Source organism: Argentina silus (assembly GCF_951799395.1).
Source record: "Argentina silus genome assembly, chromosome: 4".
Classification (NCBI taxonomy): domain Eukaryota; kingdom Metazoa; phylum Chordata; class Actinopteri; order Argentiniformes; family Argentinidae; genus Argentina; species Argentina silus.
The window spans coordinates 24,422,532-24,492,154 of NC_139658.1; the positions used below are offsets into that span (position 1 = coordinate 24,422,532).

General features: G+C 45.4%; 8 protein-coding genes across 13 annotated transcripts in view; 1 reads left to right on the forward strand and 7 right to left on the reverse strand.

The window, feature by feature from the left end:
- stab1 (stabilin 1) overlaps positions 1 to 13,384 on the forward strand; it is a gene marked incomplete at its 5' end in the record, with an annotated part of 51,956 nt that extends 38,572 nt beyond the window's left edge. The window contains 14 exons of the mRNA XM_083668555.1: positions 293 to 442; positions 1,323 to 1,427; positions 1,807 to 1,914; positions 2,321 to 2,514; positions 2,858 to 3,002; positions 3,936 to 4,069; positions 4,622 to 4,787; positions 8,308 to 8,414; positions 8,637 to 8,756; positions 8,938 to 9,081; positions 9,574 to 9,687; positions 12,094 to 12,237; positions 12,525 to 12,629; positions 12,727 to 13,384. Of these exons, the coding sequence (XP_083524681.1) occupies positions 293 to 442; positions 1,323 to 1,427; positions 1,807 to 1,914; positions 2,321 to 2,514; positions 2,858 to 3,002; positions 3,936 to 4,069; positions 4,622 to 4,787; positions 8,308 to 8,414; positions 8,637 to 8,756; positions 8,938 to 9,081; positions 9,574 to 9,687; positions 12,094 to 12,237; positions 12,525 to 12,629; positions 12,727 to 12,798 (1,808 nt within the window). The 3' untranslated portion in view covers positions 12,799 to 13,384. The remainder of the gene's footprint in view (positions 1 to 292; positions 443 to 1,322; positions 1,428 to 1,806; positions 1,915 to 2,320; positions 2,515 to 2,857; positions 3,003 to 3,935; positions 4,070 to 4,621; positions 4,788 to 8,307; positions 8,415 to 8,636; positions 8,757 to 8,937; positions 9,082 to 9,573; positions 9,688 to 12,093; positions 12,238 to 12,524; positions 12,630 to 12,726) is intronic.
- Positions 13,385 to 16,833: 3,449 nt separating this feature from the next.
- Positions 16,834 to 27,275, reverse strand: ccdc71 (coiled-coil domain containing 71). The gene is made up of 2 exons (XM_083669321.1): positions 27,233 to 27,275; positions 16,834 to 18,307 (listed from the first exon to the last, which is right to left on the reverse strand). The coding sequence occupies exon 2, from the start codon at positions 18,295 to 18,297 to the stop codon at positions 17,272 to 17,274; it is 1,026 nt and encodes a 341-aa protein (XP_083525447.1). The 5' UTR covers positions 18,298 to 18,307; positions 27,233 to 27,275; the 3' UTR covers positions 16,834 to 17,271.
- A 1,644-nt stretch (positions 27,276 to 28,919) lies between these two features.
- Positions 28,920 to 30,206, reverse strand: kctd6a (potassium channel tetramerization domain containing 6a; the record flags this gene model as incomplete). Its single annotated transcript, XM_083668083.1, has 2 exons — positions 28,920 to 29,606; positions 30,180 to 30,206. The coding sequence occupies 2 exons, from the start codon at positions 30,204 to 30,206 to the stop codon at positions 28,920 to 28,922; spliced, it is 714 nt and encodes a 237-aa protein (XP_083524209.1).
- Positions 30,207 to 31,346: 1,140 nt separating this feature from the next.
- On the reverse strand, positions 31,347 to 35,674 carry pdhb (pyruvate dehydrogenase E1 subunit beta). Its single transcript, XM_083669267.1, has 10 exons — positions 35,587 to 35,674; positions 35,438 to 35,497; positions 34,732 to 34,839; positions 34,378 to 34,440; positions 34,246 to 34,281; positions 33,687 to 33,972; positions 33,312 to 33,422; positions 33,016 to 33,107; positions 32,638 to 32,779; positions 31,347 to 31,873 (listed from the first exon to the last, which is right to left on the reverse strand). Exons 1-10 carry the CDS (start codon positions 35,620 to 35,622, stop codon positions 31,725 to 31,727), a joined length of 1,083 nt encoding a protein of 360 aa, XP_083525393.1. The 5' UTR covers positions 35,623 to 35,674; the 3' UTR covers positions 31,347 to 31,724.
- Positions 35,675 to 37,080: 1,406 nt separating this feature from the next.
- Positions 37,081 to 52,228, reverse strand: pxk (PX domain containing serine/threonine kinase). Of its 4 annotated transcripts, none has more exons than XM_083667805.1 (19): positions 51,439 to 51,675; positions 50,055 to 50,105; positions 49,904 to 49,951; positions 49,293 to 49,479; positions 48,950 to 49,027; positions 48,454 to 48,527; positions 47,980 to 48,054; positions 45,275 to 45,379; positions 44,327 to 44,428; positions 44,047 to 44,208; positions 43,478 to 43,595; positions 43,229 to 43,307; positions 42,942 to 42,990; positions 42,656 to 42,733; positions 42,343 to 42,429; positions 41,220 to 41,283; positions 41,013 to 41,072; positions 39,554 to 39,581; positions 38,448 to 38,538 (listed from the first exon to the last, which is right to left on the reverse strand). In XM_083667805.1, the coding sequence occupies exons 1-18, from the start codon at positions 51,538 to 51,540 to the stop codon at positions 39,565 to 39,567; spliced, it is 1,536 nt and encodes a 511-aa protein (XP_083523931.1). In that variant the 5' UTR covers positions 51,541 to 51,675; the 3' UTR covers positions 38,448 to 38,538; positions 39,554 to 39,564. The 4 variants fall into 4 exon arrangements, with proteins under 4 accessions (XP_083523932.1, XP_083523929.1, XP_083523931.1 ...); XM_083667804.1 differs by having other exon boundaries at positions 38,468 to 38,538; positions 39,554 to 39,584; XM_083667806.1 differs by lacking the exons at positions 39,554 to 39,581; positions 51,439 to 51,675 and adding an exon at positions 52,204 to 52,228 and having other exon boundaries at positions 37,081 to 38,538.
- A 779-nt stretch (positions 52,229 to 53,007) lies between these two features.
- LOC310803901 (hydroxyacyl-thioester dehydratase type 2, mitochondrial-like) lies at positions 53,008 to 54,679 on the reverse strand (the record flags this gene model as incomplete). The annotated part of the gene is made up of 2 exons (XM_083668860.1): positions 53,008 to 53,783; positions 53,909 to 54,679. The coding sequence occupies one exon, from the start codon at positions 54,677 to 54,679 to the stop codon at positions 54,170 to 54,172; it is 510 nt and encodes a 169-aa protein (XP_083524986.1). The 3' UTR covers positions 53,008 to 53,783; positions 53,909 to 54,169.
- On the reverse strand, positions 54,670 to 58,153 carry rpp14 (ribonuclease P/MRP 14 subunit). The gene is made up of 6 exons (XM_083668861.1): positions 58,045 to 58,153; positions 57,422 to 57,522; positions 56,559 to 56,643; positions 55,409 to 55,485; positions 55,085 to 55,163; positions 54,670 to 54,806 (listed from the first exon to the last, which is right to left on the reverse strand). The coding sequence occupies exons 2-6, from the start codon at positions 57,511 to 57,513 to the stop codon at positions 54,744 to 54,746; spliced, it is 396 nt and encodes a 131-aa protein (XP_083524987.1). The 5' UTR covers positions 57,514 to 57,522; positions 58,045 to 58,153; the 3' UTR covers positions 54,670 to 54,743.
- A 1,450-nt stretch (positions 58,154 to 59,603) lies between these two features.
- abhd6a (abhydrolase domain containing 6, acylglycerol lipase a) overlaps positions 59,604 to 69,623 on the reverse strand; it is a 12,814-nt gene continuing 2,794 nt past the window's right edge. The window contains exons 2-9 of one of the 3 annotated variants that reach the window (XM_083667881.1): positions 68,501 to 68,634; positions 67,113 to 67,269; positions 66,491 to 66,604; positions 63,411 to 63,543; positions 62,656 to 62,813; positions 61,328 to 61,382; positions 60,861 to 60,961; positions 59,604 to 60,495 (exon numbers count right to left, since the gene is read on the reverse strand). In XM_083667881.1, coding sequence (XP_083524007.1) covers positions 60,304 to 60,495; positions 60,861 to 60,961; positions 61,328 to 61,382; positions 62,656 to 62,813; positions 63,411 to 63,543; positions 66,491 to 66,604; positions 67,113 to 67,269; positions 68,501 to 68,619 — 1,029 coding nt within the window. In that variant the 5' untranslated portion in view covers positions 68,620 to 68,634 and the 3' untranslated portion in view covers positions 59,604 to 60,303. Of the gene's footprint in view, positions 60,496 to 60,860; positions 60,962 to 61,327; positions 61,383 to 62,655; positions 62,814 to 63,410; positions 63,544 to 66,490; positions 66,605 to 67,112; positions 67,270 to 68,500; positions 68,681 to 69,623 lie in introns of all 3 variants that reach the window. The other 2 variants (XM_083667882.1, XM_083667883.1) reach the window with 2 other exon arrangements.

Here is a 69,623-nt window from a genome sequence, read left to right on the forward strand (position 1 = left end):
GAGACACTCCCCCTGCACCTCATACAGCAGAGACTGCCAAGGTGAGACACTCCCCCTGCACCTCATACAGCAGAGACTGCCAAGGTGAGACAGTCACATAGTCTTTTCAAAAAGTCTTATCAGGACTGTGTAGGTGCTTTATTTACAGTTTCGGAAATAATAATTGTGTAGTAGATCGGATATTAATTGGAATATTTGCCCGTCTGTGCCCGCCGGTGCTCAAAACCCATCCATCCCTGAAGATTTTATTTTCCACAAAATGCTAATAGAGAGTATGTCTGCTGTGTTTCAGCGTGTCCTGGTGGTGTGGAGTCACCGTGTGGGAACCGCGCCACCTGTGAGGATGGCAAGATGGGTTCGGGGATGTGTTCGTGTCGGGAAGGGTTCTTAGGCTCCGCCTGTGAGCTCTGTGAGCCTCAACGCTACGGCCCCAACTGCACAGGTAGGCCTACACACACACACACACACACACACATACACACACACACACACACACACACACACACACACACACCACAGGCCTACACACAAAGAACTATAATACCAACCCACCCCCCCCCCACCCCCCACCCCCTCACCCCCGGCCCCCCCAGTGATAATTATCTCTTGCACTCAGCTCTTGGTTTCTACCCAAAGAAAGTCCATTTACGTAAAAGCACCGGTGTCCTGAACTGACCTGAACTGACTGACTGACTGACTGGTGTCCTGAACTGACCTGAACTGACTGACTGACTGACTGGTGTCCTGAACTGACTGGTGTCCTGAACTGACCTGAACTGACTGACTGGTGTCCTGAACTGGCCTGAACTGACTGACTGGTGTCCTGAACTGACTGGTGTCCTGAACTGGCCTGAACTGACTGGTGTCTTGAACTGACTGGTGTCCTGAACTGGCCTGAACTGACTGACTGGTGTCCTGAACTGACTGACTGGTGTCCTGAACTGACCTGAACTGACTGACTGGTGTCCTGAACTGGCCTGACCGGTGTCCTGAACTGACCTGACCGGTGTCCTGACTGACTGGTGTCCTGACTGACTGGTGTCCTGAACTGACCTGACCGGTGTCCTGACTGACTGGTGTCCTGACTGACTGGTGTCCTGAACTGACCTGACTGGTGTCCTGACCTGGCTGACTGGTGTCCTGACTGACTGGTGTCCTGACCTGACTGACTGGTGTCCTGACCTGACTGACTGGTGTCCTGACTGACTGGTGTCCTGACCTGAATGACTGGTGTCCTGAACTGACTGACTGGTGTCCTGACCTGACTGGTGTCCTGACTGACTGGTGTCCTGACCTGACTGACTGCCTGTGTTGTGTGACAGTGTGTAACTGCACTGCCCAGGGGAAGTGTGATGATGGTATGGAGAGAGAAGGCCGCTGCCTCTGCCGGGAGGGCTGGATCGGAGACCGCTGCCAGACCAAAATAGGTAATAATAATGATCCAGGAAATAATGGTTTATTTATCTACTGGATAGAGCAACATTCATATCAAACGAGTTCATCATCGCCTGACAGACAAAATGCTGGGAAACCAGCTCCTAAATTGGATGTGTGTGTGTGTGTGTGTGTGTGTGTGTGTGTGTGTGTGTGTGTGTGATGACACAGTTTTCTCACAATGGTGGAAAAAGGCATCTGAGGTCTTGAGATGTGTGTGTGTGTGTGTGTGTGTGTGTGTTTGTGTGTTTGTGATGTGTGTGTGTGTGTGTGTGTGTGTGTGTGATGAGATGTGTGTGTGTGTGTGCAATGAGGTGTGTGTGATGAGGTGTGTGTGTGTGTGATGACTGTCTCTCTCTTGTCTTTGATCAGAGAAGAAGCCAGTGTGCTCTCCTGAGTGCCATGCCAACGCCCTGTGCCTACCTGACAACCTGTGCCAGTGTGAAACTCAGTATGAAGGGGACGGCAGAAACTGCACTGGTAAATAGACCCACACTAAAACAACCTCCCAGGGGAGGCTGGTGGAGGCAGAAATCGGAGGACGGGCTCACTGTAATGCGTGGCATGGATACCATTCCTCATTCCATTCCATGCATTACAATGATCTCGTCCTCCGATGAGCCCATCCTCCGATTTCTACCTCCACCAGCCTCCACTGTAACCTACACCTTCATGGAGTCATCCCCAAAGTGTCTAGATTTGAATACAGTATCCACAGTAGCATAGCTCCAACGATGCACCACGCACCTTTAATGGTGTGCTTGTGTGGCAGTTGGAACGGAGACGCTTTTTTGACCTGGGTCTCCTCATATGATTTTGGATTCCTTTTTTCCATTCTTTCTTTCCCTCCCTCCCTCCCTCCCTCCCTCCCTCCCTCTTTCCGTAGCTCCTGACCTGTGCAGTGAATATAACGGGGGCTGCCATCTGCATGCAAAGTGCAACCAGACAGGTGTGTCCATCAACTGCACCTGTCTGTCAGGTTACCAGGGCGACGGCTATGCCTGCAGCCCCATCAACAGGTGTGTGCAGGAGGTGAACGGGGGCTGCAGCGACTTCGCCACCTGCACATTCACAGGCCCTGTGAGTGGTGGATTTATTTATTTTGTATCACATTTATTTGTCTTCTTATTATGTCGTGAACCTTAGTCTTAGACAGGGTTGGGGTACATTTGGACAGGGTTGGGGTACATTTGGACAGGGTTGGGGTACATTTGGACAGGGTTGGGGTACATTTGAGTGTCAATTCACTGCTCAATGCAAGGAGTGAAAACAATGGCCAATTTCCATTCACAATTTTACTTCAACTCACCTGACTTTTAATATATTATATTCTATATATATGTATTTGTGTATGTAGTTACCATAGTTACACCCCGAGCAGTCATGATAATGAGATCTAAGATGTCTGTATGTGATTGGTCAGAATGAGAGGCAGTGCGATTGCATGATTGGCTACGTGGGAAAGGGGATCCAGTGTCTGGAGAAGGTGGTCCCTCCCATCAATCGCTGTCTGGAAGACAACGGAGGATGTGACCCCAAGGCCACCTGCAAGGACCTGCACTTCCATGGTAAGAAACACTGAAGCTAGCAGGGGAGGCTGGTGGAGGTAGAAATTGGAGGACGGCCTCATTGTAATGCATGGAACGGAACGAGGAATGGTACACACACGTGTTTGATACCATTCCTCATTCCATTCCATGCAATTACAATACAACATATGCATTACAATGAGCCTGTCCTCCTATTTCTACCTCCACCAGCCTCCCCTGGAGTCTGTACATACTGTAACACTGTTGCCATTCCATTGTTTACTTTACTGACACATTTTTTGTATGCATTCTGGAAGGGTAATTTTATGACCGAATTGTATAATTCTATAACGAAAAAGAGATTGACCAATTGACCAATCCGGGTTGACCACGTGGGTTATTTATTCATTTAGAAGAGCCAAGGGGGGCGCTTGGTGGCGTAGCACACTAATGCGCTTACCACATAATCGCAAGGTTCCCGGTTCGATTCCGACCCTTGACCTATCTTGCATGTCATCCCTCCTCTCTCTCTCCCATCCCTCCTGTCAATCTACTGTCTCTATCACAATGAAGCAGAAATGCCCTAAAAACATATTTAAGAAAAAGAAAAAAAAAGCCAATGATGGCAGTGTTAGCAAAGCTGATTTTTGTTGTTGTTGTTATTGTTGTTGTTGTTGATGATGATGTGTAAGCAGGAGGGTGTCTCAGTGTATGAATATGATGTCATATTGCTACCTGTATTTTATACATTCTACAGAATACATTACAGCTGCTTGTTCTGGTGTCGCTCGGGCAATTTAAAATTTTTGATGAAAAATTAGATTATTTTTCCTGATTGTGTTTTTAGAATGTTGTAATTTTGTATGATGTATGATTGTCAGTTGTGTGTATGAGGCCTCCCTTGTGAAAGAGACCTTGGTCTCAATGGGACTCCCTGCTAAAATAAAGGTTAAATAAAGATGTTTGTGTTAGGTAATACAGCTGGGGTGTTCCACCTGAGGTCCCCGGCAGGGAAGTACAAGATGAACTCCACAACAGCAGAGGCTGGCTGTCAGGACGAGGACGCCACGCTAGCAACCTTCTCTCAGCTGTCTGACGCACAACAGGTCTGGTGGATCAGGAATGGGAGGAACTCTACCGCTGTTTTAAAGCCCAGTCTGATCCCAAAAGCTCGTAGAAATGCTACCGCTGTTTTAAAGCCCAGTCTGATCCCAAAATCTCATCGAAATGTTTTATTGGCCAATCTTGACTCAAATCTCTATTAATGTTAATGTAGAAAGTGCCAGAGACCGTTTGGTCTTGTGGTTCAGACTGTTCATCAGACTGTTCCCTAGAGACGGGGTTGGATCTCAAGGCTGCTCCTTTTAAAGCCGTCTTCACCTCATCTATCTTTCATGTGTAATGAAACAGTACTCAATACTGAAGGAGAATTCTTTATTTCTTTATTTCTTTATCTTTATTTGTATTAATTTCTCTTAAAAACTAAAATATTTCATAGAAATGACACAGTAATATTATTTTCAAAGCCACATTCTAATTAATATCTAACCGATACTCTGTGCATGGCTTGTAACGATAACATGTCTTCGATCTGAACGTCTTGTTAATTCTAATATCTTTATTTTGTTTATATTTATTGTTTTCTCCCATCTCTTCAGCTTGGAATGCATCTGTGTGTAGCAGGGTGGATCGATGGGCAGAAGGTCGGCTATCCAATCACATCCCCCTCGGTGAATTGTGGTGACAACCATGTTGGCATCGTCCTGTACAAGGAACCTCTGGACACCAGCAGCCTGTACGACGCTTACTGCTACAGGGTGAAAGGTACCACGGTGTTTTCTTGTTATATTTCAACTATTATACATTTGGCTACATTTCAACTAGTATACCACACTTATATACATACCGCTTAGAATGCATGGCCAACGCCATTGTCTTGCGACAGATAGCGTGACTACGTCCACAAAGACCGCTGTGGTTCAGGCGAAGCGGGGTCGTTCTACAACACTGGTGTCAAACTCATTCCATGGAGGGCCGAGTGTCTACAGGTTTTTGCTCTTCCCGTCTACTTGATTGATGAATTAAGGTCACTAATTAGTATGGAACTCCCCTCACCTGGTTGACGAGGTCTTAATTGAAAGGAAAAACCAAAAGCCTGCTGACACTCGGCCCTCCGTGGAATGAGTTTGACACCTGTGTCCTAGAATGATGATAGTACGCCTGGAGTAACAACGACTCAACGGTGGAAGTGTCTGGGAGCGAGACCAGACGATACGTGACGTAAGACAGTGTGGCCAGTGCTGCATTCTAGGTGGTGTGAAGGTGTGGATGTTGAAGCCGAAGGAATAGGAGGTCCCATTGCTGCTGTCTTGTCTTGACTTGGGCTCTCTTGAAAAAGAATACCTGGAGGTTAAAAACTAGGTCTCTCTTGGGAAAAAATACCTGACACCTGGAGGTTAAATGAACAATTGAGGTCAAGTTTTACAAGGGAGACCGGGTCCCGTATCCACAAAGCATCCCTTCATAGGAGTGCTGATCTAAGACCTGTGCAAATAATCGTATTCATCATGGTCTAAAAAGGCCAAACTGATCCTAGATCAGAAATCCTGTTCTCTATCCAAGGCCCCAGATCAGCCCTCTATCCAAGGCCCCAGATCAGCCCTCTATCCAAGGCCCCAGATCAGCCCTCTATCCAAGGCCTCAGATCAGCCCTCTATCCAAGGCCCCAGATCAGCCCTCTATCCAAGGCCTCAGATCAGCCCTCTATCCAAGGCCCCAGATCAGCCCTCTATCCAAGGCCCCAGATCAGCCCTCTATCCAAGGCCTCAGATCAGCCCTCTATCCAAGGCCCCAGATCAGCCCTCTATCCAAGGCCCCAGATCAGCCCTCTATCCAAGGCCCCAGATCAGCCCTCTATCCAAGGCCCCAGATCAGCCCTCTCTCTCCTGGAAGGGTTTGCTGTACCCAGGATTCTATAGAAACACAGGCTGACGGCGAGATGATTCGTCTAGCTTCTGACGACGGCACCAGCGACTCGCGGTCAACTAGCTGAGTCTTCGATACTCTGTCTTATCCGTTCACTCTGAGCCCTCTGCTGCAGTGAGTCCATCGGAGCATGGCATTAACAATGCCTAGGTTGTGGGTTCGATTCCCGCTGGGACCATATAAACTGAAAATGTATGCACTCACTGCAATGGAAGTTGCTTTGGATAAAAGTGTCAGCTAAATGGCATACAGTTATTAGCCATGCGATCAATTCAAATAAATTGTTGGAATGTGGTCATTTCTGCACACACACACACACACACACACACACAACCCCCCCCCCCCCCCCCCCCCCAAGCTCTCCGCCCTGGGACTTCAGCACCGCCAGGCTGAGGGAGGACAAGGCGTCCAATTGTCGATTGAATGTTTCGTCATAGCTTTCACAGAGCTTTCACAGAGCTTTCACAGAGCTTTCACAGAGCTTTCACAGAGCTTTCACAGAGCTTACTTGGCATTCAGTCGAGAATCCCCATTTGTTTCTCTCAAACACTACTTCTTATATGTTATTTTCTCTAACCCTAGTTCTCTTTACAGACATCACACGAGAATTAACCAATCAGAATCTTACAACGCCCATGTCCCTTGGAACCATTTTCATTGGTGCATTACATTCCATATTTTGTTTGACATCCTGTTACAAGTCTCAACATGCTTGACTGGCTCTTACGGCTTTCCTCTCGTCCTGTTGACTCAGCAGGGCGCGTCCTGTGACACAAGGGCACAAGACACAAACAGGTTTTCCTATTTCTGAACAACATGAACTCAAAAAACAATCTTTTGCTTTTGGCTTTAGACTAACCCTAACCCTGACCCTAACCCTAACCCTGACCCTGACCCTAACCCTGACCCTGACCCTAACCCTAACCCTGACCCTAACCCTAACCCTGACCCTGACCCTAACCCTGACCCTGACCCTAACCCTAACCCTGACCCTAACCCTAACCCTGACCCTGACCCTAACCCTGACCCTGACCCTAACCCTAACCCACACAATTTAACACTTTTAGCAGTCATTCACTTGCCTTTCTACTTCAATCTGAATCTTCATCGTCTGAAGCAAATAATGTCATTGAGCAAATGGCTCTCGAGGGCCTCAAGGGCCGTAATCAATTCATCACCTGTTAGCTCTTCGTATGACACCCCTGGCCACTACAGAGTGGCGTTCCCCTTCTTCGATTTCGGCCATTAGCTTGTTAAACTGCTGCTGCAGATCTTCTTGCTCCCCAATATGCCACCCCAACCAGTACTCTGACTGGTATCTCTTGCCACCCCAACCAGTACTCTTGACTGGTATCAGCTATAGGTCTCTTAGGTGTGGGTTTTCTGGGATAATCACTCAAGTCTAACTGGGTACAACCGCTGGGTTCTACCACCGCTTCGTGGGTTGTGCATTTTCCTGTCACCGTGACAGATGGCCTAGGTTCTCCTTCATTCTTTCTTTGTCCCCTAAGCTTGTGCCTTAGATCAGAGGTCCCTGGGTTAGGGGCCTTTGGGTCCAGCTTAGGTGCTTCTGGGACTTTTGGACGTTCTGAACACTCCAGTGTAGGTATTCTCCAGCCTCTCTGATTCGAGGTGCCGGCTGGTTGTATCTGGGCGTATTCGGTCACTGAAAGAGGACATAACCTTGGTTTCTGGCCACCGTAACAAGGTGTTTCTTACTAAGCCTTCTCTCATGAGATACAGGGAAAGGCAAAGGCAGATGAAATACGTTCTGAGGAGATCTCATCCTGTTGCTGCCCTCAGGGGATCTCTTCCCTGTTGGACCTCATTCTTTTGACAACAGTCAATCAAGAATTTGTATTAATTCAGTGCAAGAAGTGAATTAAAATTCAATGTATGAATTGTGCCATTGTTTTCTATGAGGATTTTTCAATTCCCTTCTCTTCAAATCAAATCAAATGATATTGGTCACGTACATCGCATACGGCTGTATGTGATGTAGTGAAATGCTTTTGGAATGGACCACGTTCAACAACAACAATACAGTATAATAATAATAAAACAATAACAGTAGTAGTGCAAAAGGGTGCAGTGTAAGTAGCAGCAGTAAATCATTGTAATAATAATCTCTTCCTATACTGAGTGAATTTAAACTAAAATGGACCCCAACCCTTGGTTCATGTGTTGAAGATATCTGAGAAGCTCTGTCTTTACATTTTAAATTTTTGACATTTAGTAGACGCTTTTATCCAAAGCGACTTACAACAAGTACATTTGCCTAAAGTAAGTGAATAGTCTATACATCAGTCATCATAAGGGGCCATTGTGAGTCACAATGCCACGCTGTCCTCCTTCTTAGATGTGTCCTGTCAGTGCAGCTCTGGATACGTTGGAGACGGAGACTTCTGCAACGGGGACATGGCCAGTGTTGTGGCTACCAATTCAAATTACTCTGTATTCTACAATGTAAGTATGCTCCTATTCTATTCAATCATAGCTTGAGGTCGGCACAGGTAATTCAGACTTCCATTCATTCATTCATTCATTCATTCATTCATCCATTCATCCATTCATCCATTCATTCATTCTGTGCAGATCTCAAGTGTGGATTCAACCAATATTATGAGCCAAAATAATTTTTATTTTTTTTATATTCCATTTCATTGATTGATTTCTCTCTCTTCTAAGGCTTTGCTGAAGTATGCTGACTCTTCTCCAGAGGGACAGACTCTACTGAACTTCTTTTTAACCAAGTCATCCTATGCAACTCTATTTGTACCACACAACGCTGGATTTTCTGTAAATGAGGTGATAATTATGTAACTACTTACTTGATTCAAGATTCAAAAAGCTTTATTGTCCATACATATGGCTGAAATATATATGTAAATATGTGTTTTAGACCCAATTATTTGTTAATTTTCAACATCCTGTGAACATACTGTATTTGTTTCAACAAGAGTGCCTAAAACCTCTTTAATTTCTCTAGACTTTATCAGGGAGGGATATGGAGTACCACATATCTAATAACAACAGCCTCCACTTCTATGATGATCTGAAACACAACTCTGTCATCCTCTCTCGCCTGGGTTTCAACCTCTCAGTGGCCATCAATGCAACACAACAGACCCAGGTGAGCGGACCCAGCCTGGAGACACCATCTGAAACACAGGATCAGAATAAGAAGATGCACAGTATATACCGGGGGAGGCTGGTGGAGGTAGAAATCGGAGGACGGGCTCATTGTAATGCAATCAATGGAATGAGGAATGGTATCAAACTTCCATTCCATGCATTACAATGAGCCCGTCCTCCAATTTCTACCTCCTCGTGACCCCAAATTGACATCAATAATTTCCCAACCCCAAGTTTGATAACTGCTGCAGTTTGGATTGTTTGAATGTTTGGTGAACTAGTCTGGCTCCAGGTCTGTGTGTTTGGTGAACTAGCCTGGCTCCAGGTCTGTGTGTTTTAGCCATCGTCCAGCCAAACATGTGTCCTAAAGCACTTACAGATCTGAGGCCAGGCCTGAGTTCAATCGCTCTCATTGTTCATAATGATTGAACCACATTTATGGCTGTTGTGTGTGTGTGTGTGTGTGTGTGTGTGTGTCGTTTCTACACAGGACTCTGAGACGCGCAAACTTGTCAACCAGAGGATGTTGTTAGCATGGGATATCCCAGCAGTAAATGGCATTATCCATATCATTGAAGGTCCATTTAAAGCTCCACCCCTACCAGTGAGTGACCACAGATTGTCTGATAATAATGTTCTTGTAACAATAAACTCTTCTGCTTCTCCTATCTGGTTAGGGTTAGGGTTAGGGTTAGTTGGTTGGGTGGTTAAAGGAGCAATCTGGAATTCAAACAACAACAAAATGGTCTCCCCTCCATTTTTAAACAGCTGAGGGATGGGGCTGGAGAAATTGCATTTAATCTTTATTTAACCAGGGAGACATACTGAAAACCAGGTCTCTTTTGAACCAGGTCTGGCCTGATCATTAATATGAGAAATGCTGTTTTAAAGCCCAATCTGATCGCATTTCATAGAAAGACTCCTTGTTTTATAAACCAGTCTTGACTCAAATCTCTTTTAATGTTGTAGAAAGTGCCAGAGTTTGGTCTAGTGGTTAAAACTGCTGACTTGTTTACAATACAAATATGCTTGCATAACAACACCTTAAAAACACAACACAATAAAATAACAGAAAAAACACATTCAACAAAACAAGTATACTGTATGTCTCTGTGAGCTGGTCCCTAACAACCAAGTTAAAACAAGTGTAAGGCCACAGGCTCTAACCTCAGTCTACCCTGAAGATCATTCCATGTCTGAGGAGCACAGTAGCTAAAAGCAGTTTTTCCCAATTCTGTAGACACCCGTGGCATATAAAATATAACATATAAAATATAATAATATAAAATAGTAGCAAGCTGCGAGAGCATGTCTGATCACCATGAGGTCGCTATAAAAGCAATGATGTGAAGTAAAATGGGGTTTTAAAAGAACTGCTTTACATACAAATAAAAGACAATGATAAGCCCTTCTCAAAGTCAAAGAATCCCAACCCACAAAAGCCAATGATAAGCCCTTCTCAAAGTCAAAGAAACCCAACCCACAAAAGACAATGATAAGCCCTTCTCAAAGTCAAAGAATCCCAACCCACAAAAGACAATGGTAGGTGCGGAAACCACAGAGCAGAGTAATAAACCTAGTCTAGTGGTTTAAGAACTGAGGCTGAAGAACCGAGGCTGAAGAACTGAGGCTGCCACATACATGTGAATTGTGTCACCATAGTGGAGGACAGGGGGGACTGTTGCCTGGAAAATGTTCTTCCTATTATCTAAGGTGAAGCAGGACTTATTTCTGTACACAAAAAAACAACTTTAATTCTCAAACTCTTGATAAAAAAAATTCAACATGTGTTTTAAAAGACAGTTTAACATACATTTAGTTGTGTCCCCGTTCACCACCAGCTCAAAGCTACGTTTTTAGAGAAAACCTCAAGAATAGCCTGCTGAACTGAGGGGGCACAGGACTCGAAAACAGCATAAGTATAAAGATACAATTTACAACTGTTCAAGGACAAACCAACATTATTCATGTAAATGGTAAACAGCAGTGGATCTACAAGCGAACCTTGTGGAACGCCTTTATTAACATTGACAAAACTAGACTTAACCAATTACAAATCGCTGGGATCACCCCCCTTTATGAAGAGTACATTTGGTCGCCTTCCACACTTTGGGAATGGCACAAAAAATGGGATAATTGTCATGTAAAAAATATGAGCCAGAGGTTCAGCTGTTAAAAGGCCAGAGAGCAGCAGGAGATACAGATCACGCACATCAACCCCTGTAGACCTTTTAACATCAATCTTACACAAAACATCAAACACTGCCCTGGTAGAAACACAATGGGTTCAGACTGTAGGGTCTTTGTTCGCCAATGGGGAAACTATTAACTATCAACCTAGCCAGGCTGTACTAGATGTCTGTCCTGGGACATTGATCATTGTTTCTTTCGTATAGATAGCCTGCAGAGATAAAATGTTGGTTAAAGGGTTAGGGTTAGGGTTAGAGGGTTAGGGTTAGGGTTAGGGGGTTAGGGTTAGGGGTTAGGGTTATCCATAATGATGTTTTGTAACCACTCTCCATTTCACATGACAGAGCTATGGACTGAGTATCCAATTAGATCAGAACTATAGTTTTAACCATGTTTCGTAGCTGTACAGTGTTTGTTTACAAAACAAGCTTATATTTTGGGTAAGACAGTTCAACTAAGCTCATGGGGCATTTCTAAGTTATATTCTTCAATAATCGATGGCTGTATATCATTAATTTACTCTCTCTCACTCTCTTTATTTTACTGATGTCATCTCTACTGTGAATGTGACCTTGATTGAACAGTAAAAGTATTATCCTTTTCTTCTAGATATACACAGAAACAGAAGCTAGAGACCAACACATGCTTTAACATGCTTGACATTTTGTTGAAATCTCTCATTGGCATTAACATATGATTTACACAAATGTCAGTTACATTGCTAAATCTGAAGTTCAGACTCATCACTCAGTGACAGAGATTTTGATCAGCGTTTTGCTATGTAGGCATCGGTTACATTGCAGACCATTGTTCTCTGCAGGTGCATCCTGATAATCCATCAGGCCACGCCCACTCTGCAGCCACCTCCATCTTGGTCACCTTACTGATCATTTGTGTCATCACTGGTCTGGCTTACTACGTCTTCAAGCACAAGAACGACGCTTTCCGATTCCAGTACTTCAGGGTACAGTAAAAAAAACATTCTCCAACATTCTAAACAACCATTTAAATCTGAGAAAAAGCTCACTTTTATTTCATTTTATTAAATTGCATTTAAAAAAAAAAAATCTAATTGACATGAAACTGGTGAACTGTGAGACTAATGAATACACAGCATGATAACCTTTTGTTGCACCATAAATGTAGGTTGAGGTATTCTACATCTGTGTAGAGACATTTCAGATACTGTTGGTGTAGATGTCCTGCTTCAATGTCATTAAATGGAAGTGCTTTTTATTTCTCCCATTCCAGAATGAAGATGAAGACGTTCTGTCCAGGACAGGAGGCAAACCTGCACTTGTGTCCATCCCCAACCCCCTGTACAGCGGATACAGAGCCTTCGCCGAGCCCTTTGGTGTAAGTAGGGCTCCATCTTAGGTGCTCAATGGCAAAATGTTGTTATATGAAGCCCATTGACTTTAATCAGTATCTAAATGTTTGATGATCTTTTTAGGACTCGGGACCAGAGGCAGACCCATCAGAACCACCTCAACCCCAAACCCAACTCGTTAATCTCCTTGACTAGCACAAACAACAAACGACAAAGTAGTGTTGGAATCAATTTACAAATACATTTGAAATTCCTCTGTAGTTTACTCCTACAAGTGGCTGTTGTTGTGCAAAGACTTATACATGTTTTTGTGTAAAGACCTATAATGACTGTCAAAGTAATTCGCTTACGAATCTTTCAACCTTTCTTAACCATTTTCTGTTTAGAAATGAGACTATAGACTACTATCTGAAGTGATACTGTCACAATACTGGACGGGTGAAAGGTTCTTATGTATGTTGTTTAGAGTAACGTGGTGTATGAATGGATACCAGCGTAATGTTTACATTAGCTCAATATGCTAACATGGCAAATATGGATCGGCTACACAAACACTAGATTGCTGTGATCAGTCATCCATGAGCTTCTTTCAAGGTAAGAATAAGATTAAGATAAGGTTGAAAAATCTGTGAACAATTGCTTTAAGGACTAGGTTGAAGCTGTGAAAAACATTCTTTATATAAACAACAATTATATAGAAAAAAAAACGTTTGAACCATGCCCAATATGTAATGAATGTCTATACATGTGCAGAATTGTATTAAAATGTTGCTTCTATACATCCATTGAGCAGAATGTCATTATTTGATTGGTTGGTCAGTAACTGGACTGACATCATTGTAAAAGTACCTACACCTCCAGTGTAGTATTCATCTTTCATTGCATACCTAACAAGCCTGCCTGGCCCCTTCGAAATGGTAGATTTTTTTTTTTACTCAGAGTTTTATTGAAACGAATACTTAAAGGTTTGCTTGCTTTACTGCCTCCAACATTCTAGGAGAACAAACCCCCACCCTCAACCATCCCCATTTCTCCCACAGAGCATAGCCTTCCCATCCCCCACAGGCGAGAGGGGGGAGGGGGGAGCTGCTGTTGGCGTGAGCAGACGATGGAAACAGCTCTTGAAAAGGAGTGGAATTGGAGTGCTGGAAGGAGCAGAATGGCGATGGCTTTTCATAGGAATAATCTTCATTGGCTTGGATGAAATGACAAAAGCCTGGTTTGTCTATAAAAATGGAATCCATACTAGTATTTCTGTAACCCAGACGAGGATAATCTTTCATTGGAGGTTAAAAAAAAAAAAAGAAAAAAAAAGAAAGAAAAGTTTGTCGTATTTTCGGAAAACACCATTGAATTAATCCAAAAGAATGTGGGAAACATTGAGATTATCTAGACTTTCAGAACAACACCCAGAATGAGGCGTCCACATCCAGCCAAGTCATCCTCCGGTCTTGGATACACCAAGAAGCCACAGGACATTACCTTTCATAACATCATCCATATCGTCTTTTATGAATATGTATATTTAAGAACAATTGTGGAGGAATAAATGAAAATTCAATGCCTCACAGTTGGGCTAACACCTTGAAAAGAATCAACACTTCCACTGCTACTTCCGCCTGCAGTGGACTACTGGGAGACATTGATTTCAATGAAATCTATTTCTTGGCCATCAACTGTGAGAAAAGCAAGACCTGTCAGGGTTCTGTCGAGGATTTTTGAACAAGGTGGCGCTGGATTGCATTAACAAAACAGACTTGCGTTTATTCATGTCAAAATGCACAAAAAATACAGCTAAAACGCTGAACTGAGGAACACTTCCACTTCCACTTTTAACAACGATGTCACTGGCGATCAAAGATGGTTGCAACATGGACAGGGTGGCGTAGGGCCCCTCTTACACTCTTTGGGGAATTTTGTTTAATTTGGTGTATGAATGGACTTCTCTGCTGATACTTGATAGTTATAACACCATCATTAACATTCTTGAAAATTCAAGAACTCAAGCCCACCGCAATCACATTGTTGTGTTGGGTGTTTTTCAGGTGCACCTGCAGCAGAGGCCTTGGTCTCAGTGTGTTTCCCCTGCATAAATAAAGGTTAAATAAATGAAACTTCAGTTCTCTCAAGTCCTATAGGATAAAGGCCAAGGTAAAAAAAAGCATAAAAGCCAAATTGCAGGAGAGTAAAAAGACTCTTTATTGTCTACTCTTCAGCCCCTTGATGGTAATTCACCGCAAACATCAACATGGAAAAGCTGAGCCACTTTGATGCAAGAACCAGTAGGCTACTGTAGGCACACAGTATACGGACAAGAAATGAGCTCTGCAAAACCATGGCAACACAAAGGCCATTCCCTTTAAAGGGATAGATCACTTTTTAAATGCATTTATTTATTTTTTACACCTTATAGTCAGATGGTTCCTTGTCCTGCAGGTACTCCATGGGCCAGGAGAAACTGAAATCCATGGTTGTTTAAATAGCCAATACTAACTTTAGCCACCGCTAGCAAAAATAAAATCAATGGGTATGAATGTGATCAAGAGACAAAGTTCAACATTGCATGGCCAGATCAACTCAAATTAACTGTCTGATTTGGTTGGTAGTTACTGTGAGGTGATTCGGCCACAAATGTTGAACTTTGTATCCACTGATTTTTCGTTAGCGGTGGTTAAAGTTAGCAATTTTGTAGTGACTATTTGAACAACTCAACCATGGATGACAGTTTCTCCTGGCCCGTGGACTACTTTCAGGGTAAGGACTATCAGACTATGAGGTGTAAACAAGTGAACTATCCCATTAAGTCTGTGAACTACAGGATCTCACACAGCTCTTTTAAGATAAGTTGCCATGGTCTTGAGTTAGAGGGTGTAGCTAGCTGGTGTAAGGTGTGAAAGCCATAATCATAAAGCAGGGCTGAGTGAGGAAAAGGAAGGAAATGGTCCATGAACACTTCATTTCACAGTGTCCCTTCCAGTATCAGCTGCCATTTTTCACAACTTGACCCAAAGGCTTCAACCATTTGCCCCACACCATCAGTCATGATCCAGGTTAGGGCAAGTTTGAAAGTCTCCAAATGGCATCAGGAAATCAAAGTGTAAAGGCTACTTGGCCTTTTATATAAACTACTGTGAAGGTGCAGATGTGCTTTTAAAGATTATCCATCTGGAGTGGATTGGAAATTCAAAATCTAATTCAAAACGTGCAACAATCAAATGCACTTTCTTTTTTTCAGACCAATTTCTGAAACTTTAATGAAATATATACACAGTACAGCTGTTCAACTTTCAACAACAAAGGAACCTCTAAAATTGACATGGCAGCTGGAGGTGTCTTTTCAATCAAAACAACCAATTAGGCCTAATAAAAGGTAATCTAGATAAGGGATATTGGGTGGCAATTGTCTTACATTACAGAAATACCAATCGACTACAAATTGGCAATGATTGACTTTTGCAATTACAACGGCTGTGTTTGGAATGCTTTTAGTGAAGTCCCTGAACACAACCACGGAGTAACACTTAGGCCTAGTCTGTATTTCTGACATATTGCAACACAACAAGACAGCAGGAAAGCACCAATATCCTAACGTTTGGCACAAAAGTATTCTTCAAAGATGTTTAATTTGAAGGACCGGATAACATACAGTTGGTGTAGTCTCATCTATGAAATGCCCTGGACTGAACAGGTCAAAAAAATAAAAAAAATAGCCTAGCTAATGGGCCTAAAATCACTGATCCACAGTTAGACAGATAGCAAAACACTGAGGCAACTTTTTCACATTATGTTTGTAGGGCCCAATGTCCAAGTTAGCACCAAATGAAAAGTAAAAAAAAATTCATTACATTTTGTATTTTCCAAAAATCTAGCACTACGAGGTTGCTCCATATTGCATAACTACAATTTTTAAGACATTAATTCAACATTAGCTTGGTCCCTTTCTGAAGGAAAGACGTCATTAGGATGCTTTAGCAGAACAGGAATAAACAATCACCCACAGCTTCTGGAGAAAACAACTTAAAAGAATAAGGCCATTAATCGTCTTAAAATTTAACTCTTACAATTCAAGTGCTTACATTCAGCAAACACAGAATAATGAGGCTGTCAAAGTGCAAACTTAATTTGAATAGGCTATACAAAGTTGGCTAAAATGGCAGGTAGAAAGAAGAGGGACAAAATCTTGTACAATAATGCCCCTCGAACTGAGAGCTGCACACAAATGTGGATGGGTAAATTTACCTCAGGGTAAATGTTCTAGTGAGATTTTTTTTTTTTTTTTTTTTTTTCCCTGAACAGTTTACCCAATCCACCAGTCAATTTCGATCCTCAATGTCAACACAGATAAATAGTCCAAAAGAAAGCTAACAAAATAGAGGCTGGTCAAAAGACCACCATTCTGTATTATGGTTCCTCTGTGGTGTCTACAAAACACCACTGTCCAATTCTCAAGATTCCCAATCCCTTTTAGTCATTGCTGTGTTGGTCAGTCATGCCACCTATGCGTTACAAGGAACTTACATTATTGTACAAGATAACGGCAATAAGACATTCCCAACTAGCTTTGACCCAGCAGCAGTACACACAAGGGCTCATCAATCCCTTGCAACATGGAAGCTAATCCAAGAAGTCACTTCAGATAATCCTACTGATGTTCTGAACTCTAGGGTTTCATACAAGGTGCAACACTAGTGGTCTGATCTGTATTACAGGGGACAGGTTTACTTGTAGGATCCTCTGCGCCCTTCTTCTCAACTCCTCAACTGAGTCTGAATCGTCCACTTTGACGACTTTCCACCTCAGATTGTTCTCGTCCACCCTGTGTTCCCTCTGACCGTTCATGACCCACAGGGACTGCGACATGTCCTGCTCTTTGGCATATTTAAGCACCCTGTGGGCGCCATTGTCCCTCCAGGTCAGTCCGTTGCTGGTCACATCAGTGTCGTACATGTTGTTCTCTGTGAAGACGTTCTGATACATAACCGGGGCTGAGTCACCGATGAGGGCAACTCCGACTTTCACCGGACAGGAGGCCATTCTTTGACGGAGCAAGGCGACTGCTGTTGGTGTCCTGCCGGCATTCTGCAAAGGCTGTGACGGTATCCCTGAACGAGTTGGATGAAGAGCATTCAAGCCAGAGTGAAACTGCAGTCTTGCTGTGTGGCCTCTGGACAAGCCCTTGATATTTGTTAATCTTAGACATTGCTGCACCTGGGGAGGTCCAACAGCGAGAACTGGAGATTTGGAAAAGGCTGCTTCTTTGCGAGACTCTTGCCAGTGATTTCGTGGAGAGGCCCTTTCTGCTGTACTCCAAGATTTGTGCTTATCCTTCTTCTTAGCAAGGGGTTTCCTCCCCTTCTTCTTCCCGTGCCTCTGGCCCTTGTCCGAAGGCTTGTGCATGTCCGCGGGTAGTGGTTTTGTTGTGCAGGACTTGTACCCGTATACATCTTTACTTCTCAACACTGTGGGCTTGTGTCCTTCCTCTCTAAGCCCTTGGAGAAAAGATACAAGCTCCTCAGTGTCCGAGAGATCCTTTGACATCGGGTTGAAAATCTGCAGTGCCTCAATAAGTACAGTCTGTCCGGCTGAGGCGATTCTGGACCACGAGTGCACAGCCTTCTCCACAACCGGCTCTTCACAATCCTTCATGACGTACGTCAAGGGGTGAAAATCTTGGGGGCCTCTGAAGTCTGCCATGTTGTCCAACCTGTTAAAAAAAATGTAGAAAGTACCAATGTTCAAACCACAAATCAAGGTAAAAAGAAATGTTTTACACCATCCCCCCCCCCCAAGAAAATGCAATACACCATTTCCCCCCAAAGTATCATAGTACACCGAGACATCATATCTACACACTTATCCCAGCCTAGTCCAGAAGAGGGTTGCACAATTCTGAGAACTTTCTAGGCAGAAACTTTCCATGGAAACTAACAGGACTTTTGGGGAATTTGTGTGAAATAAGAGGTTTTTTTGCACACTGATTGTATTAATCTTTGACCCTCTCATTTTACTCTCGTATTACAAATAAAAACAGCCTCTTAAAACTTAATTTATGTTCACATGTTTTGCCGGAATTGAGTAAAATTGTAACATAAAGTAACATTGACCTTGTACTGAAACATTGCTCCAGATGATCCATTTAATAACACAATCTAAATCACCCACCCCCTCCAAAAAAGATCCATTCAAACTACTTTTATTTTTGGGAATCAAAGTTCTGCATAGGACTCACTGTTCCAAAGCCAAACTTTGTAAACTGTGTAAACAAATGACAGTTGCTCTTTTTCTCCCGCTGACCATACTCATATGTTTTACACCTGTCCTGGACTAAATGAGTACGTCTTCTGTCTTTGATATCATGTCAAGAGCTCTCGATGTCCCGTTGGCCTCCTGTCTGCTGCTATTTTTGGCATACCATCGGATCTGTCCAGTCTCTACAAAGGTCAGGCAGATGTTGTTGCCTTTGCCCCTCATAGCGACCAGACGCATTTTACTGCAGCTTTGAAGCCTAACAAAATTGACTGTATTTGTATCTTTGTATGGTGTTAATTTCTAATTATTTGTATTATTAGGGGGGGTTGGGAGGGAGGGAGTGATTAGGGAGGGGGTGAGGGGCAAAGACTTTGTTCCTCAGTCTGTTTTTTGTTTATTTATTTATCTGTTATAAAAAGTGTTCACTGATGTGTATAGTGTGTGTCGTTTAATTGTAGCATGAATGTTCACAATAAAATAATAAAAAATAAAAAAAAATTGCAGCAGTAGTAGTCCCAGGTGTGCCATCACCTGGTTTACACAACTTCAATACCTACCCCTTTTGTTAAATCATTGGAGTCATTTCTTTTGCTTTTTTCAACATGTGCCCCTGCCCCCCCCCCCCTCACGTGCTTTAGTAAGAGGAGAAAAATCACCCAAATCCCCAGGCCAAAGTTTCCATTGAAAGTTTCCACTCCCTTGCAACTCTAGTCCAGAAACAGCCCATACTCTAACTCCTGCACCTATGCATGTCATGTAGATCTGAGAGGACTGAATAATTAGGTTAGGCTCGCCATACCTCCAAAATGCGTTGCTCTCGCTCCTCTTTTGGAGGTCTGGGGAATTTTAGATTAGCCTATCTGGCTTGGCTTGAACTGGCCGGAGCGATGGGAGAGAGCGCTCGCAATTTAGTTGGATGTTAGATTCCAAGATACCTTCCACCACATGCCTGTAGAATGGTTATCGGTTGTTGTGTACATCGTCTTGTCCGACCGGGTAGGACTATTATGCAGTTATTTCCTATGCTAGACTGCAACACTGAAGAAAATGTAAATTAACCTGAAGTTAACTTGATTGTTGTAATGTGCCGCGAGGTGTCACTCATTTCAAAACAGGTTTCCACACCTTTGTAGCTACTTTCTGCAAAAGATATCCCCAGGCTTTCCGAAGTAGGAAACCTCTTTGAGCTGTCATTGTGAATCTTCAGACAATCATACATTTGACAGAGATACCCAGTTAGAGATACCCAGTTAGGCCGGTCACAGCATGAAGCCTAGATAAAGCACAACTCAGTCTGTAGTACTCAGCCTTCAGAGGCCTAGGAAGGCCTTTTGATGTTGGTGAGTCAATGAAGGGGCTGTGCCTGAAGTTGGTTGGTGTACCCTCTATATCTTTTTCAAATGAACAAAACTGAGGTGTGTTTGTTTTGAGAAGCGCCCCATCACTCTTCACTCCATCAAAAGGAGCGAGGAACGAGATGCCTCACCCAAATGCAAAGCATACGAGAACCAATCAATGCGCTCGCTCAGAAGTCTCGAACATGGACCACTAACAAGGGAGTTAATGAGAGTGAGGAAAGGTGGGGTCCTAGAACACTGTGTGCAGCACTCCCTATGCCACAGTGGGCTAGCTTCAGCCAGGCTATGAAGTAGAGGCATGGGAGGGAAAATTCTACATCTTCTTAGATCTTATATTATCTGAAGTGACTAGCCAAGCTAGTTTCCTATCCAGTCCCAATCCCACTGAGACCCAAAACCCTGACTCACCTGAAAATTCCTAAAATGTTTCTGTAATACAAAGGTTGCATTGTCAAAACCGACTTCCGCTTATTCATGGCAAAATACCTCTAAAACATTCCCCCGCTTCTCTGCGCTGTTTGGTGCCCTTCATCACAGGTGATGTTTTAATACTCAGCATTACTTAATCAAAAAGTTGTCTGGACCTCGATAAAGTCCCGTAGATCTCTTCATTACTCCTTTTTGTGTATAAAGCCTTACTGCATAAACTCCCGGCTTACCTAACCTATTATTTAAATTCAAGAGAGTTGGTTAACTCTTAATGTTCCTCGGGTCTCCACCGAATTGTGTAAATCTGCTTTTAGTCACGGTGCACCTCACTGCTGGAACAATCTAAAAAAAACATTTCAGTTAGTATAATAACAACAACAAAATAATGTTGTAATTTTCTATGACGTATTTATTTTCATTTAACCTTTATATTAGCAGGGTTCCATTGAGACCACGGTCTCTTTTACCAGGGAGCCCTGCATACACAGTTTACCATAATACACATACAACATTACAACATAATAAAACACAATCTAGAAAAACAAACATGTTTCAACAAAGAGGTCCTCAATCCAAAGTTTCAACGGCCCCAGCGGCACCTGAGGAACCAACTGAAACGTTCTCAGCAGATTGTTCCAGCAGTGAGGAGCACCACAACTAAAAAGTAGATGGCATCCAAAGGTTTAAGAGTAGTGGCTGCTGCGCTTCGGTAGATGACATCACCATAATCAAGCACTGGCATGAAGGTTGATTGCACCATCCTCTTTCTGCTGTTTAGGAAAAGGCAAGATCTCTTGCTTCTTAACTCTATGTATGGTTGTAAACTGTGTGTATGCTTGTAAAAGAGACCTTGGTCTCAATGGGACTCTCTGCCAGAATAAAGGTTAAAAAATTCTATATCATATCTGTCTATCCATCTATCTATATACACATTTTCCATCATAAAAATAGGGATAAGCAAAGGCTTTTACTTTGTGTCAAACATATGGAAAAGCGTCTATATACAGTCCTTAAAGGTGTTTAAAAACATCAAACCTCATTAATGTTCAAGTATAGATCCCAATCAACTAAAATCAAACACTCAAGTGTTTCTAGGAAATGGTTTGGCTTCTGTAAGATTAAGAATCATTGCCCAGTCTCTGGGTGATTCTGTTATGAAAACCCACATAAGTGTAAGATTTTTTAAAATGTCTCTCCCTCATGAGGAGCAAGGATAGTGAAAGTAAGAATTATAGGTAGACCTACCAAATATGTTGTGTTTGTACTGATATAGATTTAGTTTATGAATTAATAAGTGATGAAAACCGGTTATTCTGTTACCAAATCGGAAACACAATCAAATCTGTAACGAAATGACTGAAATTGAATTGGCTACATTCACTTATTGTACAGCTTGTACATAACCTAAAAGGGTTCTTCAGCCAGCCCTGTCGGAGAAGGAACGATTTGGGTTCTCAAATGGAACTCAAAATGGTTCTACATGGAACTCAAAATAGTTCTACATGGAACTTAAAATGGTTCTACATGGAACTTAAAATGGTTCTTCCACAGTAACAGCAGAAAAACAATGGGAAATCATCCAGAAGTAGTTACAAACCACCGCATCAACAGCCTCACCAAGCACCGCATCAACAGCCTCACCAAGCACCGCATCAACAGCCTCACCAAGCACCGCATCAACAGCCTCACCAAGCACCGCATCAACAGCCTCACCAAGCACCGCATCAACAGCCTCACCAAGCACCGCATCAACAGCCTCACCAAGCACCGCATCAACAGCCTCACCAAGCACCGCATCAACAGCCTCACCAAGCACCGCATCAACAGCCTCACCAAGCACCGCATCAACAGCCTCACCAAGCACCGCATCAACAGCCTCACCAAGCACCGCATCAACAGCCTCACCAAGCACCTCATCAACAGCCTCACCAAGCACCGCATCAACAGCCTCACCAAGCACCGCATCAACAGCCTCACCAAGCACCGCATCAACAGCCTCACCAAGCACCGCATCAACAGCCTCACCAAGCACCGCATCAACAGCCTCACCAAGCACCGCATCAACAGCCTCACCAAGCACCGCATCAACAGCCTCACCAAGCACCGCATCAACAGCCTCACCAAGCACCGCATCAACAGCCTCACCAAGCACCGCATCAACACCCTCACCAAGCACCGCATCAACAGCCTCACCAAGCACCGCATCAACAGCCTCACCAAGCACCGCATCAACAGCCTCACCAAGCACCGCATCAACAGCCTCACCAAGCACCGCATCAACACCCTCACCAAGCACCGCATCAACAGCCTCACCAAGCACCGCATCAACAGCCTCACCAAGCACCGCATCAACAGCCTCACCAAGCACCGCATCAACAGCCTCACCAAGCACCGCATCAACAGCCTCACCAAGCACCGCATCAACAGCCTCACCAAGCACCGCATCAACAGCCTCACCAAGCACCGCATCAACAGCCTCACCAAGCACCGCATCAACAGCCTCACCAAGCACCGCATCAACAGCCTCACCAAGCACCGCATCAACAGCCTCACCAAGCACCGCATCAACAGCCTCACCAAGCACCGCATCAACAGCCTCACCAAGCACCGCATCAACAGCCTCACCAAGCACCGCATCAACAGCCTCACCAAGCACCGCATCAACAGCCTCACCAAGCACCGCATCAACAGCCTCACCAAGCACCGCATCAACAGCCTCACCAAGCACCGCATCAACAGCCTCACCAAGCACCGCATCAACAGCCTCACCAAGCACCGCATCAACAGCCTCACCAAGCACCGCATCAACAGCCTCACCAAGCACCGCATCAACAGCCTCACCAAGCACCGCATCAACAGCCTCACCAAGCACCGCATCAACAGCCTCACCAAGCACCGCATCAACAGCCTCACCAAGCACCGCATCAACAGCCTCACCAAGCACCGCATCAACAGCCTCACCAAGCACCGCATCAACAGCCTCACCAAGCACCGCATCAACAGCCTCACCAAGCACCGCATCAACAGCCTCACCAAGCACCGCATCAACAGCCTCACCAAGCACCGCATCAACAGCCTCACCAAGCACCGCATCAACAGCCTCACCAAGCACCGCATCAACAGCCTCACCAAGCACCGCATCAACAGCCTCACCAAGCACCGCATCAACAGCCTCACCAAGCACCGCATCAACAGCCTCACCAAGCACCGCATCAACAGCCTCACCAAGCACCGCATCAACAGCCTCACCAAGCACCGCATCAACAGCCTCACCAAGCACCGCATCAACAGCCTCACCAAGCACCGCATCAACAGCCTCACCAAGCACCGCATCAACAGCCTCACCAAGCACCGCATCAACAGCCTCACCAAGCACCGCATCAACAGCCTCACCAAGCACCGCATCAACAGCCTCACCAAGCACCGCATCAACAGCCTCACCAAGCACCGCATCAACAGCCTCACCAAGCACCGCATCAACAGCCTCACCAAGCACCGCATCAACAGCCTCACCAAGCACCGCATCAACAGCCTCACCAAGCACCGCATCAACAGCCTCACCAAGCACCGCATCAACAGCCTCACCAAGCACCGCATCAACAGCCTCACCAAGCACCGCATCAACAGCCTCACCAAGCACCGCATCAACAGCCTCACCAAGCACCGCATCAACAGCCTCACCAAGCACCGCATCAACAGCCTCACCAAGCACCGCATCAACAGCCTCACCAAGCACCGCATCAACAGCCTCACCAAGCACCGCATCAACAGCCTCACCAAGCACCGCATCAACAGCCTCACCAAGCACCGCATCAACAGCCTCACCAAGCACCGCATCAACAGCCTCACCAAGCACCGCATCAACAGCCTCACCAAGCACCGCATCAACAGCCTCACCAAGCACCGCATCAACAGCCTCACCAAGCACCGCATCAACAGCCTCACCAAGCACCGCATCAACAGCCTCACCTCTCATGTACCAATAAAGCGAGAGGTCATTGTTGTTGAGTACAGTGGGGAAAGCAAAGCCAGCAAATCATACAAATATGTAATATGTAAACCGGTTGCAGACAATAAAGAACGTTTTCATTTTGCAGAGGCAAACTAGGAGTCTCTACATGACAGACATACTTTTTTTATTTGTTTCCAATCGGTTTTTTGCTGACAAAAGCGTAAGCAATTTTCTTTTGGTATAATGAAAGACACTGAAAACCACAAATGGCATCCCTGGTTGAAATCACATTCTTCAAAGCTTCAAAGGCAGATAAGTATGTTTCTTGTTTTTATCAATTTCCATTTTCAATGTAACAGCCCCCTCCGTAAGTATTGGAAACAGGAAGCATTTTGTCTTATTTTAGCTCCATACTCCAACCGTTTGGATTTGAAAACAAACAAATAGTATGTGGTCAAAGTAGCTTTAGCTCAGCTTTAATTCAGTGGTGGTGGGGGAGGGGGGGTTCCAGATTGGGTTCACCATTTAGAAAGTAAGAAAAAACATAATGTCCAAATAAAGTACTCATGTTTAGTATTTGCTCAACAATGCTTTCCATGCAATAACTGCCTGAAGTCTGCAACCCATTGACCTCACCAGCGTTGGGTGTCTTCTCTGGTGATGCTCTGCCAGGCCTGCACTGCAGCCATCTTCAGTTGTTGTTTGTTTTGAGGTCTTTTTGCCTAAAATCTTATCAGGAAATTAAATGCATGCTAAATTGGATTTAAATCTGAAGATTGACTTGGCTTAACTTTCAGCTTTTTGACCCTGAAAAACCCCCTAGTTGCTGTGGCAGTATGTTTGGGGTCTTTGTCTTACTGTATTATGAAGCGCAATCCAATGAATTTGGAGGCATTTGCTTGTACTCGAGCAGACAAGATGTTTCTGTACACTTCAGAATACATTCTGCTGCTCCTGTCAGCAGTAACATCAACAATTAAGACAAGTTAGCCAGTTCTTGTGGCAGCTATACATGCCCAAACCATAGCACCCCCTCCACCATGTTTCACAGATGAGGTGGTATGTCGTAAATCTTGGGCAGATCCTTTTTTTCCCCAAACTTTCCTCTTCCAATCATTCTGGTAGATGATCATATTGGTCTTATCTGTCTACAAGACCGTTTTCCAGCCACCTGCAGGCTTCTTAGCCAACTGTAACCTGACCATCCTTTTTGATGATAACTAGTGGTTTGCACCTTGCAGTGAAGCCTCTGTAGTTCTACTGGTGACAGTTGTATTCTGTAGATGTTAGTGTCTGACACATTCACATCTATCTCCTGGAGAATGTTCCTGATCTGTGGGACAGTTGTTTGGGGCTTTTTCTTAATCATTGTCAGCATTCTTCTGTCATCCACTGGAGAAGACTTCCTTGGTCTCCCAGCCTATTTGCAATTGCTGTGCTTACCAGTGCTTACTTTAGTTTTTAATGATGTTACAAACTATTGATTTTGGTATGTCTAAGGTTGTCTATGTTTCTCATTGATTTTTCTGATATTTCAGCCTCATAATGGCTTCCTTGGCCTTCATTGATGTCCCTTTGGTCCTCATGTCGACAGACACCAATAGCAGACTCAGAATTAATACTAGACATTGACAGCTCTATGAAAAGAGTTGTAATTTCTAAATGGTGAAATCAATCTGAAAAAAGAAAACATTGAACAATTAAAGCTGAGAAACTTTAACCTCAGCAACTGTTTGAATCCAAACTGTTAGAGTTTAGAGCTTCCATTACTTATGGATTATATATATATATAAGCTTAAAACCTTTTTTTTATTTTTATTTTTTAAATTAACGTTATCCACGTTACTTCAAACGGTTATAACGAATATTTACATGACTATCGACCGACAGCCATAATTCCAAGGATTTTATTACCAGCGGTCTTGACAGGGTCATTTTTATTTCGATACATGTTAAAGTCTCGACTCTGTCCACAGGACTGCAGAGGATGCTCTCGGCCAGGTATCACACAACTGGGATGTTCCCTTCCCAAAAATAGCCTAATCATATAATCAACATATTTCATAATCCACACAATTTATTAAAGCAATATTTATTTAGTTGTGCTGAAGAGAACAATACACTGAGTGGAGGAATGCGTCCCTGAGATGATGATACAGCCGTTGTGTTGCGGTGACCGTACGGTGGAGCCTTCACCGGGCCATCTGGCTGCTCACCAGGAAGAACGTGGCACATCTCAACCACGGACACTAAACAATGCACTTCGTACAATCACATCTACTCACCAGCGCCCCCATCATGGGCAAACTTCAGAACTGTATTCAGATTAATTGCTAACCTTCTGGAAGATAGCAATTCATGCAAATTATAAAACAATGGTAAGTCTAGCGTAGTGACTAAGGTACGCGGTGAAATAGTAGTAAAAAGGGATCGCGACAGCTAGCTACCGACGTCCTCACACGTACTTACAACCACATTTCCCAATAGCTAGCCAGGCTAAGCAAATAGCTACATAGCTTGGCTTTACCTTCCATAGTTCTCATATTCGACACAAAGTACGCGCCCAGTTCGTGATGGAAAACGGAGTGACACAGCGAACAGTTTCGGGAACACAGAATAAAGCCCTGATGTTAAAGCCTACCTTTTCAGCGGTCCGGAGCAGGCATCGTTCGGTCCAATGGCAGCAGAAGCCCACATTAAAATGGCTGCAACAACACTGGTGCGAATGACAGACAGGGGGAGGCGGGGCTCCCGGGGGAGGCGGGGCTCCCGGGGAGGACAGGAAGCTAGGTGGTCGAAAGGCCCATATAAGGAGAAGGGGCGTGGTGTAAGCGGACCCGCGTCCATCCCAACATCAACACTTGTGGAGATCGGAGTTTTTGGACAGACGTGCGAAAATTCCAGCTCGTCTCAAGTCGTGGTGGAGCTGTTACAATAATAATACTCCAACCTATCCCACCCTAACCTCCACAAGCGCCTAGGGAGTGCGGGAGTACGGTCTGGGATTTGGGATTGTGAAAATTCATGACTGCGCTAGGTTCAACTGGGATATGGAAATAGCAAATGTATGTGTGCTTCTATATTAATCTGAATAAGTACGATTAATTGAGATCGGAATTTCAATACAATTTAATGGCAATTACGATAAGGCCTCATTTGCGGGCCTTAATCATGATTCATGATATAGATACAGGGCGAAACATTGACAGGCAAAATTGAGAATACTGTACAGTAAAAGGCAAGCATTTATTACGGATTTTGCATGTATGAAATGCATAAAGTTCTTTCACATGCAATTTTGAAGACAAGCGTTTCTTCACACTAGAACGAATGTCAGATGAGATTCAAACATTGAATGCATCTGTGAAATGTTGTCATACCTTGCTTCCAATATCGATACGTACTTTACATAATGATTAATGTACGATATTAGTGAGGTATATGGTGCACTGACTCTACAGCTTCATAATTTAGTTATTTTTATTTTTCAGTCAGCATAAGTAAATCCCTTGGGCAGGATTCCTGAGGCAGCATTCTGACAATTAACTTTTTGATCAACGAACCCTTTGCCATTTTTCAAACATCCTTGTCGGGTGGGTCAACATGTCTCCTACATTACACATATTCCTGGTACACTTATATTACAGCAAGCAGCTTTAATCCAGTACCAATCAGCAAGCAGCTTTAATCCAGAACCAATCAGCAAGGAGCTTTAATCCAGTACCAATCAGTAAGCAGCTTTAATCCAGTACCAATCAACACCACACAATAAGGGGGTGGGTCTTGTTATACATTAGTCTTTAAACATCAAAGACATTCTAATAAATATGATGGGATCAATGGGTCTTCTTCACACATTACTACATTCAGGGGAATGATATGACAACAATTTCTGCATCCCAACTCTTTCTCCTTTTCCCTGAAGGTACCCTTCAGGTACATATTCATAGCATATTGGCCTCTAACACACTGGACCTTTATGAAACTTAGATATTGTACATCATTTTACAACAGTAACCAACAGAAACCATCAAGCTTTATCCTCCTTACCAAACAAAGTAAGATTTCAAAGCTACATTTAATTCAAGCTGTTGGAATGTTCATAAATGCAATCCATCATTATAATTGTATACCACAGCTTGGTTGAATGCGCGATTCTGATTGGCTAAGGGGCATTCTAGAGTGTACATTGTTTTGATCATTATCTTATATACCACATGAAGTCCATCATAAGCTCGACCCAACTCTTTGAGGGCCACCATTTTGACTCTCATTCATTGGTACTACCAACAACAACACTTCTAAACAACAACAACAACAACGCATCATCAGTCCTCCACCTTCCGGGCGAGCCTGCAGAAAGTCCAATGGTGCTCCACCGTGTTCTCATTGGCTCGTTCACTCATGTGATGCACACGCGTGTTCCGGATGGTGAAGCCCTGTTTGGAGATGTACTCCACCAGGTGCACCCTCAGGGACACTTCCTGGTGGTAGTCACATGGTCCGAAGGTGAAAGACACCTGGAAGTCCCTGGTGTCCATCATGTGCTTGTTCCACTTGGTGAAGTTGTTGGCGATGCCCTCCAGGAGCGAGTGGACCTTGGTGGTGACGGTGAGCTGCGTGATGATCACCGCCACGGGGTTGGAGTACTTGGAGAGCTTCCGCGTGCTGGAGAGCTCCACCACCTCCTCGAAGGTGTCCAGAGGGTACAGCGGCTTGGTGTCTCCGAGGCACTGGATCAGAGGCTCGATCTGGTAGAAGTCCGCTTCCTTACGCAGGAGGTCCGTCTCCTTGAAGTCGTAGGGCAGGGTCAGCTCCGAGGTGCGGAGGAAGTTCAGGACGTAGCGGAAGAGTGGCCCGTCGCGGTCGATGAAGTAGTTCCCCTGCGAGTCCCTGGTTGTGGGGAAGTCTCCCCGGAACATGGCGCCCAACATGGAGTCTGGGTAGCGCTGCAGTGTGGACAGGGAGGTGGTGTACATGCAGCCTCCCACGTTCAGCGAGACTGGATCAGCCATCTGCAAGACGAGTAAACAGGCGCCGATGACGAACACATATAAAATACGCAGTGCATCTCAGCCCCAAGATATACATATTTCAGGGGAGGCTGGTGACGGTAGCAATCTCCATCCGCCTCCCCAGAGATATGAATATAAATATTCAAATACATTATACATCACATCCAATTCATAATGAGCTCAGAAGTGAATTCTGCAGCTGCATGGGGATACACTGTATTCCCTTGACCTATCCTTTTGTATTTCTCACAGTTTTGACTTGACAAAAGAATTTGATCGTCATTGTTTAATACCAGTCTCTGGATACCCTCTCTGTAGCTATGGATGACTTAATTTAGTGTTTATAAGGGGAGGCTGGTGGAGGTAGAAATCAGAGGACAGGCTCATTGTAATACATGGAATGGAATCAGGAATGGTATCAAACACGGGGGAGGCTGGTGGCCGGTGGCCTCTACCTCCTCCAGCCTCCCCTGGTGTTTATACATGTACATATATGTTATAAACTACATGCACTAGGCTATATAAACATGCATTAAAGTCATCCATGGCTACCCTCTTAGTTGACATACTGACCATGTATCCCCAGTCTCCATTCTCCATTTGGACCGGTGTATTCACAGAGACGGTGCTGGTTCTTATGATGACTCACCCCCTCTCCTCTCCTCTCCTCTCCTCTCCTCTCACCTCAGTGTCAGCACCACGGTGGCACCGCCAGGGACGTAGACCCCACTAGATTTAGGACAGTGGAAGCATTACTGGCATCATACCATATTAAATGAGCAGTGACGCAATGGTCCTCAGGACATCCAACGCTAAACACCATATTTTTGGATAATCTGATGAGCCTGATGATACATAATCTGCTATGCTTGAGTCACACACCGCAAACATTAGCCGTGGCACAATACAAACATTGAGGCAACAGCAAGTTATGCTAGTTACCATAGACACATCTAAACAGAGAACATACATTACATGACACTTAACACATATTCACAACTTGCAACTGTGCTATGAGATGTCTTTACGAGTTGGGACAACAGATCGCTAGCTAGCTTGCTATGCTATGACTGATACCCTGGTGGTACCCAAACTACAACTCCACTGATACGACTAGCAGACTAGCATGGCTAGCGTTGAAGGCACCTGCATCATTACCATTAATAAGTTCCGCGCCACATCACAGAAGAGGGCTAACAGTTTGCCTTACCTGTCTGTGATGTTACATTTACTCCTCTGTGTGTTAGTTTTATATATACTAAAATAGTGATGATCAACGCAACCCTACGGACATCGTTGGGAGTACGCTGATGAGAATGGAGAGGAAGGACGCTCGCCTGCGCCACGGTGCGCTGGCAGACAGTACCGTAACTGTCCTGTCGGAATACATCCCCTAACTGATCGATGGTAATGATTGATTATAAGTGTAATTGGTCGAAGAAGGAATTTCAGTCTTAGACTTTCATACATTTTATTTCACTGTGTTGCTTTCACAAATCAAGTCATGTCAGATCGGTGATTGATTCCTGAGCCAATGAAACGCATCCTTCCCCCGTCCCTCTAATCTGATAGAACTGGTGAAAGCTATTAAGCAGAGCTTACTTTGGCCGCTGCAATCACATGGATGAAAAAGGAAAGAATGATGCATGAATTAAAGCATTTAGAGACAGTCATGGACTCTGATTATCTGAGCTATTCTATTTCATGGCATGCTGTACATACAGAACCACTATTTCAGAGTGTGATAAAATTGGGGTTTATTTCCGTAACAGAGCCATTTTTACAGCAACAAAAAATACACTTCAGATGTTACAATACCAGCTCTAATAAATACAGTTCCTTAGAATAAACCATATGCTAAGTCTCTTCTCTGGGTCAATGATGTCTACTATACAATGATGATTAGCTGATTTATCATATCACTGTCTGTCGAGAAAAACGTTCTTGACTGACACAGAGTGTAAGTTCTCTTTAACTCTGTGTCTTAAAGACTACTATATTTTCTCTGTGGTCGTGTGAACATATTTACTGGTAAGATGCCAAAAGAAGAAAGTACAGTAAGTACCCAGGGGTTGATTTAGCAAGGAAAGAGGTGGAAACATTGATACAGTTAAGAGATTAGAGAACATTCAGTGTCTTTTTCACTGAAAAGATGATGTCCTTGATCTGTGGTGTACTGTTGTCCTCCAGGATCTTGGCGTATGGCATGGGGATGTCCACACCTGTCACTCTGGTTGCCGGGGCGTCCAGGTAGTTGAAAGCTTGCCCTGCAAATAGAAGAGGCAAACAGTATGAGGAATGTTAGATTTATAAAACACTTTTCACTCCTCAAGTGGGTGAAGCATGGACGTCTTTTTATGTCAGTGTTTTACACACACTTACTACACATCGGTTAACACAAGGCAGGGGTGGGGAGCGATCGTGAACTTTGAAGATGGGGATGGTTAGTAGTGGGTCATGATGACAGTAAGGAGGGCCAGGTTGTGAAGTTAGCCACAGTTAACACCACTACTTTTATGATAAGTGCCAATTACTTTATGATAAAGTGACCACAGAAATAGAGTCTGACGGACAGCACCCTTAGCCAATCACTGTTGACACAGGCCCTCTCCCTAGGGAAGAGAGCCCCCTATTGGCCCTTCCAAAACCACTCTCCTCTGCAACCTGGGCTGTGTTTCATTCCAGGAAGTAGTTTTCTCCAATCTGACTTTGTGCACTCGACCTTCACAGATTTGACAGGACTGAGTAGGCAAAAGCAACATAACAAAAAGTAGGTGGAGCTACAGCTTGCACATGCCCAGTTGTCTCAGATCTGGGGGATGGGTGGGTGGGTGGGGGGGGAGTAAACCAGGGTAGATTGGAGGGAAGAACGTTCTGGAAACACAGCCCAGATCCTCCCAGGAGAGACCTCCCATCCAGGCCAAATCCTGCTTATAGCTTCAGCTAAGGCACCAGCAGAGAGACGCACGCAGGCTTGGGCGGTGTTGCTACCGCACTATAAATGAGAGGTGGAATCAAGGAGGAAACCCACCCTCCATGACTCCGGCAATGATCTCTGCGCCGACTCCAAACTGGGGCCATCCACCCTCCACGGTCACCAGGTGGTTGGTCTTCATCACACTCGCCTCGATGGTGGCTGTGTCCAGAGGTCTGATGGTACGCAGGTTTATCACCTGGGAGGAGGACAAAGGGGAAGATGACAAGAAGCGTTCAACAACCATGTCTTCTGACACACATTCAAACTAGCCAAGAGGTCTGAAAATAAAGATCGTTGCATTGCAATCCATTGAATGAAATATGCGAGGTGAATAAAGTTGGATTTGATTTGAAGTGAGGAAGTGGCATGTTTCTAGCGTTCCTGAAGCGAAAACATGTTCAGGGTTCTGCGAAGATGAGGAGTGGTGCTCACCTCGCATTCGATCCCTTCCTTTGCCAGGACGACGGCTGCATCAAGACAGAATCCCACCATCCGGGCATGTGCCACCATTGTGACGTGAGTTCCTGAAATAGACAGACACAACAATGACATAGAAACAGAACTGCACACAGTGTTTGGACATCTTCTGTCCTACATGTGGCTAGTGGATATTCACCACCATAAGAGGTGTACTTGTTTGTGAGAGTATGTTTCTTTAACATGGATTTTAAATGGTATGTTGTGGTAATAGTAACCATAACATTTCCCAGATTCTTGCTAGTGCCTACCTTGTCTTTCAACTTTGGCCTTTCCAATCGGGAGGACAAAGTCCTTGCCCATAGCCTCCTCTGACATCTCGAACGCCACACCGTACATCAGTTCATTCTCCAAGAACACCACTGAATGGAACAGTTCAAGAAATGTGTTTATGATTAGTGTCATTAGTGCACAGAATGGGATTCACTCATTTGATCAACATAACACACTTGGGCCATGCTCGGAAAAATAAATCCCTAAAGCCTCTATATTCTAGACACTTGTGTAGATCTGCAACGATTAGATAGGCATCAAACAATACATGGTAGCCATTTCACCACGCCTCTCAGAAGGCAAGGCTGGGGGGAGGGGGGGTTGTTTCTGGACCGGTTCATGCGTCGCCTTACCGGGGTTATCGTCTCTGATAGATGCTTTGAGGAGCCCCTTGGCGTCTTCTGCGTTCCATGGACTGACCACCTTCAGGCCGGGACAGTGGCCGTACCAGGCAGCGAAGCACTGGGAGTGCTGGGCAGCCACGCCCGCTGACGCTCCATTTGGACCTCGGAACACGATGGGGACAGATTGCGTGCCGGCGGACATGTAGCAGGTCTTAGCAGCAGAGTTGATGACTTGGTCGATGGCTTGCATGGAGAAGTTGAAGGTCATGAACTCACAGATAGGCCTCAGTCCTGCCTGAAATAATACATTGTTCATTGATGAGAAACAAAACCTTTCTCCCACAACTACAATCAGTTTATTTGCATACTAATGGGTTAGTAGTCAACACTGGTAGTTAGGAAATAACTAACTGGTTAATTTTATTGTGGGGTATAATCCAATTTCAGTGAGTTTTTCCTCATGGGATTGTCCCAAACATTGGTACAGACAAGCTTGTGTAATGTTACTTTCTATAAAAAAATGTACATTTTCATATAATCATATTTTCAATTGTTATAATTGACTTACCATTGCAGCTCCTACAGCAATGCCAGCGAAACCCATCTGTGGAAACAAGGGAAGAATCACATTGACTCACAAAATGCTCTCAAGAAACCATTAGAATGACACCATCACGTCATGACCAACGATGTTGTTTACCTCTGTGATCGGGGTGTCGATGACGCGTTTGTCCCCATACTTCTTCCACAGTCCCCTGCTCACCTGGAAATTGAAGTTGTCAATCAAATCATCATTTCACACTCTAAAACACCACTTTGTTATTGTCAAGTGAATTAATTCTGTCTGTCTTACCTTGTATTATTTGGTATTCACTATTCACACCTGTTACCATTTATATACCATTTAGCTGACAATTTTATCCAAAGCGAAATAACATGCAGTGAGTGCATCGATTTTTCAGTACATATGGTCCCAGCGGGAATCAAACCTACAACCTTAGTGTTGTTAGCACCATGCTCTACCAACTGAGCCAGAGAGGACCAACTGTCTTACCTTGTAGGCACCATCATACTGAGCCACCTCCTCTCCGAGCAGGAACACTCTCTCATCCTTCTCCAGCTCCTCATCCATGGCCTGGTTGAGGGCATCTCTGACTGTCACCTGAATGCAGGAAAACATGGAACGTGTGTTTGAGATTTGAATAGGACACAGGCACAGGCACTCTTCCACCATGGAGTTGGTCTCAGTGAGACAACGGCTAACAGAGGATCATCAAATGAGCCATCAAATCATGTTCTAATATGGAATGCACGAGGCATCTTTCGGTCATAACAGAATTGCATTCACTGACTTCATACAAATTAAGGGCATGTACAGTATGAGGCAGGGCACATCTTCCGGATTGAACCTTTAATAAGGTCATTCAGGTCTATTGAATTGAGGAACATTGTTCACATTCACTCACTGTCCTAAGTTGTGTCATTCAAATGAGCTCAAGGTATTGCAGACTCAACAAATCAAAGCTATGGTAGATGTCTCGCCAACCAGTTGGCCTAGCTGTCATCTGTCCTTGTTCAAGGATGGGTCGGCACAGTCCGGACGGGCCCAGACATGACATCGAAACAAAGAAAATCATGACAGCGTTACGCTGGGCTATAAAGCAAGTAGAACTGTTTCCTATATGTAAAACACGATGCAAATCCTCCACGTTGTTAGAGCTGTCATGAAGGTTAGTTCATCTAACACACTGGAAACCGACCTGCACAGCGGCCGGCGTGGACCCGTGGATCTCCCGTCGCAGGACCACCGAAACGGCACTCTACAAAGCAACACAGATCGACTCTTATTAATTCCTCATACCTCTGAATACATGTTGATGTAGAATCTTTAATTGAAGTTAATACATACCCTCCCTGAGCGAAGAAAACACCTAAGCGACGCCATCTTTGAACTGTCCTCTGATGGAGTGGGAGGGTCTTATCAAAGGGAAGGATTTTGATCCAATGGGAGCGGCCGTCGGCGGGTCAGGGGAGGATACTCAGCCTAGAGAACCAATCACAACCGTGCCCTGTAGAGAAAGCGGAAGAAGTGCCACCACTTCGACAGAATATCCAAGGGCACGCAGAGCGTCACTCCCGGACTGCCAGTCTGCATATTAAAAGTATTTTGTTTTAACTACTCGTTCCCTCAAGCGTATGACAGCTTTACTTTTTATTTTGCGTCTACGTGCAGCCACACGAAGTAATGTATTACTGTGCACATTTGTGGAGACAATGTTTTTTGGCAACAGACATGTTAAACCTGTCAGTCATGTCCTGTGTAGTCCTGGGTCAGGTTCTACGGTTCTGCATTCTATCACCTCTGTCATTGATGATGATGTACCACGATAGACATAAAGCCTAGAGATCATTGATACGGACATGTCCAGCGTCCTCTTGTGGGAGGTACTTGGAGGAGGATGGGCTCAATGCATTACAATGAGCCCATCCTCCGATTTCTACCTCCACCAGCCTCCCGTGGACCGGAGGATAGCGTCTAGTGTCTTAGTTCCACAAACTACCTTCACGTGCCGTTCAGTGTAACGACGTAAAAGACCAGGCATGTCAATCCATATTTCAATCCATACTTTTAATAAAATAATTCGGCAAAGTGGGATAACATTCGGCAGGATCAAACATGTAAAGCCCCACAATGGTGCAGCAAATGAACAATGGATGGTTTTACCTGCAAAAACGTTTAGGAAATTGTTAACACTCTCACCCTTATGTGCATCTTCTTCTAACATAACAACGTTTCAAGTCAGTCTCTTGTCATTTCAAATATAAGCGCTGTTGAACCACTTTCACTCGGGTTGCCTTGATGATACATTAGCAGCAGAAAATTAAAAAAAAAAAAAAAAGAACTATTTACCATTATTACACTGAATGCGCCAGTCTGTCCTAGGCTAATTTCTCGAGCACAGTTTAACCTAGTTAGTAGTTCGTGCAGATTGGTCATAAACAAAGTCAACAAATATGTATTTCCATTCTCTTGGGTTTGATTTATGCTGAGGGTTGTCATTTCACTAAAATACCAAAGTTCAATCACTCACTACCAGTTCTCCAAGACTGGTCATCAAAAGCTAATTATACTCTGTCTTAAACACTTTCATTCATAAAGTACACAACTTCAAGCAAAATTGGCTAAGAATGTGCAAGTCAATGAAATTTACAAAATTCAACAGGTTATTTTTTTTCTCAACTGATCTAATTTTGAATAGCATGAGTAAACATATAATCGGCCATTTAAAAATATATAAAACGTAGCATGTTGACAAAGTTTCAAAGAATAATGCAGATTGTTACTTTGCTTTTCAAACGGCGTGAGGATTTACCTCCAGTGCTCCTGACAGTGGTTGTGGCAAATGATGTCAAGATATTATTCACCAACGTCAAATGTTGTTACTATCAAGACATTTCACTCATTTGAGGAGAATCAATCTTTCTTGTAAACAACAGAATCCTTAACAATCAATTCTCCCTGTAAATTGCTTACATTTAGTCATCATATTATCCAGCATCATTAAAAAAAAAAAAAAAACATTGGTAAAGTGCTGCAGAGAAACAGTCCGGTATTCCGTTTCCATTATGAGCTCAGAGAGAAAGAATATATTGCGTTTGAAAACGATTGCACGACTGAAGAAATTCAAATGTTTGAGATTCTACAACGCGGAGCAATCTTTAAAATGTATTTATGAATCTTAAAATTCGAAAATGGTTTATCACTGTTATGTTAATGATTAGCTAATGCTCGTATGTCTGTTGCAACGTTACAATTTCTGGTCATTTCTCATACGGATGAAACAGAACCAAACGTTGCGCAGTGGATAAACGTTGAGCAGTGGATAAACGTTGAGCAGTGGATAAACGTCGCGTCTTTTGATTTATATGTAGGCATAAATATACACAGCCTCAACAGCATGACATCATCTTCTATTTGAAGACAACAAAAGCTAAAAAATACAAGAGATAAGATAATCTTGAAGCATAACTGTCCACATAAAATCAACAAAGTCAAAATGATGCACGTAGAAGCTCTTGCAGTCTCTTCATAGTGGGAAAACCCCTCTGTTTGCAAACGCCACCAATCGTATCAGATCATACCCAGTCCACCCGCGGTGTCTGTAACTGTGCTCTTCACCAGGTCCCCTCATAGCTGCTTGTTGTACAGTACAGTATGTTCCATTCAACACCCATGTGTGAGAAATTGGGGGGTGCATGGCCAAAAAAGTTAGTCCACTCAAAACAAGGGTTTCTCACTCAAGTCCCCAGCACACCTGATGTGGCTGCAGGGTTCGAATTACAGGGGGGTTTGGGGAAAGAAATTAAATATCATTGGGGGACCTATCTAAAAAGTCAAAATAATCTACATTGGGCAACCCCCCCCCCACCCCAAGAGTCAATGCGTAAATCGAACCCTGTCTGGCTGATGTTGACATTGAAATTCCCCAAACCTGAGGTTCCTAATCAGCCCTATGCACTGAAGTGAGACCCAGGCAGCCATTTAGGACTGGAGTTTGATTCCCCTCCTTCAAGCTTTAACTCAGCAAGGATTAGGCTACATTTTAGGGGGAAAAAACTGAAAGAGCAAAATAAGTCCTTTAAAATGAGGGAGGGAAAAGCACTCATCAGATGTGGGGGTCACTGCGTTCGCAGATCTCCGCCCGCCTCAGTTTTCCTTTGCTGAATGTCTGGATGGAGCTAAGCAGAGCTCCGCGGCCCACGCCGTTGGTGGATGGAGGCATGGGGGGGTTGGACTGGCCTGGATCACACGGAGGAGGAGGAGGAGGTGGAGGTGGAGGTGGAGGTGCTGGAGCGACTCCTACATCAAAGAGAACACATCAGTCAGCAGCAGTGTGATCGGGCATTAAGAGACACAACCAGCAATGTCTACAAGTTACCTCCTACTGGCCAACTATCAATGAAGCAGTATAGTCCTAGTACAGGCATGCGTCTGTAACACAGTCTAACTCCTCAGTCCTCAGGACAGCGTCCTGCTGCAAGTTCTAAAACTACAATCAGATTTATCTTCAACCAGTTTAATTTACATTTCAGAATTGCAGGGCTCTGCTTTCATAATAAAATCCTTTTTTTTTTTTTTTCTTCTCCTGTAGCAATGTTCCCAACACACACCCAGACAAACACATAGCCACAGACATCACAATCTACAATGAAAATGTGAGAGCATAAATCAGTGTTACTTGAGTTACCGTCTTTTGTGGCAGGTGACAGGTGGTAACAACAACATCACTATCAGGAGGGAGGTGTCAATGACGGAGAAACACGTCACTACAGTTCAAGAATAGCTGATGTGTGGCTCATTGCAGATTGTGACATTTTAAAGTTGTGTACACCCTTCTCCAAGCAAGCAATGGCGTACCAAAGCAGGAAGATGACCTTCATTAATTGTAACTTCAAATCGTTTCAACTTCAAATCAGTGTTATTGCTTCAGTGATGAGACATCCAATTGGTGATGTTAGTCAAGTTGGAGTGTAGGAGAGTAAAAAGAATGTTAGTTCAAGGGGAGGCTGGTGGAGGTAGAAATCGGAGGATGGGCTCATTGTAATGCACAGAATGGAATGAGGAATGGTATCGATTTCTACCTCCACCAGCCTCCGCTGGTTAATTCAGTGGTTAAGGTTTGGTCCATTGAGACTCTAGACTACACGAGACTTTCTTGTCTTTCATCTCATGAGCTCAGAAGAATGTACTAACATCCTTTCAAAGCACATAGATAAGCCAAGGGACAGAGTACTGCATCAGGCGCACAGCTTGCTATGAACCAGGGTGCCTTGCAGCTTTAAAACATAAGGGAATCAGTATTGATTTACTTTACCCAACACATGTTCAAAATGGTGCATGCTCTACTTTGGAGACAGCAAAGGGGGGAAAGAGAGGCAGGTGAGAGTTATTATAGTTCATTTGACCATGAGAACAATCAAAATGCAACATCTACAGGTATTAAAGATACTGAGTATGGTGTGATTATCTGTGTGGAAATGAATAAGGGTGACAAGAGAAAACTTGATGTAAAATGGACAGTTATTGCATCAGAATTACAACATCAGAACAAGCAGTGTCTGGCAACTCCAGTTCTACACTCAAGGCTGTGAAAGTCGTGATACAAAATTGAGTGCAAAGACAAACATGCTTAAAATTGTTAAATTCAACCTTTTTTAGACAGAATCACGGTCAATCACAGTGTCATGCTCTTAGTCATGCTAAAACACCATTGATGTAAAGACAGTGTAACAGCCATTTTGGTAGATTATACTGTACAGTATGCCTGTGTAGTTGTGTCTGTTCTGGGCTGTCACTTCTCACCACTAGAGGGCAGTCTCACTAAGGTTATGGGTCAGGTGGTCGGTCAGGTGTACAAGGTCACAGGTAAACAGGTAGTAGGCATGCGTGGGTGAACAGGAGACTCATATGGTTTTTACCACCCTTCACAAAACACGGGAACCTCCCCCAACACGGAAACCTCCCCCAACATGGAAACATCCTCCAACATGGAAACCTCCTCCCCCAACATGGAAACCTCCTCCCCCAACATGGAAACCTCCTCCCCCAACATGGAAACCTCCTCCCCCAACATGGAAACCTCCTCCCCCAACATGGAAACCTCCCCCAACATGGAAACCTCCTCCCCCAACATGGAAACCTCCTCCCCCAACATGGAAACCTCCCCCAACATGGAAACCTCCTCCCCCAACATGGAAACCTCCCCCAACATGGAAACCTCCTCCCCCAACATGGAAACCTCCTCCCCCAACATGGAAACCTCCTCCCCCAACATGGAAACCTCCCCCAAAAGTGAATCTACGTCTGGACGTTACCTCATGAGCACGCCACTCATGCATCAATCGGCGAATTTGAATTTTCAACTGTCACCAAATGTGTGTGCTCAATCTAAACCCATCTATATTGCCTCCTCCTTACCACATGAACTGCATGAGAGCTGAGGCTGGTGGAGGTAGAAATCGGAGGACAGGCTCATTGTAATGGATGGAGTGGAACGTGTTTGACACCATTCCTCATTCCATTCCGCGCATTACAATGAGCCTGTCCTCCGACTTCTACTTCTCCTGCTGTAGGAGCATCACCAAAACCACTGGCAAGAACTAGGATCCCAGACGAGGACCGCGTCAACAGCAGATAAAGACAAACCACCGCAGGGGTTCACGAAGCCCGTCTACACAGTTGAAACGTTCTGAGTCAACCTGCTGAGTGGATTCCCTTTGAATCACCACCACATTCTAGTTACCAAGCTGGGGGAGGGCGTCTCTGTCACTTACCTGTGGTGGGGGGAGGCGTGGGGGAGGAGGGGGACGTCGGCGGGGAACTGGCTCCTGAACCTAGACACACGGGCATCAACGGGTTGTCAGTCATGATGGAGAGAGCTTCACATTGGTAGTAAAGTGTTTTTCACATCACATTTTGGTTGCGTTGAAAACATGTAGAATTATTTCTCACAGCTGTAATCAACCATAGTCATGACATACCAGAGTTGTTGTTATATTTCACTGAAAGGTCTTCCTCGTTTTCGTAGGCTGACTGCCTGGACTTCTGCAACAACAACATACGGTATCTCTATCAATGACATCATTCTGCTACAGTACGAAAGGCAACTGGGGTATTCAGTTTCACAGAGGGGACAAACAAACTGAGAGGACTTCTGGCCTGTACATGTTTGTGACTAGGGGATAGGGATGAGGGGTAGGGGGTAGGGGGCAGGGACTAGGGGGTAGGGATGAGGGGTAGGGGGTAGGGGGCAGGGACTAGGGGGTAGGGATGAGGGGTAGGGGGTAGGGGGCAGGGACTAGGGGGTAGGGATGAGGGGTAGGGGGCAGGGACTAGGGGGTAGGGATGAGGGGTAGGGGGTAGGGGGCAGGGACTACGGGGTAGGGATGAGGGGTAGGGACTAAGGGTAGGGGCTAGAGACTAGGGGGTAGGGATGAGGGGTAGGGGAATAGGGACTAAGGGTAGGGGCTAGAGACTAGGGGGTAGGGATGAGGGGTAGGGGAATAGGGACTAAGGGTAGGGGCTAGAGACTAGGGGGTAGGGACTAGGGGGTAGGGACTAGGGACTAGGGGGTAGGGACTAGGGGGTAGGGGGCAGGGGGCAGGGACTAGGGGGTAGGGACTAGGGGGCAGGGACTAGGGGGCAGGGGGCAGGGACTAGGGACTAGGGGGTAGGGACTAGGGGTAGAGGGATACAGACTAGGAGTAGAGACTAGAGAATAGGGGCTAGAGACTAGGGGGTGGGGGTAGAGACTAGGGGGTAGGGGGTAGGGGGCAGGGACTAGGGGGTAGGGGGTAGGGACTAGGGACTAGGGGGTAGGGACTAGGGACTAGGGGGTAGGGACTAGGGACTAGAGACTAGGGGGTGGGGGTAGGGACTAGGGACTAGGGGGCAGGGTGTAGGGGGTAGGGACTAGGGGGTAGGGGGTAGGGACTAGGGACTAGGGAGTAGGGGGTAGGGACTAGGGGGTAGGGACTAGGGGGTAGGGGGCAGGGGGCAGGGACTAGGGGGTAGGGACTAGGGGGTAGGGGGCAGGGACTAGGAGGTGGGGGTAGGGACTAGGGACTAGGGGGCGTATCTAACGGACTGAGGGGCGTGTCGAACCTTTCTGGCCAAGATCTTCCTCCTCTTCTTCTCCTCCTCAGAGCCGTGGTGGGACTGAGCCCTGGTCAGCCGCCTGTGCTGATGGTTCTGAGGTAAACAAAAACAAAGACAAAGTAAACAACAGCTAAATCAAAAGGTGAGAATTAGGAGTTGTCTTTTTTGCCCTTTATTTCTTAACATTTGGAATGTAGCCCTCTTTTTGTTAGTGGGACTAGAATTCTTTGTTCCCGTTGGTCCCAGAGCGCCCAGGCATAACAAAGAAGGCCAGAACTAAATGTTAGTAAACAACAAAAGGAGTGAAAGGAGCACCAACCATCTTCTGCTCCTCTTGGAGTCTCCTTTCTGAACATTCTTTGGCAGTCTTCAAGGCATCCTTTAATTTGGTGGTGATCTAGAGTTTAAGGGGAGTGGAATAAACTGAGTCAAGCCAAAGCCCCATGAAGCCTTCTGGATTTACTGTAGGTTGGATGAAAATGAAATAACAAGGACCTGTGATAGAACAGGCACGTCCTTTTTAAGCAAGTCAAACCTACGGAACATTTCCCTGTAATCCTATTGGACAACGTGCATAGAATGTTGAGGCGCGCAGACACACCCACCTTGAAGGTGAGCTTCTCTGAGTGGTACAGCAGCACGTCGCTGAAAAGCCTGCAAAGGCAGCAAGACCCATCTTCACCATCATACTCCTCACAGGAACGTGACTTACACCATGTTAAAACATTCTCATTGAAAGGCAGGGCAACAGAAGACAACAAATTCACCACAATCATTGCACAAGCAGATGTGTGTCAGGACTGCCGCGTCGGCAAGTACAAACAGTGACTGTGTGTGTGTGTGTGTGTGTGTGTTTTCCCCACAGACTCATGAATAGGAAGGTTTCACTTACGGTGTCTGCAGGAGTTGTGCAACAGTGGGCATGCCAGTCTTACAGGCTTCCGTGGAGAGTATGGACTGCAAAACAGAGACTAGGGGGGACGGGGGAGGGGGACGGGGGACGGGGGAGGGGACGACGACGACAAAACAGTTTAAATATATCTGAAATCCTCCCACATACTGCAGTTAGAAACTTCATCTGTTGTGGCTATTTGCAACCTGGCATACAGAGGGGGGGGGGGGGGGGGGGTACTGGACTTACCAACTGAAGTGTAAGGTGCAGGGGGGTACTGGTCAACAGGGACAGCATCCGGAGGTCTCCCATACGTCATTTCATACAGTAAATGACCAAACGAGTAGACATCGATGCTCTCTGTGGTCTGAAAGGGTTAACCACACACACACACACACACACACACACACACAATTGGGTTTGACATTCACACAGGAGAATGACAACACTGCAGGCAACAGACATATTGGCTACAATGGCTCAACATTTACAGCATCCAGATAATGCAGATTTACGGTTATTACAGTTAATGATAATGTATTAGTCATAGGGTGACTGTCATAGGGTGGTTTCCCAGATTAAGCAGTCCTAGTCCTACAACCATGTTCAATAGAGAATCTCTATTGCAAGTGCTCTGCAGTCCAACAACAGGATTCATCTGGGTGAATCCGCCCTGTAATAAATGTTTTATCACAAACCCTATAAATCAACAACAAGCCATAAACATAAGACTGCTAAAAATGCCCTCCGGAATGTTCCGGAATTCTTTGGCCGTTGGTGGGTTAAACTGATTCAGGGCCTCTGTTATTCCCACTCACGTTGATTTTCCTGAACTGTGTGATGTAGGGGCGGTAGTACGAGGGAAGGCCCAGCAAGCTGTTCTCGATGTCCAGCAGTTTGCAGGTGTTGTCCTCCACCACCACGTTGGACGCATGGAGATGCCCGTACTGGAAACCCTTGTCATGCAGGAACTTCAGAACCTGAGTTGATGAATGGAGAAAGTTACGCAACACTAAATCAAATAAACCAAGTTTATTTGTCAGAAACGTAGAATGCAGCTGTGGACGATGCCCACTGAGACATCCGTCTCCACCCCACCTCTAAGATCTGCCTGCCGTACGTCCTGATCTGCTGGAGCTCCAGACCCTGGATCTTCTTGGGGTTGCAGTACTTCTTCAGGAAGGGTTCTTTGGGCTTCACCTGCGAGGGGAACAGAGTAGACGGGACTCATGTTACTAATGCAAATAATGACCCTCTCTGGCAAAAAAACAAACAAATAAGGGTCAAGTACATAGACGCTGTAACGAAATTAGATTTTTTTACATTTACATTTATGGCATTTACCAGACGCCTTTATCCAAAGCGACTTACAACAAATACATTTGTCTAAGTGAGTGAATCATCTATCCATCAGTCATCATAAGAAAAAGTAATCTATGCTAGGTCACAATGCTAGAAGAAAGGAAGATATACATATACGTACAATACTATTTCGCTTGGACAATAAACTTGTTACTTGACCAAACACTTTTGGAACAGCAAGACATCTTATTTCACAAGGGTGAAATTCCGACAACGATACAGGCCATTTTCATTTCAACCATTTCAATGCACCTTCAAGGAATTAGATTAGATTAACCGCAGGTGTTAAAAAGTTAACGTTGATACATGTCAATGGTCAAGTAATGACCCTCCACTCATGCAAACACGAGGGCCTACATGAATATTTTGTACCTTATAACTGTATTAAAGATCAAACACTACAATGTGAAAAATCCTCGTCCCCTACATGACTAATCGTCTATTTTCTTATTTTCCTATTACTCGCAGGGGTAAAAACAAACAAAGCTTGCATTTCACGTTCTCCGTCATCTACCACAGATTATAGATTCAAGTAGCGCCACACAAGGCTTAGACGAAGCCTGTATATTATAACAAAAATATAGGATTTCCGAGTAGGGATTTGTCCTAATCGATTAGAGTCTAGGTACGACTACTTGTGTCCGTGTTCACACCCGTAATAGACCCTGAAGGCTGTTTCTGTACCTTACAGATGTGGTCCCTCAGGGTGCCTTTGTCGTTGAACAGTCGTATCACCAGAGACGAGGACTCACTGGTGCTGGCAAACGTCACCGGGTAGATGTAAGGATTCTGGAGGACAGGGAACAACACAATAGTCATGGTACGGTCAGACTCTGACCAAAGAACAACACAATAGTCATGGTACGGTCAGACTCTGACCAGGGAACACAACAATAGTCATGGTACGGTCAGACTCTGACCAGGGAACACAACAATAGTCATGGTACGGTCAGATTCTGACCAGGGAACACAACAATAGTCATGGTACGGTCAGACTCTGACCAAAGAACACAACAATAGTCATGGTACGGTCAGACTCTGACCAAAGAACACAACAATAGTCATGGTACGGTCAGACTCTGACCAAAGAACACAACAATAGTCATGGTACGGTCAGACTCTGACCAAAGAACACAACAATAGTCATGGTACGGTCAGACTCTGACCGGATGCCATAACAACAGCGATGTCTAACTCAATTACAAGCATTCTGAGATGAATCAGTTTGGACGTCTTTGTTGAACTTGCCTTGTGATGCACATCTTGTATGAACTCAAAAGGTCACAATTTGTGTTACACTTGTTAACTTAGGGGACTACGAATGCAAGAGAGGTGATCAGCTGACTGAGGAGAGGCGAGACCTGAATAATGTCATTGTGAGCCGAGGACATTAAGATGTTTTGTATCATTGTATCAGGCAGTCATGAGACCCAACGTTCGGTTGCACACAAGTAACTTGCTGCTGCCCTGAGAAATGAGAAACGCTTGACTGAGACCGAACTGATCATTCGGTTCACCCCCGTCTGTTGCCAGTTAGGCTGGAGAGAGAACGGAGAGAGAGGAAGACTGGGGTTACTGTATGGATATACAGTAAATATACAGTGCCATATACCCACTGCCAAAATACCTCTAACCCGAACCCTGGGCCAAGCATGTGGCATGTCTGGTGGGAGGTCTGTTGGTTGAAAATGTTTTTGTTTTGACAAAAAAAAAAAAGGGGGCAGGGGAATGTGTGTGTGTGTGTGTGTGTGTGTGTGTGTGTGTGTGTGTGTGTGTGTGTGTGTGTGCATCCTGGTCAGCGGTTGACAATATTAACTGTGCATTGATTAGGAAACCATTTTCAAGGTCATGTTTCAAATCTCCTTCAGATGTGATACATAGGCCCAGGGTGGGGAGGATGGGATACATAGGCCCAGGGTGGGGAGGATGGGATACATACGGACAGGGTGGGGAGGATGGGATACATACGGACAGGGTGGGGAGGATGGGATCCATAGGCCCAGGGTGGGGAGGATGGGATCCATAGGCCCAGGGTGGGGAGGATGGGATACATACGGACAGGGTGGGGAGGATGGGATACATAGGGCCAGGGTGGGGAGGATGGGATACATAGGCCCAGGGTGGGGAGGATGGGATCCATAGGGCCAGGGTGGGGAGGATGGGATCCATAGGGCCAGGGTGGGGAGGATGGGATACGTATGGACAGGGTGGGGAGGATGGGATCCATAGGCCCAGGGTGGGGAGGATGGGATACATATGGACAGGGTGGGGAGGATGGGATACATGCGGACAGGGTGGGGAGGATGGGATACATACGGACAGGGTGGGGAGGATGGGATACATACGGACAGGGTGGGGAGGATGGGATACATATGGACAGGGTGGGGAGGATGGGATACATGCGGACAGGGTGGGGAGGATGGGATACATACGGACAGGGTGGGGAGGATGGGATACATACGGACAGGGTGGGGAGGATGGGATACATACGGACAGGGTGGGGAGGATGGGATACATAGGGCCAGGGTGGGGAGGATGGGATACGTACGGACAGGGTGGGGAGGATGGGATCCATAGGCCCAGGGTGGGGAGGATGGGATACGTACGGACAGGGTGGGGAGGATGGGATCCATAGGCCCAGGGTGGGGAGGATGGGATACATAGGCCCAGGGTGGGGAGGATGGGATCCATAGGGCCAGGGTGGGGAGGATGGGATACGTATGGACAGGGTGGGGAGGATGGGATCCATAGGCCCAGGGTGGGGAGGATGGGATACATATGGACAGGGTGGGGAGGATGGGATCCATAGGCCCAGGGTGGGGAGGATGGGATACATATGGACAGGGTGGGGAGGATGGGATACATGCGGACAGGGTGGGGAGGATGGGATACATACGGACAGGGTGGGGAGGATGGGATACATACGGACAGGGTGGGGAGGATGGGATACATATGGACAGGGTGGGGAGGATGGGATACATGCGGACAGGGTGGGGAGGATGGGATACATACGGACAGGGTGGGGAGGATGGGATACATACGGACAGGGTGGGGAGGATGGGATACATACGGACAGGGTGGGGAGGATGGGATACATAGGGCCAGGGTGGGGAGGATGGGATACGTACGGACAGGGTGGGGAGGATGGGATCCATAGGCCCAGGGTGGGGAGGATGGGATACGTACGGACAGGGTGGGGAGGATGGGATACATGCGGACAGGGTGGGGAGGATGGGATCCATAGGCCCAGGGTGGGGAGGATGGGATACATACGGACAGGGTGGGGAGGATGGGATACATACGGACAGGGTGGGGAGGATGGGATACATACGGACAGGGTGGGGAGGATGGGATACATACGGACAGGGTGGGGAGGATGGGATACGTACGGACAGGGTGGGGAGGATCTTCATCGTGGACTGAAGGTCTTTGTCTGACAGGAACTTATCAGGACCCAAGTCAACCTGTTTAACAGGAGAAACAAACAACAACTCTAATCAATTACACCAACAAAGTCATGTGTTTATCCACCCGAAGAGTTTGCTATGGACTCATGTGATTCAGGGGGCGGAAATCAGGTTTTCCTGGGCACCTGCTATGCTCAGTGTAAGCTACATAAGGAAATACAATATTTTTCAGACGTACTGTCTGTAGTTCTGCATAACAGATCACTTCTGGGTTATTTCAATAATAAGAATTATAATTTATTACATTTATAAAGCGCTTTTCATTATACAAGAATAATCTCAAAGTGCATAAAATGGTGGTATGGCAAGATTCAACCATACAAAATGAACTGAAAGTATAAAGTAAAGTTATTATATATCATATATATTATTGTATAAAGTAAGTTGCTGACTCACCCAACTCAACACTTGCCGTTCCTTGGGCAGATCTTTGTTTTTGATTAAGAAATACTTCTTTCGTATCCTCCAGCCTGTGATATGCAGAACAGATCACCATTAATCCAACATCACATCTCTCTGCCTGAGTCTAGTCAGTTAGGCCTTCAGGACAGCAAACTGCACGTAGACAGTCAGAGGTCTCCAATGGTCAGTCCATAACTCAGGCAGGTGAAGGAGCCCCTGTCCTCAGGAGAACCCAGACGGTGGATAATATCATCAATTTACCCTACTTTACTCATACAAGATTAGGTTCTGGGACTGTGTCCTTTTTACTAATGTCAGGCAGCTGGCCATTAGTAATACATCACATTAAAATGTTTTCCTTTTTACTCTAAGACCATGATAACAAGTGATGTCATAAGGTGTTCATGTGATGCATAACTTACTTAGAGGAACAAAAGGCATTTTGATCGAGACTAAAAAGACAATGTCGTTACTATGGCTACAGTCTCACCGATGTCTTTCAGAGGCTCCACCACTTCCCATTTTGGGTCAGATCTGAAGAACATGGACACCTGCTGCAAGGCAATCTCTGCAAACAAGGATATGTACCTCAGTGAAACATTAATTCTAGTAATAAATAGATAAGAAAAACAATACTGACACAATAATTGAATTACACAACTTATCAAAAAGAGGCAAAACATTCTCTTTAGTGGATAACACAGTTTTTCATAATAATAAAGATTTTTAATCATAGCAAAATTAGAGTTCAAAACTGTGTGTGTGTGTCTGTCTGTGTGTGCGTGTGCGATAAGTGTGAGTGTGTGTGTGTGTGTGTTATTAAAAACACAAACCTGTGTAGTTGGCAGAGTAGTTGTTGGTGTCCAAAAACTTCTTGACCAGCTCACAGGTGGACAGGATGTGGTGCTGGGTAATGTAGTCCAGGTAGGCCTGGAGGCCCCTCTGTCTCTCTGCTATGAACTCTCTGTCCATGTTCCCTAACAGCTTCTTAGGCGGGAGTGGCAGGGTGAGGCCAGAGATCTATAGGAAGAGGAGAGGGAGAGGGAGAGAGAGAGAGAGAGAGAGAGAGAGAGAGAGAGAGAGAGAGAGACAGAGAGAGAGAGAGAGAGAGAGTGGGGAGAAAGCAAGAGAGAGGGAGGGAGAAAGAAAGAGAGAGGGAGGGAGAAAGAAAGAGAGAGGGAGGGAGAAAGAAAGAGGGGGGGTCCTTACAGTTCCTTTGTCATAACAGGGATGTTAGAAAATGTGTGTGTGTGTGTGTGTGTGACACACAGAGAAAGAGTTCATATGGTGGAATGTAGGGTTCATAGAATAACCACTCCACAGGAAATTAGCTTGTAAAACCTCAGCAAAAACAGGGAGCTAACAATGGGCTGGACAGAAGTAGAGAAACACCAGTAATGGAAATATATAATCTGAATTGACTGGAATTGAATGTGGCACTTACCAACAAACTATTATTCAGCATATCAAAATCACTGTATCTCCGAATGACCTGCAAAAATAGGGAAGCATAACCCATAAGCGGAAGGGCTGGTTGAAATTGATTTAACAGGTTTAAGTCAGATTTGCATAAAGGAAATAAAGCTTATATTTACCTGCCAACTATTCTCTGGAGAAACCCCCCTCTGAACACGGATTATGTATTCCTGCAGGGGGACAAAATACAGAAACAGCATCTATATTTATGATTTCAGCCTGATTTTTATTGCAGTTAGCTTAACTTGAGCCAAGTTTTTCCTCAAGGCAAGATGGTAAAAGTGTGGTCCCTCTCCCTCATAACCGTATAATGAGATTTATCCACAGTGATGAATAACTTACAACAACTTTACACTCATAAACGCCGTCCCAAATCCAGAGGAAAACACACTATGAAGATGATACACAATACGTCATCTGTCTGCATAATGTTTCCCTGTCTGTGTCGTTTCAGTTCATGTTCTAATAGTTGCTCCTAAAATCATTCACTACAGAGGCTGGTACTCCCAGAGTCCAAAAGGTCTGTCATTCACCCCACCAGCTAATCCTGTGCCACTGCTAAACTCGAAACAACACACTATGAGACCTAGATAAGCTTTTCAAGCTGTTTTCCCCAGCCAAGGTCTATAATACAACGTTTTTGTCCTCAATTGTGTTGTGTGCTGATCTGAAACTCAGCCCGTCAGTAACCAGAGGAAGTAGTGGAGCATCCAGAGAAAACCACCCAGATCCCCAGTGGTGTGTGAAGAGGCACGTCCATGTTTCTGGAACCATAATAAAAACCCTCACATCAACTAATCTAGGATCCAATGTGTTGTGCTTGACATCTTATCCTGATCATAACAATATTGAATTGGGTTTTTGCCAGAATGTCACAGTTTGGCAGTGACATGAAAACATCATTGTCCGACATTCAGCTGAGTTTGCATTCCACATCCCAGTTCACCACATCATGTAGGGTGGTAAAATCATCGGACAACGCTAAAACTGTGTAAAAGTATCTTCCTTTTAAGCATCAGCTGCCTGGTTAGCTACTGCTAGCAGTCTTGACTGACAACCTCGACAAACAGTTGCTCCAGCTGATGACTGTGCAGGCAGGCTGGGCGAGATAGCATTGAACGGTTTGATTCCCACGCCATCAAAACAAGACCCAAGAAGACCCGAGAAGACCCCAGAAGACCCCGAGAAGACCCCAGGAAGACCGACACACTAACTGGCGTTTCACTTGGTTGTTCATGTTAGCTAGCTGGGGTGGCCTGGCTGGGGCTAAGTAGCTAACGCTAGCTTGCTAGCTGAACGTTCAACACTGTCTCATGACATGTCAACAACAGCCCGTCGCCAGTGGTTCGCCATAAACACCGAGTAGAGGAATAAACGTCCACGCCGAGGTCAGTTAGCTAGCTGGCGGTGCCGTTCACACTGTAACGATTGCTGTGTTATCATGAGATCTCCTTCCTCGGCGTCCCGACCACCACCACCACCACCACCACCACCACCACTCACCGTGTGAGAGTGCAGATTCTGGGACGCTTCGATCACCGCTGTCAGGGCAACGGTGTCGTCCAAGAGCACCTTTCCAGGTGACGGCTTGTCCATGAACGCCATCCCGGCGTTCGGTTTGGGAAACGCTATCGATGAGCCACTTATTCAGGACAGAAACTGGTGATGAAATTGAACTAGCTAGTTCAGTGTGTCAGCGCGAATGAGGAAGAGAAGAGCAGCACACTGACAGCGACAGTCTGGCTGTCACCCCGGTCCCGGTCCTAACGCAGCTCCCCGCCGCTAGCAGCCCGCCCCGGAGGCGGAGACCGGCGACGCGTTTCACAACTATCGGAAGCGTTGTAGTTTGGTTTCCCAGAAATCACATTTCGAAAGACAGAGATAGTTGTACAATTTAAATAATGAGCATAAATATTTCACTTTACAATGTCAGACATTTCTATATACCATCTGTTTTTATCAATTTATGAATTTCCACTTATTTGCACGAGTGGGATGAAGACACAGAGTTTCGTTTATTTAGTCAGTAGAACACTTTATAATGGCTTTTCATTGCTTTATTTCATCAACAGAACAGGCACGTTGTACATGCAATAAAATGGAAGCAAAAGAAGCAAGTGTTTTTTAATTTCAAATAAAGTCAGAACTGTTTGATATACACGCCCTACAGTCGTCATTTGTGTGTAGTATGGTATATTGTACAGTACTTAACTATGTGTGTGTGTGTGTGTGTGCACTCAGACTTCAGCGTATTATATCTCCATATACCTGAACATAGACACTCTCCTTGGTCTCCGTGGTCCTCAGTGCTGGACCGCAGCTCAGTGAAGTCTAACAGGGGTCAGCGGACACACCGTCGGACATCTCCATCTTCTATCTCCATCTTCTCTCTCAAAGTCGACTCTCCTCAGTCCTCTGAAGTGTGAACTCAACAGCACATATATACTTGAAATACAGGCGTGTAGTGCTCGGGTGTGTTTCTTGTGAGCGGTCTAGCAGGTTTTTTTAAGCCTTCAAATAATTCTCACTTCCTTTTTTTAACACTTTTTGCAGCAGGTTTAAGTTGCATCGTTGCTAACACACACACACACACACACACACGGCCTTTACAGTTTTAGAGAGGCGTTTGTTCCAGTAAATCGGCCCAGTGACACGTGCAACAGACACCTTTTCCAGCATGTTCTGTACATCAAATCAATGAAGGTTTCATTTGCAATCTGGAATTATTTTAGTTTTCCTGTTGCACTTCTTCAAACGGGAAATCTGGGATTGGTACATACCAGTACATTTTTCGGCTTTTAAATGAATGATTATTGAAAAATATAACTAATAAATGACTCACGAGTTTATTTCAACTACCCCATCAGAGCGCAACATATAAGCTTTTTCTACTAACAATGTAACAACATAATGGAATTTGCTCATGTTTCAAGAGAGAACTTACTGTTGAGAGTGAAGGTTGGGTAGGTCGCCTTTTATGAGTATGCCTAACCCATACAATGTTTTTTTTTTTTTTAATTTTTAATTTTATTATGTTCATTACCCCTACCTGGAGGATTAAATGAAGGCTCATGCTGAAAAAATAAAATTCAATAGCATTTCAGTGACGTTGATAGATTATGGGTGATACGATGATGTCATGTTATATTTGTATTAAAAGAACACAACGCAGGGATAAATAAATTGTACGTTCAGGGAAGGTTTAGTAGGGTGAGAAAGTACTGAAGAGGTTGTTATAGTACATTTTGTTCTGTTTCATGGGGACATGTCTACCAGCAGATAAAGCAGAAGCTTCACCCCAAGGTTGAGATGGGTGTTGTTTGTACATCCAAGTGTTTGATCTGTCATTGCCATAATAGGAGATGAAGACATAACGACGTGAGTCGGCTGTAACCCCTGGGTGTGTACATTCCTGTGATGCTACTTATTGATACAAGGGAGAGCTCCCCAATAACAGATTCAGAGAAGGCTAGCTGCAGAGCTAGTCAGAACGTCCTGCATGTTAACTGTACTGGTTCCTGTCGTACTGAAATAGAAGATCTATTCTCAGACTCCTTCAAAACAGCAAGATCTAACAATGTCAATCTCTAAAATGGGTCAATTTGACCCACAATATAACAGAAGGGTGTTTTTTTTTTTTGTCGTATCTGTATTTTACTTATAAATCTGCCAACTAGCAATCTTTTTTTTCCAATTTATTTTCAGCTGGTTTAAATGCCTACTGTGTGTCAAATTTCTTCAGGGCCATAATGTAACAATATAACAATATACAAACAGCAAAACATCTTCACATCTGTGAATGCATCTGTTACACTGCTGTAAAATCCAACAGAAAATCAGAAGCCTACCTCAACATCAGCTTCAGAAGCCTACCTCAACATCAGCATCAGAAGCCTACCTCAACATCAGCTTCAGAAGCCTACCTCAACATCAGCTTCAGAAGCCTACCTCAACATCAGCTTCAGAAGCCTACCTCAACATCAGCATCCGGAAGCTTCTCAACATTATTCCTAGAGCATGTTGAGCTATACTCTGTCTTACACAACACAGAGATAACCTGTCTCATTCACAAAATGAAATAAAAACTTTGGAAGAGGGAGGCACATACTGCACACAAATGAAGGCATTTCTGAACTGCTCTTATGAGCTGTGGGGGAATTATATACATTCAGAAATAAGTAAAAGAAAGTGCCATTACAATTGTATTATTTTTATAACTGTTACTGTCCACTTCTTAGGCTCCTTGTTGATCCTCTGGCATCATAACCATAACTTCTCCTTCCATAACAACTTTGTCTTTAACAGAGCAGGTAACAGCAATGAAGGCAAACGACATCTTGATCTTCTTCACCTCCGCCTCTGCCACCACCTCCTCTCCGACGTACAGCGGTGCAGGGAAGCGGATCTCCTGGTAGAGGAATATGCAGCCGCGGCCCGGCATCTTAGTCCCCAGCACGGCCGAGATCAGTCCGTTTATGAGCACGCCGTGGACGATGGGGAACTCAAAGGAGGTGGTCCTGGCGTAGTCAGGGTCCAGGTGCAAAGGGTTGGTGTCTCCCGTCAGCTCTGCAAACATGGCTACGTCGCTGGCGCTGAAGGCTTTGGTCAGGGACGCCCGCTCGCCAACGTGGAGGAGACGACGCTCCATCGAGAACGGCGGGGGGCTTCTTGTTCCCCTGGAAACAGTGGAGTTGAAAGCACAGCATATCTGTTTACTAAATACATTTCTCAAAATAAAGGTCATTTTCGGTTGTTGTTTTGATGGGGGGGTTGTGTGCTGGTTTCCTCTCCGAACGTCCCAGCTCTGCTCAGGCCAGCTCAGGGTCCCAGTCTCGGCTGTTCCCCGCCAGAGATAACAGAAAAGGAGACACCTAAGATGGGGGGGGGGGGACATTCTTTAAAATGTGGTTTAAGGTGCACCTGTTTTGTACGCAACATACATTATTTTTGGTTACAGTATGCAGACAGACTTATTCAGATGGTCTGATTATGTTGAGTCATGCCTGGCCATGAATCATTGGTTCTAACTCATTGCTGCCATCGACAAATGAATAAACATTTTGCTTTTTAATACAAAAAAATAACATACAGCAAAAATCTACTTGACTTATGGGGTATTTTTGCAGCAAAGAATGAACGTGAAGTTTACCTGAGTGACTCTCAAAGCACAAGGTTCATTTTGATAGGATCCCAACAGCGTCAGGGCACTCCACAGCTTCACCAGGCCGCTGAAGGAGAGAACAGGAAAACATGACAATCATGACAACATAATCATAATAAACTGTACTTATATTATAAAAATACAGATCTTGCTAGCCTGATATCCTCAGGCAGGTGGTTCCAGAGTCTAGGAGTCCTCATGGCAAAGGCACGGTCTCCTTTTGTCTTCAGTCTAGACTCCGGAACGGCCAGGAGACTCAAATCTTCATAAGGGCACGAAAACGTGCTTGAAACTAAATAGTACAGTACACACCTGTTATAAACCCGGAGTATGCCAGTCAACGTGTTCTCATCAAACTTCAACAGGTCAAAGGGGAACGCAGCTCCAACCTACGACCGGGAGAGAGGGCGGTGTGACAACAACAATGACATCCAATAACAGTGGTGGTCGTTTTTAACCTGCACCAGATTCCCCGACAATCACAGCAACTGATCTTGAACAAACAAACACCCTCTCTCCATAGTTTCAAGCAGTTAGAACGGAGAGCCATGTCCATTCTATACTTTCAACTTCTCTAAGTGGAGGTCTCCATCATGCACACTGCTAATAAGCATCCCCTTCCTCCCTCCTGGCCCTGGAGAGCTGCAGGACTGCAACCTTCTGCCCAGCTCTGGTGTGACGCACCTGATTCGGCTGATCAAGATTTAGAAGATCAGTTCATTACTTTCCTGTCTTTCTCTCCCATCTCTGTCCAATAAAAACTGAAAAATACGAGAGTTGGACTGCCCCACTCCAAAAAAAATAACCTTAAAAAAAAAATGGAGGCATGAATTCCGTTCCTAGGATTCCAATGAGCCCGCCCTCGGATCTGTGCCTCCCCTGGGGTGATCCCTTCTCCCTTCTCCCGCCCTCGGATCTGTGCCTCCCCTGGGGTGATCCCTTCTCCCTTCTCCCGCCCTCGGATCTGTGCCTCCCCTGGGGTGATCCCTTCTCCCTTCTCCCGCCCTCGGATCTGTGCCTCCCCTGGGGTGATCCCTTCTCCCTTCTCCCGCCCTCGGATCTGTGCCTCCCCTGGGGTGATCCCTTCTCCCTTCTCCCGCCCTCGGATCTGTGCCTCCCCTGGGGTGATCCCTTCTCCCTTCTCCCGCCCTCAGATCTGTGCCTCCCCTGGGGTGATCCCTTCTCCCTTCTCCCGCCCTCGGATCTGTGCCTCCCCTGGGGTGATCCCTTCTCCCTTCTCCCGCCCTCGGATCTGTGCCTCCCCTGGGGTGATCCCTTCTCCCGCCCTCGGATCTGTGCCTCCCCTGGGGTGATCCCTTCTCCCTTCTCCCGCCCTCGGATCTGTGCCTCCCCTGGGGTGATCCCTTCTCCCTTCTCCCGCCCTCGGATCTGTGCCTCCCCTGGGGTGATCCCTTCTCCCTTCTCCCGCCTCGGTCCCAGTAGGATACGGGGGTTACGTTACCTCTCCATACAGCTCCTTAAGGCCAGACGTGATGAGAAGCTTCAGTTGGACTGCACTGACTCTTGTGCTTTCATTCTCCAATTCTCTGAGGGTAAATTGGTATATATATATATATATATAAAATAAAATAAAATAACAACATGAAAAACTGTGATTGGGTTTAACTCAGGTTTTACTCAGGTGTCACCAACTCCAGCGCCAGCGAACCACTAGCTGTGCAGGTTTTGAAGGCTGATTAAAACCTCTTAAGCTGGACGGGCCCATAATTAGTCCCAAATTCTGCTTTCATTTATACGCCATTTAGCTGAAACTTTTATCCAAAGCGACTTACGTTGCAGCGAGTGCATCTATGTTTCAGTATATATGGTCCCAGCGGGAATTTGAGTATTAATTATTTTATCTTCTTATCATGTGTAGTATGTTATCCTGAACTATGATCTGAGCATATCCACACAAAACTGCAAGGTGTTATCTATCAAATGGCATCCTGATTTTGCATCTGATCATCAAATTTCAAATGTTATAATCAGTTTAGCTTGGGTCTGGTTTTTAGGCAGAAAAGGTCAAATAGGGCATTCAGCGGAACCTGCTGTTAGTGCAGGGCTGAAACAAAGCCTGCACACCCAATAGTTCACAAGATCGGAGTTGGATAACCTTCGTGTCCTGAGTAACAAAAACTTACAACCAAGAGGTTTTATGCGCACAGACAAAGAGTAGGAGTTAGTTGGAGCGTGCAGTCTCAAGTCATTAGCACCTAGCAATCAACTTCGTGTAATATGCCACGCAGGTCGACAGAGAAAGAAACAAGGACCTGCATCAAATGCAGAGAATGACTGATCATATGACGGTGCAGTGACACTTACAGGGAGATCTTCATATAGTGGTAAAGTGATGCGTTTTTGGACACAACTCGCTCGAAAGTTGCAGGTCCCTCCGGTGTGTCAGCGCGCCGCATTCTACCAGGCTACAAGCACAACAGCCCGCCGGGGTTAAACAACAGCCCGCCGGGGTTAAACAACAGCCCGCCGGGGTTAAACAACAGCCCGCCGGGGTTAAACCACAACAGCCCCCCGGGGTTAAACCACAACAGCCCCCCGGGGTTAAACCACAACAGCCCCCCGGGGTTAAACCACAACAGCCCCCCGGGGTTAAACCACGGCAGCGCTCCGTCCCACCGGCACACACGTGGACGAGAGCTTCACGACCTACGGGCAAGGTTGCTGCTTTCTTCCATTTTGAGAGGCAGAAATGTCAAACAATACAGCGTCTCAATATGTTCACCCACACACTGGACAGTGTCTTTGTATTCTTCACATGGCTATTTGTAAAAGAGCTGCCGGCGGTTCCTGTAGGGAGCTACAGTCACACTAGCCTAGCTACCTAGCTTGACTTTGGTTTAAATGGGCCTTGTTGTTACCATTGCATACATCTTAGCATAGTTGTACTTAAATCACGAAAGGTGGTTGACCGTACTCGATATACTCACCAAGAGCACCAACTTATTGTTGTGTATGTGTCCACATTTAAAGCAGAAATACCTACAGAAATCTCTTACTACTATGAACGTCCCAACGTGCGCGTCCTGCCACTGCGCATGCCCGGGGCGCACTTTGTAAACAGAGGAACAGCAGTCAGAAGAAACCAGTGTCGCCCCCACCTGACCACATCACGTAACAACACACCTGACCACATCACATAACAACACACCTGACCACATCACATAACAACACACCTGACCACATCACATAACAACACACCTGACCACATCACGTAACAACACACCTGACCACATCACGTAACAACACACCTGACCAGATCACATAACAACACATCTGACCACATCACATTATAACACACCTGACCACATCACATAACAACACACCTGACCAGATCACATAACAACACACCTGACCACATCACATAACAACACTTCTGACCACATCACATAACAACACATCTGACCACATCACATAATAACACATCTGACCAGATCACATAACAACACTTCTGACCACATCACATAACAACACTTCTGGCGTACATTTTATAACATGCTTCATCAACTATCAAATATCTGATATAATTGACCAGAATATTCACTTTACAAGTTCAGACATTTCTATTGTATACTATACTATCTGTTTAGTGTTAAGATTATACACTCTGGTGCACTTGTGAACCAGGTAAATTGACTGACAACATGTTCTCTTTAGCAGCAACGACCTGGGGGAGAGTTGCAGGGGAGAGGAGGGGATGAATGAGTCAATTGAAAGCAGGGGATGATTAGGTGGCCATCATAGTATGTATCACTGTTGAAATGCAAGAATATCAATTACCTAACTCGTTCTCAGAGTTGGTTAACTCTTGAGGTTCCTCGGGTCTCCACCGAATTGGGTAAATCCGCTTTTAGTTGTGGTGCACCTCACTGCTGGAACAATCTACAGAGAACGTTTCAGTTGGTGTCTCTGGTGCAACTCGGCCAGTTTAAAGTTTTAATTGAGGACCTTTGTTGAAACATGTTTTTGTTTTTCTTGATTGTGTTTTATTATGTATTGATGTAAACTGGGTATGCAGGGCTCCCTTGTAAAATAGACATTGGTCTCAATGGGACTTCCAGCTAAAATAAAGGTTAAATAAAATAATGAAAATAAAAACATATGTATTGTATCGCAATAGTACCCTGACCCATGTACGTGATACCTATCGTAGCTTGAGGTCCTTGCCCGACTCTGACCACAGCTACGTCTCTGTTCAGCGAAGCCAGGTCGCTGACATTGGAGGAGACGATCAAGAGTGTGACAGGGGGTCTTTACGTGCAACGACATCCGAGATTGGTGGTGGTCGTTTTCAATTTAAACGACGGTTATATGAAACGGACACAGATTATAATAATTATGAATAACCTCAAACCATCGGGCAGACAACACATTCTGCTTATTTCAGAATTGCCCCGGTCTACATACCAACCTTTCTGACCTCAATAAGTTAAAAAACGACTTTTCTCTGACCCATTATCAGCATTGGAAACGTTTTGTTTAATGCAACATGACAATCTGGCAAATATAAATGCATAACCCAAATGCAAGTAGAGAAAAAGTTGTTTCACATAGTACTCTGACAAAGGATAACCAACACAAATCTGTATGTGATACTGAGTAAGTAAATTAAGCAAAGCAAACCGGCATACTAACTAAGTATTTACTTGAGTTGTAAACAGACTACGCACCAAGGTAGGAAAACATGTCAAATGCATGCAATATGTTCATTAACATAATTACTTGGTGTTATCTAAAATAAGTTCTCACAGATTCATAAAGTAGTTCATCATAATAATAATAATATAATTATACATAATATAATAACTCCTATACAGTGACACTTTGCTGAGAGGTACGATGAAAAGAATATAACATTATGATTGAAGAAGATTATCAAAGTAACACGAGGAAACACAACAGGGAATATAATGCACAGGTTTGAAATGAGTGTCCTTATTTCAACAAAATGTAATGCCTGCCCTAACCCTAACCCTAACCCAATGCCTGCCCTAACCCTAACCCTAACCACTGCATCACTGTATATCACACAACCTTCGCCATGTACAAAAGCATGACTAAGCGCAATAGATGGGAGGACAGGATAGTGGCAAATCCCTGAGTGTCAACTCAATTAGAAAAATACTATTCCTAGATTATTTACAAGACGTGAAAATCGACCAGTAAAAAGTGTGTCATAATCTCCGGTCTCAGGAGAGCTTCTTGCTGCTGCTGCTGCTGCCACTTCCTGTGTTCTGGTGGCTGAGCAGGAAGTCCATCATCAGCTGGGCGGTCTTGCGAGGTCTCTCCATCACCACAGAGTGACCACAGCTGTCCAGGAGATCCACCTGGCAACCAGGAAGGGCTTCTGCCAACACTGTGGCACCAGAGACATCTACCACCTGAGGGGAGGGGGGGGATGGAGGAAGGTGGAGGAGGAGGGAGGGGAGGAGAGGGGGGTGGAGGAGGAGGGAGGGGAGGAGGAGGGAGGGGAGGAGAGGGGGGTGCATGGGGGGGAGAGGAAGGTGGAGGAGGGGAGAGGGGTGGAGACTGGCTTTACTTCAGTAGTTTGGGACGAGTCTGAACTTCAGACCAATGTGTGTAACTCAGATTTCAACGTTAACCATGAATTGATGTCAATGGCAAGTTATGCACAGGGATCTTAAGTTTGAATTCTGCCCTGTAAGAGTATAATATTGCTAATGTGTAACTCAAATAAAGTGAATGTATTTTCATATTGAACTGGGTGTTTATTAAGTGATCCTACCTGATCTTGCTTCCCCCATATGACCTGCAGGGGCACGGTGATCAGATGCATGTTCTCGTGTAAGGAGTGGCGAGACTTCTCACCAACGATCTCCATGAACACTGCAGAGGGAGAGAAGAGGAAGAAGCCACATTCACTTACAGAAACAGATATTGGAAATTCATTTCAACACAAATATTTTATTTCTATTTAACCTTTATTCATCCAGGAAGTCCCATTGAGGTTATTTTGTATATATATATATATATAATTATTTTTTGGATGTCACAAAGGGAGTTTGTACAGGATACCTTACACAAACCAACAAGATCATCTTTTCTTTTCTTAAAATGTAAGATGGACCAGCTACAGTATTTGGACATGAATCATTAAATGAATTCTGTGCAGATAGATCTACTGTACGGTATTGCCACACAGATCATTCATGGTTTGGTGTGATATTTAGAGTCAGACATCCAGCCACTGACCCTCCCGGTAGAAGGGGTTGTGAGGGACCCGGACGTCCACCAGCCCCTGCAGGATCTGTCACCAGAGAGGAGGAAACGACAGAGGTCTGTCACACATCACGGGAAACAATGGATGACTTCTCACAACACAAAACAGCCAAATGGAGATACATACTCTGTCAGGGGAGGCTGGTGGAGGGGGAAATCAAAGGACAGGCTCACTGTAACGCATGGATTGGAATGAGCAATGGTACCAAACACATGTTTGATACCATTTCATGCATCACAATGAGCCTGTCCTTTGATTTCTACCTCCACCAGCCTCCCCTGACACAGTATGTATGTACAGTATATGCATGTTATATGTATGATGTATATGTATGATAAGGAAGTTCTCTAGGAAGTTCTGCTATGGTTGCGGCAGCTGATTATTCCTCTAACCAGCCTCTGGTAGTCCTGTATGGTACCTGTGTACAGACACAGCCTCTAACCAGCCTCTGGTAGTCCTGTATGGTACCTGTGTACAGACACAGCCTCTAACCAGCCTTTGGTAGTCCTGTATGGTACCCGTGTACAGACACAGCCTCTAACCAGCCTCTGGTAGTCCTGTATGGTACCCGTGTACAGACACAGCCTCTAACCAGCCTCTGGTAGTCCTGTATGGTACCTGTGTACAGACACAGCCTCTAACCAGCCTCTGGTAGTCCTGTATGGTACCTGTGTACAGACACAGCCTCTAACCAGCCTCTGGTAGTCCTGTATGGTACCTGTGTACAGACACAGCCTCTAACCAGCCTTTGGTAGTCCTGTATGGTACCTGTGTACAGACACAGCCTCTAACCAGCCTTTGGTAGTCCTGTATGGTACCTGTGTACAGACACAGCCTCTAACCAGCCTCTGGTAGTCCTGTATGGTACCTGTGTACAGACACAGCCTCTAACCAGCCTTTGGTAGTCCTGTATGGTACCTGTGTACAGACACAGCCTCTAACCAGCCTTTGGTAGTCCTGTATGGTACCTGTGTACAGACACAGCCTCTAACCAGCCTTTGGTAGTCCTGTATGGTACCTGTGTACAGACACAGCCTCTAACCAGCCTTTGGTAGTCCTGTATAGTACCTGTGTACAGACACAGCCTCTAACCTGCCTCTGGAGGAGGCAGGAGCAGCAGGAGTAGCAGGAGTGATGTCACAAATGTTGATTCAACGGTGACCATAATTGCGGATCGCACCAGTTTCTTTTATTTTTTTTGTATTTGCAAACCTTTGTTGGCTCCCCACCAAAGTGGCGGGTAAGATTTCCAGATTTACCAAAATCTACCTGCATTTGGCATTGATGACCCTGATGGTACCTGTTGGGGGATCTTGAAGCGAACGAAGGAGCAGAGTTTCAGCATCTCCTCCATCTCCTCCGGGGTGGACGGGATGAGAGGGATCCCCTGGAGATCCTGGCTCTGCTCCAGGTCCCGCAGACGCTTCACAAACGCGCTCTCATTAGGGTACTGGAGACCTGGGGGTCACCGGAGAGGAACCACACCCAAATGTATGTGTCAGGTACATCGCATACAGCCGTCATTGATATGGTGAAATACTTTAGGATCCTGCTCCTCGATCAACAACAGTCAACAAATCAACAATACAATATAAGATAGTAATAATAAAACAGTGACAGTAGTCATGCATAAGGGAGTAGTGTAAGTAGCAGCAGTAATGACTGTATTAATAATGACAGTAATACAATGGGCCCATGGTAATGCATGGAACAGAATGAGGAGAGCTGTGTGCTATGGACTAGTGTTCTGTATTTCATTGTGAAAATGTCTGAAGAAAGTAAGTCAATATGGTCTGAAAACATTCTTAATTCTGGTTGATACTCAATTGAGCAGTCATCTAGTACAGTGTCTTGTTGTCATCATAAAGAAAGATTTGACTGACACATGAATTCACACTTAGTGTCTTCACTCCACTCAAGGTATAGCGATGACATAGGACGGGCTCATTGTAATGCATGGTATGGAATGAGGAACCGTTTGATTCCATTCCATGCATTTCAATGAGCTCATCCTCCGATTTCTACCTCTACCAGCCTCCCCTGTGACATACGTACCAGCGGGACAGATGAGGGAGGAGCTGCAGAGGTCTTCTGGGTAGCGGGCGGCATACACCCCTGCCACGTTGCCCCCCATGGACGTGCCGACCAGGTGGAAAGGCCTCCTGCTCAGGCGGATCGCCTTGACAAACTTCACACAGAGAGGACGGGAGATACTGTTAACATTAGGTCCAACAGTGGCCTGGGGTGGCCTGGGGTGGCCTGGGGTGGCCTGTTAGTTTACTGTTCCAACACCAGATCTGCCAGAGGAGGGTGGGGTCCCCCCTGGAGTCTGGTTCCCCTCAAGGTTCCTTGCCACTGTGCCCTATATTTTCCTATAGTTTTTTCCTTGGCGGCAGGTTAAGGTTAAGGTTAGGGTTATGGTTAGGGTTATGGTTAGGGTTAGGGTAGCCTGGAGGTTAGAGAGGTTACTGGCATCATATCCAGGTGCCTACCACTGCCGTTGTGCCCTTGAGCAAGGCACTTAACCCCTAACTGCTCCAGGGGCGCCAGAATATGGCTGACCCTGTGCCCAGAGCCCAGTGTGCGCATGTGTGTTGTCTCGGAGGGGGGGTGTGCTGTGTGTGTGTGTGTGTGTGTGTGTGTGTGTGTGTTGTCTTGGGGGGGGGGGGGGGGGGGTGTGCAAAAAATTACCACATTCCAACAATTGATGAGAATTGATTGCATGGCCAATAAACAGTCTTTGTCTAGTTCTCATCTGTCCATTAAATGAGGAAATACTTTAACCACAGGGTCCCACTCATTATGACAGTCGGTATCTGCCCAAAATCATCTTCCTGTTTAACAAGGCAGAGGTCCCTGTTGGATGAGCCAGACTTCACAGGACTGCACATCACAAGACAGCACATGACAGCCCATTGATAATGAGGACACTAGAAATAGAAGATATGAATATGGATCTTCATGGTTTAGCAGCAGAGGCAGTAAGAACCCCCAGGAGTGGGTGATCTAATGACACCTGCTGGTCATCAAAGGGTTTCTATGCACTCTCCCTCATGCTAATGGGTTGGCTCAAAGCCCTTTGGGACTGCTCATCATCAGTGTTAACTCATTAGATTAATACTGCTGAGTTAATAGAAACCAAATCCTGTCGAGCTCCAGAGTGTCATTCATACCAAGGCCCAGTTGGGATGAATATACAGTACCAGTCAAAAGTTTGGACACACCTTCTCATTCAATGGTTTTTCTTTATTTTGATTATTTTCTACATTGTAGATTAATATTGAAGACATCAAAACTATGAAGGAACACATATGGAATTATGCAGTAAACAAAAAAGTGTTAAACAAACCAGAATGTGTTTAATATTTTAGATTCTTCAAAGTAGCCACCTTTTGCTTTGATGACAGCTTTGCACACTCTTGGCAAGTTTGTGTCCAGACGTTTGACTGGTGCTGTACGTCCTGCTCCTTTAACTCACCAACTGACAAAGAGTTCCGGAACACTCACCACCCAGAGTGCCAAGTGATTTATGTGGCGTTTACGTAGCAACAGCGCTTTGATTGGCTACAAAATGAAACACACTAGAATGTTGACAATTTGGGTGCTGTATTCTATATCTATGGTAACATGAGTGAAAAGGTGTTGGATTGAGATGTGTGACTGACGTTCCCCTGACAACATCCCGTGGCTGTGGTGTCACGGCGTCCAGTATTGTAGCCTCTGAGGACCTCTCCACCCGCTAACAACCTATAGGACACCTAACAACCTCCTTCACCCTATAGGACACCTAACAACCTCCTTCACCCTATAGGACACCTAACAACCTCCTTCACCCTATAGGACACCTAACAACCTCCTTCACCCTATAGGACACCTAACAACCTCCTTCACCCTATAGGACACCTAACAACCTCCTTCACCCTATAGGACACCTGACAACCTCCTTCACCCTATAGGACACCTAACAACCTCCTTCACCCTATAGGACACCTGACAACCTCCTTCACCCTATAGGACACCTAACAACCTCCTTCACCCTATAGGACACCTAACAACCTCCTTCACCCTATAGGACACCTAACAACCTCCTTCACCCTATAGGACACTTAACAACCTCCTTCACCCTATAGGACACCTAACAACCTCCTTCACCCTATAGGACTCCTAACAACCTCCTTCACCCTATAGGACACCTAACAACCTCCTTCACCCTATAGGACACCTAACAACCTCCTTCACCCTATAGGACATCTAACAACCTCCTTCACCCTATAGGACACCTAACAACCTCCTTCACCCTATAGGACTCCTAACAACCTCCTTCACCCTATAGGACACCTAACAACCTCCTTCACCCTATAGGACATCTAACAACCTCCTTCACCCTATAGGACACCTGACAACCTCCTTCACCCTATAGGACATCTAACAACCTCCTTCACCCTATAGGACATCTAACAACCTCCTTCACCCTATAGGACATCTAACAACCTCCTTCACCCTATAGGACTCCTAACAACCTCCTTCACCCTATAGGACACCTAACAACCTCATTCACCCTATAGGACACCTGACAACCTCCTTCACCCTATAGGACACCTGACAACCTCCTTCACCCTATAGGACACCTAACAACCTCCTTCACCCTATAGGACACCTGACAACCTCCTTCACCCTATAGGACACCTAACAACCTCCTTCACCCTATAGGACTCCTAACAACCTCCTTCACCCTATAGGACACCTAACAACCTCCTTCACCCTATAGGACTCCTAACAACCTCCTTCACCCTATAGGACTCCTAACAACCTCCTTCACCCTATAGGACACCTAACAACCTCCTTCACCCTATAGGACACCTAACAACCTCCTTCACCCTATAGGACACCTGACAACCTCCTTCACCCTATAGGACACCTAACAACCTCCTTCACCCTATAGGACACCTGACAATAGGACACCTGACAACTTTCCTTCCTCCACCACTGTGACTGCCGATGGCACTTGTTCTTATCGGGGGTTTTACTGACGATGACTGATGTAGAATCGACTCACTTACTGAGACAAATGTACTTGTTGTAAGTCGCTTTGTCTAAATGACGTAGATGTGACGTAGTTGCAGTGCTCAGCCTACCTGGTGGATGCGTTTGACCTGCCCTTCGATGGAGTAGTCCTCGGCGCTGGTGCGCGTGGTGCCACCGTGTCCAGGCATGTCAACACACACCAGGTGCACATGCTTCGGAAGGTACTACACAGACACACACACACACACACACACACACACACACACACACACACACACACACACGGTAAACCACAGACAAACTACCACTTTCACTAAGTCTCTGCTGATTTGCTTGATTTCTCTCCGCTGAAATAAGGCTGATGAGTTAGTTACTTAATTAAGATAAAGAATAAAATAACTAACTAACTCATTAACTAAATATTACTACTATATGTCCAGAACCGGCTCCACACCATGGGGGAGCCTTCTCCTCCCACGCCCCACGCCCCCCGCCGTAGGAGCTCTCTCCCTGACAGTCTAAGGGCTGTGTCTTGCTGCTTTTTTTCTTTACAATTGTCTCTTTTACATTATGCCTTGTATAATAAAAAGCATTGTGTACTATTATTATTATTATTACTATTATTATTATTATTGTGTGTGGTACATGTGTCTACAGAGTATTGTATGACTGAACCCTGTTCGTAGCTATTAGCTCTATGTGGCGATGAAGGGGCTAGCGTTAGCCGTGTACCTTGACCACAGACAGCCACATGTCCTTGTGAGCAGAGAAGCCGTGCAGCATGAGGACAGAGGGCCTGGAGGAGGGCTTCCCTCGGTGGGAGAAGCAGAAGCGATATCCTCCACTGTCTACGTGGTCCACCTTCAAGCCTAGACGCCTTCGCCAGTACCTGATAGGTAGGAAAGGACAGATCAGTAGAGTAGAGTAGAGTAGAGTAGAGTAGAGTAGAATAACTTAATTATCCACACAAAGTGGACATGTGCCTTTGGCTTCACAGTGGCACAACAAACAAACAGACAAACATTTCAGCATCAACACATCTGGAACACTTCATTATGATGGCGACCAAGGGGGTGAATACAGAGGTGAACACATAACAGACTATTGTCTGCTGCATTAGGAAAGTAGCTGATTCTGTCAGATTAGGATATCCCCCCTCCCGGACACTGCATATGAAGATTCTTACATAGAAATAGAATGAGCAGAACAGCCATGGTCCCTCAAACATCCCAATGTCAGTTGAGTTGGACGGTTGTTCATAAAGCTGTGAGCCAAAACCTCCAAATGGTACACCCAAAGATGGCTGGTGGTACACCCACCATGGAATGCTGATTTGACTGGGCATGTCTGTTCTACTCATTCTGTTTCTATGACTTACACATCTATGGTTCTTTGACCTTGAGTCGGGGTCTGAGTGAGTCAGCATCTGCCTGGTCCCCACAGCTGTCTGAGTGACATACAAATGTCAAAGTAGGACGCTTCCTGCCCCTCCCCCGCTCTGCTGAGTCACAGTACAGCCGTCAGATTGCGTAAGATAACGGCTGGTCTCTGGTTCACGGCCTTTGTGCCACTTCAGTAAGACAGTAAAAGGGGATGTTAAAAGGGAGTGGTGGTGTTGAAGCTTAGCAAAGTCAGACAATGACAGAGATAATGTATGCATGAGTATGCATGAACTAGTGGACTACATCAACATAGTTCTCCAACCAGTCAAAACAAAGTTAGTGGCCGACGGATATAATGAGTCTTCTTCTTCCTCTTCTTTTCAACCCTTATTCTACCGGACACTGACTGACAACATTCACTATCTGCTTTCACAGCATTGACCTAGGGAAGTCACAAGGGAGAGGAGAGGAAAGGAGAGGAGAGGAGAGGAGAGGAGAGGAGAGGAGAGATGACAGGAGAGAAAGGAGAGGACAGAACAAGAGTGGACAGGAGAGGAGAGTAGAGGAGAGGAGAGGAGAGGAGAGGAGAGGAGAGGAGAGGAGAGGAGAGGACAGGAGAGGAGAGGAGAGGAGAGGAGAGGAGAGGACAGGAGAGGAGAGGACAGGAGAGGAGAGGAGAGGGGACAGGAGAGATAGAAGAGTGGAGGAGAGGAGTCTAGGAACAGCTGCTGTTCTTACCAGTAGTAAACATGGATGATGGCAGCCGGCCACAGGAGGAAGGAGGCAACAAAGGCCAGGATGGGGATGGCCAGCGTCCCTCCCGCCAGGACGAACATGTTGATGACATCCAGGTCCATGGCTGCTGTAGTCAGCTGCAAGACAACACAGCCCTGTCAGGACACTCACGACGGTTTAATCCTGTTTAATGAAGATGGTGATACATTTAAGTTTGAATGGTAACTGAATGGCTCTGTTCTGTACAGCTCCCTGCCTGAGGTTTAACCACAGTACAACAGTACAATAACAGTGTACAATAACATAAGCAGCGAGCTCATAGGTAGGTAAATACAGAGCAACCAGGCGGGTGGAGGCTGGGGTGGGGCGGTGGGTGGAGGCTGGGGTGGAGGCTGGGGAGGTGGGTGGAGGCAGGGCTGGGGCGGTGGATGGAGGCTGGGGTGGAGGCTGGGGCGGTGGGTGGGTGGAGGCAGGGGTGGAGGCTGGGGTGGTGGGTGGAGGCTGTGGTGGAGGGTGGAGGCTGGGGTGGAGGCTGGGGCGGTGGGTGGAGGCTGGGCTGGGGCGGGGGGTGGAGGCTGTGGCGGTGGATGGAGGCTGGGGAAGTGGGTGGAGGCTGGGCTGGGGTGGAGGGTGGAGGCTGTGGCGGTGGGTGGGACGACCCATAAGTATAACTCTCATAGCCAGTGGCATCAAACTCTTTAACCATGGTGGAGCGTTGCATAACTGGGCTCTTTTAAGCCTCGTCCCTGAGACATGTGATGATGATGCTTCTGATATTGAAGAATAAGATCCAGTGACGCGTGGAAGAAGGTGGATACTCAAATTGAAAGTTAAATAAAGAGAATTTATTTATTTATTAGTCAGATCGATCTGGGACACCAAACTACTGTCCAGGAGAACGGTCAGCAGGGAAGTGGCAACCACAAAGAGTTTGCAGTCAATTTTATAGTAGGAAATAAACAGGAAACCAGGACATGAGGCTCATCTCAGTTAGGCTCGGCGCCAGGGAGTCTGACAAGGTTATCAACAGAAATCTTGGGGTCTGGTACCCCTTGTGATAAACCACATTCCAAGGGTCACTCAGGAAAAGACATTCTAACATGATGTTTTGCATGTGTGTGAATCA

Coding starts and splice junctions, on each gene's coding strand:
- rpp14 (XM_083668861.1), bottom strand. CDS start 57,513: ATGCGGCGCGCTGACACACCGGAGGGACCTGCAACTTTCGAGCGAGTT. Junction 55,486..56,558: donor TTAAGGAGCTGTATGGAGAG/GTAACGTAACCC, acceptor TCCCGGTCGTAG/GTTGGAGCTGCGTTCCCCTT. Junction 54,807..55,084: donor GTGCTTTGAGAGTCACTCAG/GTAAACTTCACG, acceptor CCCCCATCTTAG/GTGTCTCCTTTTCTGTTATC.
- pxk (XM_083667803.1), bottom strand. CDS start 51,540: ATGGCGTTCATGGACAAGCCGTCACCTGGAAAGGTGCTCTTGGACGAC. Junction 43,308..43,477: donor TGCACCTTACACTTCAGTTG/GTAAGTCCAGTA, acceptor CGTCCCCCCTAG/TCTCTGTTTTGCAGTCCATA. Junction 42,734..42,941: donor CAGAGAAGCTCACCTTCAAG/GTGGGTGTGTCT, acceptor CTTAAACTCTAG/ATCACCACCAAATTAAAGGA.
- ccdc71 (XM_083669321.1), bottom strand. CDS start 18,297: ATGGCAGACTTCAGAGGCCCCCAAGATTTTCACCCCTTGACGTACGTC.
- pdhb (XM_083669267.1), bottom strand. CDS start 35,622: ATGGCGTCGCTTAGGTGTTTTCTTCGCTCAGGGAGG. Junction 35,498..35,586: donor GTTTTCTTCGCTCAGGGAGG/GTATGTATTAAC, acceptor GTTGCTTTGTAG/AGTGCCGTTTCGGTGGTCCT. Junction 33,973..34,245: donor TTGCTGTAGGAGCTGCAATG/GTAAGTCAATTA, acceptor GTATTATTTCAG/GCAGGACTGAGGCCTATCTG.